Source organism: Peromyscus eremicus, chromosome 16_21, assembly GCF_949786415.1.
Source record: "Peromyscus eremicus chromosome 16_21, PerEre_H2_v1, whole genome shotgun sequence".
NCBI classification, from domain to species: domain Eukaryota; kingdom Metazoa; phylum Chordata; class Mammalia; order Rodentia; family Cricetidae; genus Peromyscus; species Peromyscus eremicus.
Genome location: NC_081432.1, coordinates 33,058,934 through 33,131,022, shown reverse-complemented (window position 1 = coordinate 33,131,022; position 72,089 = coordinate 33,058,934). Strand labels below are relative to the sequence as shown.

At 45.2% G+C, this 72,089-nt stretch overlaps 1 protein-coding gene across 1 annotated transcript; it reads left to right on the top strand.

The window, feature by feature from the left end:
- Positions 1–21,435: 21,435 nt before the first annotated feature.
- Il1r2 (interleukin 1 receptor type 2) lies at positions 21,436–43,047 on the top strand. The gene is made up of 9 exons (XM_059243797.1): positions 21,436–21,674; positions 22,381–22,529; positions 23,698–23,959; positions 30,301–30,481; positions 32,831–33,005; positions 35,620–35,682; positions 37,817–37,952; positions 39,539–39,681; positions 42,863–43,047. Exons 2-9 carry the CDS (start codon positions 22,421–22,423, stop codon positions 43,045–43,047), a joined length of 1,254 nt encoding a protein of 417 aa, XP_059099780.1. The 5' UTR covers positions 21,436–21,674; positions 22,381–22,420.
- The last annotated feature ends 29,042 nt before the right edge of the window (positions 43,048–72,089 follow it).

Sequence of the window (72,089 nt, the reverse complement as noted above, 5' to 3'; positions counted from 1 at the left end):
CACACACACAGATGTTTCTGCCCAATAACTTCCTGTTTAACGTAACTGAAGCCACACATGGTATTGATCCTGTGGCCAGGCATTATTATTTCAAAACGACTTATGCAAGCCTTCTCTATTTCCCTTTAAAGCTGTCCCTTGACTCAACTTCCTTAAACTCTCATGTTCTTTACTATGGTGCATTCTCACCCTGATGTCCATCCCCAAATAAATTCATTGTTTTTGGAGGCTCTTCCTGTGGTTGTTAGTCAGTGTTGACTCACATAAAGGAGGCAGTGGGCTCAGATCAGGGTAGGGAACCACTCGGTGTCCCTGGAGCCCCAGGGTTGGAGGAAAGACTTAGTGGGATTGATGGAAGAACACACAGTCTTGGGTGCTTGCTGGGTTAGGCCTGGGTGCTCTTGGCATGGTCAGTTAGCACTGAAATGAGACCAGGTTCTAGCAGCCCTTTCATGATTACGTCCTGGGTCCTGTGGGAAGGTGGGCTGGTGTGAGAGTGTTCAGGGGTGGCCAGTGTTAAGGTTGGACCCTCTGGGATTCCTGTTCTTCCTCAGTTTGCCTGGAAACCTGAGGTGGGAATAAGGAAAGAAGGAACAGGGAAATCAAAAATCCTTCCACAGTGAGCACTGGCTTTTCTTGGAATTGAACATCAAAGCAACGTTTCCTGGAAGTCTCCAAAACTCCATGCGTACTTTGTTTCCACTTACTGTTCAACCCTAACCTGGGGTATGAAAGGAATTGGGAGATTGTAGTGAATAATTATGCAGAGCCATGTTGTTGTCAAGAGACAGCGTCTCTATGCTGGGCAGACTGGCCTTGAACTCTGGGACTTGAGTGATCTTGACACAATCTCTGAGTGCTGGGATTCCAGGTGCACACTGATGTAACTGGCCGGAACCACCTTCTCATGCTTCTATTTAGAACGGTAAAGCACAGATCGTGAATGCCGGAAGGAAGCGTTGCGCTTACATAGGCTGAAGAGCTGAGCCTAAAGATGTCTGTATCCGAGACTTTGGAAGCCGGAAACACGCCCTCTAGTGTGGAGAAAGGGACTTCACTCGGATTTCCAGGTAGGGAGATCGGCCTGTGTTTGGTGCTTAAGGGGTGAGTGGTAAGATGCCCAAAGGAGGAAGGGAGTAGTGTGTGCAGGGCTGAAGCCCATGAGCAAGAAAGTCACGGAGGCTGGAAAAAGACCAAGGCATGGATGCTGCCCTTGGGGTTCCAGCAGGGACCCAGTATCAACTGCAATTCATTTTAACCCATGGAGACTCATGCAGACCTTTCACCTCCAGAATGATGTAATAACAGGGAGCAAACAAAGACCTCATTCACCCCTGTCTTCATCTTATCTTCTCAAAACACAGGAGACTGAAGCCCATGTCTTTTCCTCCTCTCCTTAATTTATGAAGTCCTTATGGGCAAGAATAGCTTTTCATGTCTCTATGAAAAATACATAGAGTTTCTCTGTTGCTCCGTTGACCAGAATAGGGTTTAGAATTCCCAACTGCATGATGTCTCACTGTGAATTTTATCCTAGGTGTTTGATGACCATATTCTCTTCCATCACAATTGCAGGATTTGGATCTGATAAGAACAAATGAATTGTATTTCAGAATTAGGACTAGACCCTCAAACTGGGGACAAATTCATGATGTTGGGTAGCCCACATGCTGTCTTCCTGCTCACCTTCCTCCACCCTCTGGCCTATACATCACGAAAAAGGACCTTGCCGCAGTATTTTCAGGGGGTGGCTGTTGGTTTCTGGGCCAGAACACAGGTTGGGAAAGCTCCCTTGGGTCTAAAAGATGAGGAACTGCTGTTTCAGCCTTTGCAACAAGCATCTTGGATAACACGCATCTTGAGCCTCAGAGGATCTTACGATGCCCTGGTTCATTTCCCATCAGCTGGTGGGGGAGTTGAATTGGACATCCTGTTGCTGGTGGGGTCATGAATGGAAGACAGAGGGGTACAGGAGAAGCAGCCATTGTTGCCTGGGTCCTTCAGCGGGCTTAGGGGTTTAGTCTCTGGGACTGCTAGGTTTGAACCTTAGTTGTTTTGATGTCATTGCTGTCCTCCTCCTCCTCCTCTTCTTTCTCCTCCTCCTCTTCTTCCTCCTCCTCTTCTTCCCCCTCCTCCTCCTCTTCCTCCTCCTCATCTTCTTCCTCCTCCTCTTCTTCCCCCTCCTCCTCTTCTTCCCCCTCCTCCACCTCTTCCCCCTCCTCCTCTTCTTCCCCTCCTCCTCTTCTTCCCCCCTCCTCTTCTTCCTCCCCCTCTTCTCCCCCTTCCTCTTCTTCCCCCTCTTCCTCTTCCTCCTCTTATTAGGGTCTTACCATTTAACACTAGCTAGACTGGAACTCCCTATGTAGACCAGGCTGGCCTTGAACTCACAGAGATTCACTTGCCTCTGCCTCCCAAGTTGCTGGAGTTACTATCATGCATTCCCTAACTACACCTTGAGCACTTGAAAGATAAAGAAGCTTGCTAGGACGCTTCTAATTGCATCCTAGTTTAACAGGATTTATTAGTTTGGATTATTGGACTCTCTGATTGCCTTAATTAAGTTTCTAATGCTATAATAAACACCATGACCAAGGGCAACTTGGGGAGGAAAGGGCTTATTTCAAATTACAATTTACAATCCTTCATGAAGGGAGCTCAGGGCAGGAACCTGGAGGCAGGAACTGGAGCAGAGACCATGGAGGGTTGCTACTTACTGACTTGGTTTTCTTGGATTGCTCTGCCTGAATTCTTATACTAATCAGGACCACCCTCTCAGGGATGGCAGCCTAGTGAGATGGACCCTCCCATAGCAATCAGCAATCAAGAAAACTTCCCCACAGTCTTGCCTATAGGCCAATCTGATGGAGACATTTTCACAATTAAAATCTCCTCTTCCCAGATAGGTCTAGGTTTGTGTCAAGTCAACAAAAACCAACCAACACAATGATCAAGCTTTCCATACACTGAAAATGAGGTTGGGTAAATTCCTCTTTATAGGTCACAAGGTTCATAGTTCCTCTTGACTGTAGACAAAGGCATCTGGGCATGATCTTGCTTCTTCTGTGAGGCTATCTTAAGCTGTGTGTTGCCTTTGTTATTGGGTGAATAGGATCCTACGTCAGGCACATCAGCTGGAGTGACCAGATTGAAGGCATCGGCTATTTGCATGGCCTTTATGCTGGGATGGTGATGGCATTTAGGAAGACCTTCCTGTTGGGGTGAATTTCGGCCTTTGAAACTTCTTTGACATGGCTCTAAATTTATAACTTACTCTTCAACCTTACCATGTCAGAATTAAGAAACAAAAGCAAATAATTTTGCTTCAAGAGTCCTTGGGAAAAGAATAAACATGGATATAATTTAAAACTTACCCTTTGCCCCAAAAACTCATTTTGGGGTATTTATAGCTTCATAAGACCATTATCCAGTGTGTGTGTTGGCTTTTGTCAACTTGACACAAACCTAGATATATCAGGGAAGAGGGAATCTTGACTCTGTAAGATTGGCCTGTAGGCAAGACTGTGGGGGTATTTTCTTGACTAGTGATTGATGTGGGCGGGCCCAGATCATTGTGGATTGTGCCACCTCTGGGCAGGAGGCACTAGATAGCATAAGAAAGCAGGCTGAGTGAGCCGTGGGGAGCAAGCTCTTTGGCCTGTTTCAGTTCCTGCTTTTAGGTTCCTGCCCTGACTTCCCTTGGTAATGGATTGTGACGACCTGAGAATTATGTGATGAAATAACCCTTTCCCCTCCAAGTTGCTTTTGGTTATGGGGTTTTATTGCAACAATAGAAACACTAACTAAGACACCTAGTATGATACTATGTATGTGAGTAAATTAACACAGTTAAGTCAAACATGGTCCCCACAACAGCCTAGATCTCAGTTTGCTCTTTTTCAACCAGAGGATGAATTTGACTGTCACCAAGTTCCCATCTAGTTCTCACATTTTATTTTTATGAGATACTAGTTACCCAATCTGAAATTTGAATTCCAGGAATTGCTTTCTTTGCTATCCAAAGGCTGTAAGTTTTAACATGACCTCAAGACTTTAAAAAATATTTTGTTTCATTTTTTGAAGTTACATGTATGTGTGTGTATGTGTGTGGGGTTAAGCGCATTGGAACGCAGTGTCCTCCATGGCAAGAAGAGGGAGTTGGATCCCTTGGAGATGGAGTTATAGGCAGTTGTAAGCCACTTTGACACAGGTTTTGGGAACCGAACTTGGGACTTCTATAAGAGCTGTATGTACTCTTTACTGCTGAGTCATCCCTCCAGGCCTGGCCTTGAGACTTGTGTTGAGAATATGGAAGTCTTAACACTTTTCTTTAAATGCTTTTGAACCTACTTTTTCACCTGTGGGGTATGATGAGCTGATATAAACAAGGTAGAAAATATCATCAGGGCCAACAGCATGGGTTGTTTTTGTTTTTTCCATCATTGACATGGTTTGTGATTATTATTTGCAGTGCTGGGTTTTAAAGTACATTTTGTAAAGCCTTATTTTCCACCCTCCAATGGGGGGGCCTCTGAATGCACCTGCCTATACTGTATGGCACTGTCCAGCATCTATACAGCAGGGCCAAGGGGCTGTTGGAACTACATAGAGCTGGGAGACGAGCAGGGGTCAAGACCTGGTGCTTGTCTTCTGGAAAGGCCAGGACCAAGGCCCTGCTCTCTTTCACTTGGCTCCCTAACTAGGACCCAGTGGTAGACCATGATGTCTTTGAGATCTTGCTAGGAGTCGGGGATGGATTTGAGGTGTGGTGCTGAGAGACAGATGTGAAGTTGGCCTGCAGCTGCAGTAGGACTCCCCCTGCCCCTCTCACGGTGTGGAGCCTTGTGAATGAGAGAGAGCCAGCAATGGTATCATTCCGGTCTTTGGGGGAGTTAGTGAGGTGTTTCTTTAAGAACAGAAACTACTATTAGAGCCATTTCACAAACTAGAAAAAAAAAAAAGAATTAGAAAATCAACCTTTTACATCACCTATCTTTGGGGAAAAAATCATAGAAGGTTAAAAAACAAACAAAACCCCAAACCCCAAAACAAAGACAAATCGAAGCCCCTAAAACAATTCCAGAAGCTTAACTCTCTTTAGATCCCAGAGAATTCCTTGTAGGTAGGAGTGGGGACCTTCTCTCCCACTCATTAAAAACACCCTTTTCTCTGTAATGGGACCGTGTTTGGGTTTTAACCAGCATCCGGCTGATGGGGTAAAATCCCATCCATGAAACTGTTTACAAATTGTGGATATACAACCAGAATCACTTTAAAATGTATTCTCAGCTAGAAGTACGTCATTTTAGCCAGTCACATACACACACATACAAAATAGGGAAACTCAGAGTTTCCAAGGCTACTTCCCCATCTGGCAAGCATGTACGCACAAAGCACCACGAGCGAGCCGAGCCTGAGTGCTCCCCTGTGAGGAGGGAAAAGGTGTGTCCACCGCCACCCATTCAGAGCGAGTGACACAGCCCAGTGAGGAAATCCCAGCAGACAGGAGCATATAAATCCCTGTGGGGGCTGCGGAGACAACGCTGAAGGTGAAAGTCTGGCCTGGCAGCCTTCCCCAGCCAAGAAGCAGCAAGGTGCAAGAATGCTGAGCTCCAGGTAAGCTCGGAGAGAGGCGGGGAGAGACCAGAAAACAGAACAGCAGCTCCATTTTTTTTTTTAATGGGACCTCAGACCACTTTCTGTGCTCCTCCTGACTTCATCTGGGTGACCTTTCTCCCTAGTGAGTGTCTGGACAAGTGTGAAGGTCACTTTAAGCGTTCTTTTTTTTTTTTTTTTTTCCCCCACTTTGATTTTTCTGTTTAAAATAAAAGCAGGGATGGAGTGGGGTTGGGGTTGGGGTTGGGGGTGAGGGTGGGGTTGGGGTTGGGGTTGGGTCAGAAGGCTTCTAAGGAGAGTCTACAATTCCAGGCAGCAGATAAGCATCTAGAATCCTAGAGTCTTCCTGGAGAAGGTGAATGGGCTGGGCTCTCTCACCTTAGGAGGCTGCATGTGGGGTAGAGTGCAGAGCACGTCTTTGGAGGGCTCCTGGGACTTTTCTAGTGTGGAATGTCTGTTTGTGTGTTTTAATGGACCTGAAGCCTCTCAGAAGCTAGAGCTTCCAGGCAGTAGGATTTGCCTAGCACAGGAGGGTACTAGATAAATGGTCTCCCCCGCCCACCTCTTGCTATTTAAAGTCCCCTCTCTTGACTTCCCCACTCCCTTTTGGAGGTCCCTTTCCCCCCTCCCCTCACTCCCCTTCCCCTGTGAGCCCCAGTTTATCAGTCCCTGGCCTCAGCCTCAGATTACACAGGGTGATCTTGGCTAGAACTTCTCTTTGGGTAAACAGAGGCAGAGGATTGGGCTACTCTCCCCGGTCTCCTTGAGGTGAGATGTTGCTGTCTTCTCTCTGCACTCCGTATCACCTCCCATCAGCCTCACCCTCTTCTAACTCTGCCTTTCCAGGAGGCTTGCTTTCTGGGATCAGTGTCTTGTTCCTACAGGCGTAAGTGTGGAAGAATGCCTTCCCCGGAGGCTCCTCTGAACCTCGCCTGTCTCAATGCATTCTTTTCCTTCTTTTAGCTTCTTAGCTTTTCCCAGGAGCTGTAGGTCTGGTAGTGCTGTGTGGATGGACCCTCCCCAAGGGCTGTAGGTTGGCCTGTTGCTCCCCCCCCCCCCGCCGTCATCATCCTCCAAATCCAACTGTTTGACACCTAGAGTTGTGATCACATCCCCTCCACCCCCCCCCCCCATACTCCAGGAGAGCAGCCAGCCTCTAGTGTCCGCAGAGCTCAAGTACTTACAAGTGGTACTGATGCAGGTGCTTTTTCATGGAGCTTTCCATGAGAGGATGCTTTATTGTGGCAGTGCCTATGCTCAGCGAGTTCTCAAACTTTGTCTCTATCAGACCTGCCTACGACACAGATTGCTTGGCCCACACAGATGTTCAGATTCAGTAGGTGTGGAGGGGTGCTCAGGGACTTGCATCACAGACTGGAACTGCTTGTATTGGAAGTCCATTCTGAGGACTATTTTCTTAGGAGATAAGACAAGGTTCATGCCCATCAGTGAGCCTAGGAGGGAGTTATTTGGGGACAAGGACCTTGTGAGATCACTGTTTCTCCCGGGAGTCTTGTAAACACGCGGGTGATCTTTACTCGTGGGAGCTGTTGCAGGGCCTGAGCATCTGCATTCCTCACACGTGTTGCTCGCATTGCTGGACCACACACTCTGAGTAACCGAGCTTTAAAGAATTTGGAAGAGACCTTACTTGAGCGTGAGGAAGGAGTAAATGTAAAGCATTGGGTGGGTCTTGAATGTTCGAGAGGTAATACTCATAGGGATGTTTTACACATGTGTAATAGGCAGAACTGTAGAATGGGACCCACTGATTCATGCCCTGTATAATCCCCTCTCATTGAGTGAAGCTGGGATGTATAAACAGATGGATGCTCACAGCCATGGCTTGCATTACCTTATATAGTAAGGCTGAAGGACTTTTGTGGGTACAGTTCAGGCTCTTAATCAGCTAAGCAAAAGGAAGAGCAGATTGATTGATCCCATGTAAGAGCCTCACTCTTTATAAGTGGGTCTGGAGGTCAGAGTCAGAGAGAGCTGTGGCAGCATCAGATGGGCTGTTGACCTTGAAGAGATGCATAAGGCTAGAGACTGGGTGGTCGCTGGGACCCGGCCTTCAGCTGCTAGAAAGGAGGGGCTCAGTATTCCAATCGTAACCATCATGCACATTTGGAAGAGGACTGCAGCCTCAAAGTAGGAACATAGCCCAGCTGAACCTTGGCTTTAATCATGAAGGACTTTGTGCAGAGAAACCATCGAAGCTGAGCTTAGACTTTAGGCCTATAGCAGGTGGGGCTAAAATGCCGAGGGCGTGGCCATTGGTTTCACAGAAATAGAAAACAAAACTGCGTCCTGGTCTTTCTCTTTGCCTCCTGTATGGACTAATCCAAGCTACAATGCAGTGGTACCTACAACACCCTATAGCTTAACGCGGTATCAGTCAGTTTTTGCTCCTGCTGTTTCATCTTCCATCAACTGTACCGGACACTGATGACTCCTCACAGCTTCCCCAGGCCTCCTGGGTCATTTTCAAATCAGTATTTGCAGAGAACATCTACTGGATTATTACTGTTTAGACATTTGTCCTCTCTCTGAGTCTCCTTCTCTCTGTCTTGGTGTCTCTATCTCTTTCTATTTTTCTTTCTGTCTTTCTGTCTGTCGGTCTGTCTCTCTCTCTCTCTCTGTGTCTGTCTGTCTGTCTGTCTGTCTGTCTGTCTCTGCCTCTCTCTGCCTCTCTCTCTCTCTCTCTCTCTCTCTCTCTCTCTCTCTCTCTGTGTGTGTGTGTGTGTGTGTGTGTGTGTGTGTGTGTGTGTGTGTGTGTGTATGTGTGTGTAATACCCCACAGGCTTGCTACAGGATATATGGGACACGAAACTTCCTCTTATGTCCTACGGAAGTGGTTTTCAATGTGTAGTCCCTGGACTAGAGGCTTCAGCATCATTTGGGAACTTCCTAGAAATGTAGATCCTTGTGTCTATGAGTAGAGACTCATACCTCTTAAAACATACAAAATAGGAACAGATGCGTAGATCAGCAGCTGGATTTTAGGCATCTCTTGTCAGGGTGGCCAGCTGTGTTCTGCAGGCAGCGTTCACAAGAGCTCATTATTTACCATGGCCAGAGGGTAGAGGGCTGGAGTAGAGAACACTAGCTGTGAACTGGGTAGGCCTGGAAATCCAAGTGTTCTTACCAGTGTTGTCCCAGGCCTAACTTCAAGGATGCAGAGAAAAGGAATTATACAAAAGTAAGTAAGTGCCAGCCATTAGTGAACCTGGGTATAGCATGTCTACCATGTCCTGTTGCTCAGTTATGTTAGCTGGGAGTTGCTGGGAGGGAAGTCCCAGACTGAATTCCAGACTGCAAGCTTCCTAGGGATGTTCTCACCACCAGGAACATGCTGGTGGTGTTGTCTCCCAGCTGAGAGAAGCCAGAGGGTTCAGTGTGGGAAGGGGATACAGCCCTTTGAATAGAACCAAGAGTTTTTAGGCCCATGGAAAATGCAGTGGGTCTGGGATTGCATTTTCTTACGGCAAGGGATTTCCCTACACAGTGTAGATGAAAAGTTCTTAGATTCCATGTGTGCATGTGTGTGCATGGGTGGTGTGCATACATGGATTCTGGGGGTGGGTGGGTGGCATGCATGTGTGCTCACTGTTGACCTTAATTTTTTTTCTCATGGACATTCATCTTGCAGGGTTCAGGATAGCTTCTTTCTTTAGTGCCCTCAGAGGAAAGGACATTTTAGATGTTGTCCTTGGTTACTCTTAGACTATTGGCCATTCTAGGTTGGGCACAATTTCTGGAGAATGAGAAATACTCTTTCAAAGCATATAGACTATTGACCGTTCTAGGTTGGGCACAATTTCTGGAGAATGAGAAATATTCTTTCAAAGCATATAGACTATTGGCCATTCTAGGTTGGGCACAATTTCTGGAGAATGAGAAATACTCTTTCAAAGCATAAGAAGAAAAGTCCTATCTATCCTGACATCTTGACAGTTCTAGAAGAAAATATTTCTGCAATGTATAGATATATTAGAGAAAAACCTTATACTCACTGCAAATCATTGTGCCTCCATGTCCCTTTATTTGCTCTTGTGAGAAGAATCTCATTTGGTTTCTGAGTCCCCTTCCCACAGGGGAGGGAAATTCAGCCTGCTATTATATATCTCTGTCTCAGATGCCTTGCATTCATTCCTCTTGGGCTCATCAGATTCCTTTGAGTAGCTGCTCATTATAGCTTCTCATCTGGTCCCTTCTAGCCTTCTTCTAGGATGCATTCCCAAAGAATGGTAGGGGGAAGTGTGCTTGATGTATACCTGCTGACCTGGGGGTACTCACTGGCTTCCTCATAGCTCTGTTTGTATCTGCTTGGTCACAAAGTCCATACTGCTGGGATCCATGGCTGGGAAAGCCCATAGTCTAATGCCTAAGGTATGTGACAGCCAATGTGCTGGCCAGTTTGTCCTCTGTACTCCTCACTGACTCTACCAGTCCTCTGCATTTGGCCACAACTCTGTTTTTCTTTCCTCTGGTTCAGAATGTCCAGGTGATAGTCAAAGTATTTAGTAACAAGTGGGGACCCACCCCAAACAATCTGAATGGATACTGCCACATCTGTTGCTTAACTATGGTGATGTCTGGGAGCATCAGGAAAGCTAGAGCACCAGAGAGTAGAGTTCAGGACCTTAGCAAAGTGGATACGCCCTGGTTCCTTCTTGGAGTGCTCTGTTGCTTCCCAACAACACCCTCATCCAGGTCCATCCCTTTCAGCACGGCAGCCCCAGCCCTGCCCAGCCCTTGCTTCTTCACTGGAAGTACAGGGCAAGGTCTGAACACTGTCTGCTGACCCGGGGAGAGAGACAAGCAGTAGGTAGTCCTGTAGCAACCTAGCATCCCTTCTGCTGATGTATCCCATCATTACTGCCTTTTCTCTCTGCTGTTCCCACCCTACTAAGAGCACCTAGCCAGACCCAGGTGGGGTTCCTAGACAGATCCATTTGTAGTGAGCAAGATGTCTTCTGCTTTTGGCTTCTTTAAGAAAAAAAATCAAAATTCTTCTCTGCTTGGCTTTTGGGTTTCAAACACATATTAGGTCTATCTATCTCTTTCATCTGGTACCTCCCTTTTCCATTTTCCTTGGACCCCCAAAGGACCTTTCTCTTCTGCTTGTCTTTCTACTGGGAAGGAGTTTCCTCCATGTCTTATATATATCTTTTCCTCCTTTCTGAGCAGTGTGTTGTGTTTCCTCTCCTGGGGCCGTCTTGGAGAACCATCAGGAATAGCTCTGAAAGACACGCTGCTTTCACTAAAAATATGTCCTGCTCCATCTCACAGAAGAGGGCTTGAACCAGAGTTGAACTGTTCTCTGGGATCCAAGGCCATCGTTGAAAACCTTAGCTACTTTGTGCTCTCACACCCTCAAGTTCTTGTTGGGACCCAGTAACACGGAGGGCAATGCTGTGGCTGCTCTTCCAGGCCCCAGATGGTCATTTGCATATATATATATATATTATATATATATATATATAATATATTCTTCTGTCAACCATCTAATTTTCTACCACTTAATCAACTCCTCCCACACCCTCCAGGAGCTCAGACATGTTCAGTGTGTGTTCTTCTATAACACTTAACAAACCCTTGCATCTCCCTTTGAGTCAACATTCACCCTTTACTCCATGATAAACTACACAACCACCGATTTGTCATAACACACACATCACATAGGCCACACACTCGAGAAAGACAATTCTTCTGTGCTGTGTATTTCATCTGAGTCCCAATAATGGTTATCAGTGAATGAGTGGGCATGTTTGTAGAGTGTAAGATTACCTCACATGGGTGGTACCTTTGAGGAGATTCTAGAGGTTGCTGTCAGCTCAGTCAATATCCCTTACCCAGGGCCTCCCTGGGGATGGTCAGGCTGCTTCCAAGGTGGCTGGTTTTCTGCAAGGAAACTAGGTGGAAACTGCTCAGCTCTCTCTCACCTAGCTGCAGAATTCACAGGCAGTGAACTCACTTCTGCTGCATTCTTTCGGCCACACGTGAGTTACTAGCCCGTCCACATTCAAGGGCGGTGAGCTGGACTCCACCTCTTGATGGCAGGCTGATGGTAGCACTACAGAAGACTTACAAGGGATGGAAGACATGCTCATGGACATCTGTAAGGTCACATATAGAGAGAAAGAATACCGGAGGGGGCCTTCTAAGCTGCCGCTGTGAGTAAATACGTGGACTCTTGTGTTGAGAGCCTATGGCTCTTTTAACTATTCTAATCTTTTGGTCCTTGTTTGTTCTGTCTGCTGTATTTTAGACGGATATGTTTTCTGGGTAACTGGTTATTTGAATGTTTTTGTTGTTTCCCATATTTATGGTATAGGGATTGGAAGCACACGTTTCATCTGAGGGGTGTTGTGTGTGCTAGGAGCCAGACTTCAACCCCCGATGCCAGCAGAACACCTGGTCACTAGTCACAATTGCCTAGAAGTGGTCCAACAGAGGCAGAACCCCAATGCCCCGGAGACCCCCTGAGTCCTGAGCATTGGTTCTGTTCTTTGCTGCCTAAATGGCCTACTGTAGATCAGCTGACTTGGTCTACTTTTTCTGATGAAGCCCCTTGACTTGCGTCTTTAGAAATGGAAGTTGTAAGCCTGACCGAGGCCTGTGCTCAGATCCAGATTAACTTTGGATCCTAGGGATTTAAACCTGGAGTGAGGCCCCACCAGCACAGCCTGTGTATTTTAGAGATGAGGAAACTCTGACTGGGGTTGTGTAATTGACTTGGTGGTTGCCCAAGACTACATAGCTGGTGATAGCAATGTGAAGACAGAGACCAGTTCCGATCTCTATTACCTGTGCTTTAGGACTCCATCACTAAGGGGTCACTCTGAAAGAAGGTACCAGAAAGCTTAGCATTCCCAACCAGCTTGATAAATCCGTATGCATTTTTCTCTGTGTACTTGAGATCATGTTTTTATGTTAAACATACTCTATAATTTGGATGTATGCATTTGGTCTTACTGATCCCATTAGGCCACGCTATATGCATTTCTAGCATGGTAACTGGTATTAGTTCAGTTATTGACTCTGATGCTGGAAAGTTCCTGGCTATGGAGTGGAACCAAAGCAGGAACCAGGCAGAATGCAGAGGGTGGACTCTGTGAGCTCTCACTCATGTCTGCCAGCTGCGTGTCCTTGCCATGTCCCTAACCCCCTTCAAGCACCGGCTTCTGTAAAATGCCAGTGAGCTCTACCGTGTGTTGAGCACATTCTCTTTTCCACCATTGCCTTGAGTTCTTCATGTGACATGTCTGTCATCCTGAAATTTCCACCAGCTTGGGTCCCTTTTACAGATGAGGAGAGTGAAGCACCCACATGTGATGTTTCTGGCCCTTGGCCATGCCTCTGGCAAGCTTTGTGTTCCCATTTTCTGTCCCCATACTCTTTTCGTTGTGCTTTCTTTTTCTTTTCTTTTCTTTTGTTTTTAGACAGAGTCTCACTGTGTAGCTCTGGCTGTCCTGGAACTCACTCTGTAGACCAGGCTGTCCTCGAACTCACAGAGATCCACCTACCTCTGCCTCCCTAGTCCTGGGATTAAAGGTGTGCACCACCACGCCTGGCTTCACTGTGTTTTCTAAAGAGTCTCACTGAGGTCCAGGATGACCAAGGTGGACAAGCTTTCCACGAACAACTCCAACAGTTCTAGATAGCAAAATCTGACCAATGAATGCCATTTAGACAAAGGCAAATTTGGGCTCTGAACTGACAGAAAAGTTTCAGACTATGGATTTGTCTGGAGATGGAAAATGCCAGTATTTTAAGGGGATAAGCTTGTGACCATCTACAGGTGATCTCAATGGAAGGAATTTTCTAGGAAGTATCGCCTTCTCCCTAGGCTTCTTCAGGTCACAGTGGTGGAAGGACTCTGGTTAAGGAGTGGTCGGTGTTCATTCTGACATGATTATGCAATCAGAAACAGCACCATCATGCTGCTTGAAGGCAGAATTCCCTTTGTTCTGGGGATAAAATTTCTCTTTTCTATGGAGCAGCAATAATTTGTGAACAGCCCATCAAGGGCTCTACTTCCAGCCAGCACACTTGCCAATAAAAGCGCTGCTATCCTGTCACATATTTATCCTGACTGATACCAAGGATGCTCCCAACCCTTCACTTCTTCACATTCTGACACTTCCTCCTGAGGTACTCTTGATGTGAACATTTATTCTCTTACCAATTGTAGAAGGCTTTAGAAGACGCACGGGAGACATGTGTGGGCTTTTAGGATTTTGTTTACCACCCTGGATGTTACTAAGTGATGGGTGCTTGAGCCAATAGCTAATCAACTTGATTAATAGTCAACACTGCCACCTTTTTCTGTTCTTTTGGTGGCTGTTCTGTCTGACTCAGAGGTGGGACAGTTGCCCAAAGCCTCTGGGCGTCAAAATCAGGATAATGACAAACGAAAGCTTAACCAGATGATTTCAGTCCTGGCACATTCAAATACAGTATAGGAGGATTTTTTAAAAAAAATTTTTAATGGATTAAAAAAAGAATTTTGTATGTATACTCACCTACGGTTCCACTCAGACCATCTCTACATCTCTCTCCCAGCTCCAAGCCTTCTTTTGATAAGCCACCGAGTCCAGTTAGTGTATCCTGGATGCATACAGTGTAGAGCCGGCCACTGGAGCGTGAGAAATCTACCAGGGGCTGTGTCTCTAAAGAAAGCTGACCCTCCCTCTCTTAGCAGTCGTTAGCTGCCAGTTGCTCGCTGGCAGCAGGGCTTCATGAATCCCTCCTTCATCCATGCTGCAATGTTGACTGGCTTGACATCTGCCAGTCTTTTGCAGACAACCCCAGAGGCTAGTGAGTTCATGAGTGCAAAGTTCCTGTCACACCCACAAGACACAATTCAGCAGCAGTCTTCACTGACCTCAGGCTCTTACGATCTTTCCTTCCTTCCTTTCAAGAAGTTCCCTGAGCCATTTGAGGAGTGGCTTGATATAGATGTCCCATTTGGAAATGAACACCCCATAGTGCACTTTGGTGATATATCTCCATAGTAACTGCCACCCACTGTGAAAAGAATCTTCTGTGATGGGGGCTGAGAGCTGCCAGTTTGATGCCATGTCTGTGTAGCTAAATAATGACCATAGGTCCTTCCCTAGACCTAATAATGACTTTCTAGCCATCAGTTCTTATTTTTACTTACTTCTTCTCAGTCTGTTAAAATGTATTTATTTTTATATGTATTCTAAAGGATTTAGAAGTTTGATGATACTTGTAATTTTTAAGTGTTGTATTTTTCTGTATATGGAAGTTTACTGTATACATAGAGGGAGAGAGAGAGGGAAAGAGGGAGAGGGGAAGGGAGAGAGGAGAGAGGAGAGAGAGAGAGAGAGAGAGAGAGAGAGAGAGAGAGAGAGAGAGAGAGAGAGAGAGAGAGAGAACAGTGAGTCTAGGTGAGATATACCCTGAAGTGCCCCATACCATTTTTCATTTCCAGTCTGTACCTTGTGAAAGTTAGACTGAAAGGTGGTGTAATCACCTACGTGCTCTTCGGCTGTTTGCACTGTCCACACACAGAAGTCAGAGGACAAACAGCTGGTCAAAGGCACAAGACCAGTCTCCCAGGCCTGGGTGAGTACCGAGGGAGGATGGTGCCTGCCTGCTCAGGGATGGGCCATTTGAGGCTTCTACTTTACTGTATTCTTTCTCTTTTCGCCTCATCTCCACACATGCTCCTCATGTTCACCTCCCCTGCCACGCTTTTCAGACCATCCCCATTTTCTTAAATGGAATGGGAGGTGTGAAACATGATTATTTGTCTAGAAAACAAGATAGAGATCAAATTATAACTGAGATGCTTGGAATGAGGCACCCTTGAAATTTCCTCCTGGTAACAAGGTCAACTCAGATTCCAGGAGAAAAATCAAGTTGCCTATGATTTGCGTTTAGAGAAAGTAGGGCACGGGGTGTGTTTGGATGCGAGCCTCAGCAAATGATTTCTTCGCCTCTCGGGGCCTGCCAAGGACTCGCTGTTTCCCACACTACAACAATTTTCGTTCCAGCCTTTTATGAGGTTTTGATTATTGAAAACTGTCACTTCTATGGGCCTGTGGTTTGCTTGTCGGAAGCCACTTCCTGGGGGAAGTCACAGGGAAGCAGCTATTTCGCTGAAGTCCAGAGAGAGAGAGAAGCCAAGATAACCCCTTGGCTCGGGGTGGCCCGGGGCATGGACAGGGGCTAGCAGAGCTCAAGAAGGGCAGCACTGGAGGATTTCCTTTCCTTCTGGAAACAGTTATCCTCTTGCTTGACCAGATGGACAACCTGGAGAGAACAGTCAACTCCAAATTCTGTTTGGTTTCCTGTCCAAGGAAGATACTGGAGTAGAATTCTTGTATTAGTTACTTTTCTTGCTATTGGAACAAAACAAAACCAAACCTAAGAAGCAATTGAAAGCCAATTATTTTTGGCTTCCAGTTCTAGGGGGATATAGTCTATCACGATAGAGAAGACTTGGCAGCAAGGATGCTAAGAGGCAAGCTGGTCACATTGCATCTCCAGTCAGGAAGCAAAGAGTGACTAGGGAGTGAGGCCAGGCTGTAAAACCTCAAGATCTGCCCCTGTGACCTGCTTCCTCCGGCAAGGACCCATCTCCTAAAGATTCCACAGCCTTCCAACACAGTGTTGCTAGCTGAAGACTCAGTGTTCAAACACACGAACCTGGGACATTTCCCACCTAAACCACACTTCTCTGACTCCACAGCTTCATGGTTCTGCGACACATCAGCTACAGACCACGCATGAGTCAATATGACCTGATTTTTTGGTCTCAGAGCAATTTTATTCATGTTATAGACCTCTCTAAAAACCCAAGGAAAGCCTGACTCAGAAACAGTGTGAGCCTTGGGGTGGGAACCGCTTTCATCCCAGCAGAGGCAACTCCTCCTGGGATGAAAAAAGTCCCTTTCCAGAATCCTACCATCAGAAAATATCTGATCTGGAACAAGTTGGGGTCAGAAGGAGGACTGTGGGAACAGCATCCCTTAGGCTACCTTTCAGGGCTCCTTTCCCTGGATATTTTTAAAAAATAATTTAATAAACTCCAGACAGGTTATTTATCAGGTTTGCCTACACATTATAGAAAGCTTAAGCACATAAAAGAAGGTGGTCTAGGAGTCAACCCTCTTCTCATTGATCCAATACTTTCCATGAATCCTTTCAACTTGTGGTCCAAGATGGCGGCTATACTGTAGCCACCAGTGGGTGTGAACGCTGAGGACAAAAAGAAGAATGATTAGTGGAGGCTTTGTTGGGGATGTTCTTTTTTCTAACTGATAATGGTACATGTTTATGGGATACAACATGGTGTGTTACATATATATATATATATATATACACACACACACACAGAGATATTTGTATATATATAATATAATGAACAATTCTATGCAATTAGCATATTGATCACATGGTATAGATCTCATTTGAAAACCTCCTAGTTACTTTGGAACACACAATAAATCTTCGTTGACTATAGTCATCTGATTGCACAATTAGAGTAGTAGCATTTAGTCTTCCTGTCTACTTCTAACTTTGTACTTGTTGACCAACTATTTCACATCTTTTCTATCCCTACCCCATCTCTAGAGACCACTATTCTACCTACAACTTCTATATGATCAACACTTTCAGATTCCACATACATGGGAGATTTTATCATAAGTATCTGTGTCTGACTTCTTTTGCTTGACATGATATCCCTTCTACCTATGTTGATGCAAATAGAAGAATGTATACTTTAAAAAATAACCAAACAGTATTCCATTATGTAAATATATGCTAGATATTCTTTCTTTGTTCGGACATTGAGTTGACTCCAAATCTTGCTTATTATGAATAAACACGAGCGTCTCTTTGACATACTGATTTCATTTCCTTTGGATAGATGCCTAACAGTGGGGCTGTGAGATTCATAAATATTATTTTAAGGGACCTCCCCAGGAAGACTACACATTTCAATTACATTGGCCCACATTTTCAGGCTACACCTCAGGTAGGATTTCAGTCATAAATATTCTGTGGTCCTTTCCATGGCTGGACACTGTGAGGCCGAGAGGCTTGTAAACACGACACAGCTTCTGACCTGAAGGTTGTTGCTGCCCATGGAGAACCAGGCAAAGAGCAAGCGCAACAGAGGACATGGATGTTCCCATAATTACCCTGCTGCTGTGTAACTCTTTCCTTGAGTCCGTGACTTGCTGAGGCCAGTGGAATGTGGGCCAGTGAGAAGGGGCCGGTTCCAAGCACAGCATTGCTGGCTTCTGCCTGCATTGCTCGGCCATTCCTGACAATGGGTGTTTACTGCTTTAAGGATGCCGAGAGAAACATGGAGCCGACTGGGACTCCGCCTGTGTCTTGGCATCATCCTCAGCCCTGCCTGGGCGTGGCTAGTTAGCCTCTTCATGACATAAAAAATTGTGAGCCAGAGCAAATGATCACCAGCATTGGGGATAATCTGCTAAGCTGCCTTGCTATAGCAGTGGTTAGCTGGTATAACCAACAGTTGTGTGGTATAGTGTGAGAAGGGCCATAGGGAGATTTAGATGAGCAAATGGTGGACCGTTCTTAGGGGAGGAATGCTTCATGAACTTGTATATGATATTCACTTTTTGGATACTCATTCATTCAAGATACTCTTGCCCTCTCTCCCAATACTTCAGACCAGGAAGTTAGCAATGTGTAGAATCTCTAAGTGCAGGTTAGAATTGTGTAAAAGAAAAGTCACTCTCCAGAGAATTCATTTGTTCCTCGGTGTCTATGGGTCATTGACTTAAGGATCTTCTAGACACTGAAGACTGAGGATTCTCAAAGTCCTTATAAAAGATGGTACAATACCTGTTTATGAGTTGCATAATCCTCCTGTATACTTTGAATCATATCTATGTCACTTATGACGTCAAACACAAAGCAAATGTTAGCTGTGTAGTTGTTATAATATCTGGCTTAGGGAATAACAAGAACTACGTGTTTGTATGTATAACAGAGATGCTGAGAAAGAATAAGAAAGGCCAAGTTTCCCAACCATGTTTTCTTACTTTAAAAAGTAGTCTTAGCAAATAGGCATTTCAGATACAATACCATTCTGTGAAAGAGAGGGAAGGTGGGAAGAAAAGCCCTGAGTACAGGCCTTTATGAAATGCCATCAGGACTCTATTCTATCATGGGTCTGTATGGGTACAAGTCTCCAAGCCCCGTAGGTCTACAACTCCCTAACTCAGACAAGCAGACTCACCCCCCAATCTGGTACCTCACCAAAATCTGTCCTCTCTTCAGATTCCTCCTCCTCCCATACAGAAGGCTGTATTTGGGAATGCAGCAAAGATGTGTAATTTTTTTCAAACCCCCTTTTCTGTTGGAATTTAGAAAAAGCAAAACTCTCTAGAAAGGAATTCCAGTCGCACATCTTTAAGCATATCTCTGAGAGGGCACACGGATCTAGCTGCTTGCTGACTGCAGGTTGGAGTCATCAGGGGTGGGGGGTGGGGAGAATGAATACTGATTTTGGGAACTCTTTCAGCTGCAATTTCTCAGGGTGTTAGGTACTTTTTGAAAGCTTCCAGGTGATTCTAGGACACCGCAATGCTGAGAAACATGAACCCGAGTGGGGACTTCCTGAGAAGACACCTGTGAATCAGAATCTGGGGCACAATAGTCTCCTCACTTACCATGTGCTAAGCGAGTTAGTTAATGCACGGCAAACCCTGGTTAGACGCCTCTGAAGACACAAAGGGCTAAGGGGTAAAGGGCTGTCACCTCTACTCACTGTTTCCATGTACTTCAGCAGGACCGTCTTAGTAAAAATGCTTGGCCATGCTTCCAAGTACAATATGCAATCACACTGACATTCCAGCTTTCAAGTTTTGAGGTGTTTCTTCCTCTTTGACCACTTACCCCCTTTACCCCATCTCTAATGAGACTGAGGTCAGGAAACCAGCTAATACTCTACCCCCAGGCAAGAGAATCAGTCTCCATCTTTGGAAATGACAAATCGAGACAGAGGAATGATCAAGGTTCAGGTCTCCCTTTCAGCAATGGATATGACCCAATGTTAAGACAGGCTTGGTAACGTCTCAGAGAGTTTGACTTTTGTCTTGCCTTGGAGGTATGTTACTACCGCACTACAGACCAGCAACCAACACGTGGCCACATAATTAATGTTCAGCGACCCAGAGAAGATGTAGTTCCCTATGTGGGTCCCCACTGAGACCTGGAGAACTCCACCTTGGAGCTAGGCAGAGAACAGAACATCACATGACCCATGTTTCTGAAAGACTGAAGGGCTTTAAGGTCAAGCCTGTTCCACTACAATCAGGTTAGGCCTTCTTGAACCTTTATCCGGGCACTCCTGAAAACAGGCCAACACTGTCTCAAGCTCAGTGGAAAGAGGGGCTTCAGTAGCTACCCATCTTATGACACAGGCTGCCCCAGGTTCTTACAGGAAGCTACACAGCTTGAGGCTGACTCGGACCCTTTGTCAGCTCTGGTAGAGGCCTTTAAGGCTTATAACCACAGAGTAAGTGGAAGGTGTGAGAAGACAGGAGATTAGAGAAACCTGTGAAGCTCTGGCTTCCCTGACTTGACTGCTACCTCAGGGCAACCCCGCACGGTCCCGGAAGATCTACAGGCAGCTCCAATAGGAACAGGGACACCAGGTCAGACTCAGGGTGCTACTGTTAAAGGAAGGGAGTCTGCTCTCTCTGGTCGCCCCAGAGAGGGCAAGCTGAGTGGCATCCCACACTAAGCCCAAGCTCAGGTCTGGTCCCCTAAGGGGGAATGTCACCACCTGGACTGAAGAGGCTCTACCACCTTCCCCACAGAATCACTATCACGCCAGCAGAGCCTTGACTTACGTAACCCTTGATGGGCAAACAGGGAAGCAGTTTTATTGTATATAGAGTTTCCTGTTCTATCCTAACCCAACTTCTTGGCCCTCATTCCAATATCAGCTGCCCGATGATGGGTGTTAAGTGGGCAGCCTAAGGTAAGGAGTTTTACTTTCCTTCCGGTGGACACCTGCTTTGATTTCTCTTTAGAGAGAATGGATAGTAGGTTTCTGTAGAGCTGGAAAAAGTCTTCGTCAGCCAGCTTGCTCTGATGATCCCAGTTCTAAATTCATAGACACTCCTAATAGACAGTCTATGAAAGTACATCTTGGCTCTGGGATTGCCAGTGGGATTTCTTGGACATGGACTCCATAGACCCCACCCTTGTCCATGAAGATAAAGGGGCGCACCATCTCGGGTCCCTGGGACCCAATATTTATCCAAAATTGGAATCTCTTCAGAGCCACAATTGTGCGTGCCTTCTCACAGTGTGATGAGGACCCACAGGAAGCTACCGCACTTCCTCAGGGTTGGGGACAGCCTCCATCTATTTTGGCAACGCTTTGGCCAAACTACTAAGAAAATTATTCTAAGAAAGGGGAGTAGGCTGCAAACAGAGATAAGAGTCGTTGTTAGGGTCCAGGGGACAGTACTGTGCTCCCCAGGTATGGCAAACTATAGGTTTCTAACCTGTACCCTCAGGAGAGGCATCAGGACCACACGTCACCAGGACAGTCGAGGAGAGATTTCTATGCCTCTGGTCTTTGAGTGGCCAGAAACAGATAATGTCAGCTGGAAGCTGTTAAAAATCTCAGCAGATAATAATCTTGAGGGTGGAGGGTGGGATGAGAGAGATGAAGAAAGTGCTGATTTCTCAATCTCGCTTTCTATCTTTAATGAGAACCAGGCTCCGCAGGATCACGCTATTTAAGCCATTTCCCTCACAGAGGGACTTCAGTTCTGAGCAGTCCCGGGTGTCCAAGGCAAGCATCTCTGTTTGTACAGGCTTCCCTCCTGCCCCTTCAGAGTGATCGGGGGACTCTAGCCTGTGTTCTGCTCTCTTATGCCTACCCGAGCATAATCCCTACCAAGGCCTCACTCAGATGGAGTTGCTTGCTTTCTTTCTACCTTGAACGGAGCAGAAGAACCCACAGCTGAGGAGGCATAGTAGCTTCCTGGGAGATGTGGCCCTGCCACTGGCAGGGTGAACAGGTAACAGAAAGGGTTGAGTGGATGGGTAACAATGAGAAGCATCCCTGTTACTGATTTTCCATCTATGATCTGTTAAATCTGCCCACATGGAACCAGGAAAAGCTCCATGACAAGTAAAACCTGAGGATCTTTTGACTTCTAGTGATTTGTTGAATTGTTCAGCAAGCGAGTTGGGGTACACTAGGACAGTGTCTAAAATGGCGTCTTCATCGACATAGAGTGTGTGTGTGTTCAACGAAGAATTGTTGCAGAAGACCACGGAGCCAGAGAGGAGGATGTGGAGGGTGGACTGGGGTCAGAAAGTGGTGCAAGGTTCATGTTGAGGGTGAGGAGGGACCTCACGTAGAAAGTGGTGTGTGGGCACCCGCCTGGAGGAGGAAAGGGTGCAAACAATGGCCCAGGGCTGGAGCTGCTGAGGTGCATTTCTGGAGAGACAGACACTTGGGAATTTCAGGTCCCATTCCACGTAGGTCTGTGGGAGGTGCCTGGGCTTTTAATGTCAGGCATGTTCAGAAATACAGCCACAGGGAGACAGATACAAATAGTTTGAATTTTCTTATTCAAAAATCTCTAGACCAAATGTTCCCATTGTCAGGTGCAGTTTCAAGACCCTGTTCTGTCCTCCACCTCCCACCCACTGCCCCAGGACCATCTTCCCACGGAAACTCATATTCTTACCAACGCCTCTTTCTAAAACCTCTTGTAGGCTCAGAGAGTCCCGTGCCCCCGGGAAGTTGGTGCGGACAATGTTCATCTTGTGTGTGTTGGTGACTGGGGTCTCTGCTCTCACCACTTCATCAGTGGTGCACACAGAAGGGGTTTCTGGATCCCCCATTACATCAGAGAAGCACACAGGTAAGAAACAACCACTTCAGCTGGGAAAGGGCTGGACCCAGTGTGCCTGGGGAACACAGTTCTCCAATGGGGGTTCTGCTCACAGACAGCAATCTATAAATATTTAGAACATGGCCAATCGATCTGCCCTTATTCAAAGATACGTTTGTTATGGAGTTTGAGACCCTTAGAAAAAGACCACAAACTTAATCCAGGTTGGAATTAGTTAAGTCTATTGAAGCTGTTAGCAGGATAGGAATCTCTGGGCCAAGCTCAAGCCTGCTGCTCCAAGGAGGGTAAGGGAAGAATTTTTAAAGGTGAAAACTACAAGAAGACCTTGAGTACCTGCACAGGCAAGCAGAGAGTGTTCTGCTCCACCAAGATTAGGTAATCAAGGTGACCACAAAATAGTCCTTGAATGTCTGCATAAGAAGGTTACAGAAGCAAAAAAAAAAAAAAAAGCAGTCAGTCATATCATAAAAGTCATGGTCATGGGTGTATATTTCTGGGTGGGATTCACTGAGTCAGGGTTACTGAGAATTTATCTTCCAGGGACTGGAGTCAGAGACAAATGGCTAGTGGGTACCAAAGGTGGAGGCTTAGTGTAAAATAGTTTCTTTTGATCACAACCTTTGATCACAACCAATCTGTTTTATCTGTATTTGTATAGTTCAACTTTTAATATCAACAAATGAAAAAATATGACCATGTATTTAAATCTTTAAAAAAAGATTTAAAATTTTGTTTTTATTTGTGTGTGTGTGTGCGCGCGCGTGCGCGCGTGCATCCATGTGTGCAGGTGCCCTAGAAGGCCAGAAGAGAGTGTCAGATCTCCTGTAACTAGAGTTACAGATGGTTGTGAGCCTTCTGATGCAGATGTTGAAGAATGGCACTCTAGCCCCCTCCCCCCCCATTTAAAAAAATCATATTGTGAATCCAATTTAGCTGCCTCCTCAGGATGAAAATTGAATTTGATGGTCCCCAGGTTATCATTTGGGGAGTCTAGAGCATAGAAACAGGGGGTAATGCTCATGGGACCCGGGGTGCAGGTCATTTTGTTGGGAACACACAGAATCTTACATAGATCACATTGTGTGTCCTTCTGTTGGGGCCTCCCTCAGTTTGGGGGCTTGCGGTTTGGTGATGTGAGCAGGTTTGGGACCTAAAGTCTGCTCTCTCTGACCGTCAGTGCCTGGAGACAACTGCCGATTTCGTGGCAGGGATTTCAAGTCTGAATTCAGGATGGAAGGCGAGCCCGTGGCTCTGAGGTGCCCCCTGATATGGCCTCATTCGGATGCCTCCGCCAGCTCCCATACCCTTCTGACCTGGCGTAAAATGAACTCCTCTCAGCTGGTCCCAGGAGATGAGCCAAGGTTGTGGGTTATGGATGCCACCCTCTGGGTTGTGCCAGCAGTGTGGCAGGATTCTGGTACCTACATTTGCACATTCAGGTAAGACACTCTGGGACTGGGGCAGTGTGGCTCCAGACATTGGAATCCAAGGTTTTCAGCATCACATGATGTTTTTCTTGGTGTCCCTGCAGAATCCCTGTGCCCAGTAGGATTTATTTATTTATTTTGTTAACTTGACATAAGCTAGCTTCATGGAGAAAGGAAACCCCATTGAGGAACTGTCTCCACCAGATTGCCTTGTAGGCCGTTAATGTGGGACACTTTTTGATTAATGATTTATATAGAAGGGCCCGGCCCACTGTCTTAGTCAATGTTCTATTGCTATGAAGAGACACTATGACCATAGCAAGTTTTATAAAAGAAAGCATTTAATTGGGGCTTACTTATAGCTTCAGAGGTTCTAGTCCATTATCACCACAGTGGGAAGCATCATGGCACCCAGGCAGACATGGTGCTGGAGAAGTAGCTGAGAGTTCTACATCTGGATCCACAGGCAGCAGGAAGAGACCCTGGGACTGGCTTAGGCTTTTGAAACCCCAAAGTCCACCCTCCAGTGACATACTTCCTCCAACAAGGCCGTACTTACTCCAGTAAGGGCGTGTCTCCTAATCTGTCTCAAAATAACACCATTCCTTAACAACCAAGTATTCAAATATATGAGCCTCTGGGGGCCATTCTTTTTCAAACCACCACCCTCACTGTGGGCAATGCCATCCCTGGTCTGAAGGTTCTGGATTGTGTAAGAAAGTAGTGTGAGAAAGCCATGCAGTGTTCCTCCATGGCCTCTGCTTCAGTTCCTGCCTCGACTTCCCTTCATGATGGACTGTATAAGCTGTGAGCTGAAATAGACCCTTTCCTCTCCAACTTGCTTTTAGTCATGATGTTTATCAGCGATAGAAAGCAAGCCAGGACATTATTATAGCTCCCTCCCTCCCTCCCTCCCTCCTTCCCCCCTGTGGTGTATTTGATCTCTGCTCAAATGTCACCTCTCTGGAGAGAACTCCCCAGTCATGTTAGCTGACACAGCATTCGGTTCTCTCTCCTTACCCTCATGTTATTATTATTTTTTGATGAAGTTTTCCCTACCAGGGGAACATGACATTTGTCTACCATCAGAACACGAGTCCCAGAAAGATGGGGACCTGCTTTGTGCTCTTCACTGATGACTCCACATGGTAGAGAAACGAGACATGGATGGGATGTTCCAAGGAGAATTTTAAAACAGGATGGAGTCTTAGAAGTAGATGAGTCCAGTTGATTATTACATAGATAAGGGAAATCCATATGCATGGGAAGTTCTTCTGGGGCAGGAGGAGGGGATACACCATGAATCTGGACCAATATTCCCTATTTTATGTCCCCATTGCTTTTGGAAAAAGTTGTTGTGACATACATATAACATAGACCCGACCACGTCAACTATCTTTAAGTGCGCAGCTCAAGCAAGTTAAGTACTTCCATACTGTTGCAAAACCATCACCATCGTCCACCTCCAGAACTTCCTCTTCTTCCCATACTGAAGCTTGGTCCTCATTAAACTGCAGCTGCCCATCTGTTCCTCACCCCCAGCCCCTGACAACCGCGATTCTACCCTCCATCTCTATAGATCTGCCTCTCTAGATGCTCCATGCAAACATTACAGCCCATGTCTGAATTCCCTCCCTTCTCAAGGCTGATCGTTGCTGTTTTATGGTGCAAACATCCTACTGTCTGTCTGCCCATTTGTCCTTCCGTGAACACTCAGGTGTGTTCTACTTTGTGCCTATCTTCAGTAATGCCATTATGAATAACGACACAAGCTTTTGATCATGTTTTTGGATCACCTGGCAATTTGTATCTGTTCTTACTATTTTTTTTAGGAACTACCAATCTGTTTCCCACAGCAGCACATTGACTTCCATCCCCACAGGGGTCCTGATGATCTCCATTCTTGGCAATGCTGGTCGCTTTTTATTTTTCACAGTGCTGTTCTAATGTGTGTGAAATGGTGACTCATGTCCTTGATTGTAGTTTCCTGGGGTTTCAGCTCTCCGTGTCTTTCTTGGCCACTTGTGTATATTTCTTAGAGAAATGGCAACTCAAGCTACTCAAGTCCTTGCCAGTTTTGAGAACAGCACTGTTTATTGCTTGCTATTGAGTTGGAGGAGTTTGGGATGTCTACACCTTATTAGCTGTATGACTTGGGGATACCTTATCTCACTCTCGGGCTTGTTTATTCACTCCATCGATAGTGTCCTTTGCATAAATGCATTTATATTTTGGTGAGTTCTAAATTATGTACTTCCCCCCCTATTGTTTGTGTTCTCTGGGGTTAGGGAATCACAGATGAATTCGAAGTGATAAATCTTTCCCCTGCATTTTCTTCCTACATGATATGTTCTTCCTATGTGTTTAATTCCTATGTTTCAGGTGCCTGGTACGTTTTTGAGCTAATTTTTGCATACGATGTGAGGCAAGGGTCTGGCCCTGGTTTTGCATGGGGCTTTGCTCCTTTCTCGGCACCATTTGTTAAAAAGATGGCTCTTCCTGCAGTGGTTGGTGTTGATGTGTCCTGCTGCTTCTTGAAGGGTGAAGTTGTTGGCTGCATGTTGACGATCTTAATCTTTGCTGGTACAGTTCTTCTGAAAGGATTAGGACACACCCTTGACCTGACTGGAGACTCGCCTTCCCTCTCCAGACGGCTGCTTCTGTTCCCCGGCCTCTGCTCACTCCACTCACCTGCTGGCTTTAGAACCCTTCTAGATTTCATTAACTCGTTTATGGAGAGATCGCCCAGGATATTGACACTTAGAAGGAGATCCAGACAAGCTGATGTTCTTAGCAGGAATGGAGGAAGCTCAGACAACACCAGACCCAGTCTGAGGTGGGGTGTGTAAGAAACATGCATGTGTTCGCGGCATTGAACATTCTTTCAGAACAAATCCAGCTTGGCACTATGGTCTGTGTGGCTCACTCCCCCTATAAATAACTTAGAGATGGGTTTAGACCTGTCGACTCTTGCTGAGGAAGCAGGCCAGGGATCTCTTATTCCTTGTATTGGAGAAATGGGAACATCTAATTTTGCAGCTTCTTTTCTGCTAGGTTTTCATTTGACTCTCTCTGAGGAATACTCCCAGGAAAACTAGGAAGTGTAGTAGAAAAAAAAAAAAACAACTGAATCTGGAATCAGAAAGACATAAATGGGAATTTTAGCTGCCTACTCCCCACCCCCACCCCCACCCTATATCCTGACACTCAAGTCTCAGTTTTCTTCCCCCTTGAGAGGTTTGTTGGGAGGGTTATGTATGCTAACTGCAGCATGGGAAGGATCTGGTGTACGGAGACTCCTGGTCTTTGACCAATAGGAGCATGGAGCCCCTGCAGGGCTACTGCCTAGAGGTACAAGTGTTAGGGAGGGGTGAACAGAAGCATGCTGGCCTTGTAGTTAGTTTTTATGCTGGATTAAGAGTTATAGCTAATGCCCTTATTTTTTGCAGGGAAAAGGGGAGCACTGAGATTGAGGTGGGGTGGTGAAGACCCCGGTGTTTAAGTGCTCCTTGCCTGGGGGGATGCTTGCCTTCTCTTCCAACTGTGTAATACTTACTGGGCTTCAACCAGAGTGGAAATCTCCAGCCACTGCTAGGACAAACTTTAGCATTTACAGTTCCAGGACATGAGACTGCCCGGCTCTTCTATGTTTGTGCTCTTGCTATTGGCAACTTACATGACCTTTCTCTCTTGCTCAGAGTAGTCAAAACAATGTTGCCAGGACAAACAGTCCTCAGTCTTAATGTTTTGCCCAAGGGGGAAGTAATGGAATGAAAAAAATGGAAAAATAGAAAAAAAAATCTGGAATAAATACCAGATCAATAATATGAACAAGCTTGGGACTCTCAATTTGTCTGGCAAGCTTGGGTTCTGGAGACTTCTCGTAGTTTATGGGATTTCCAAGAGCATTTGATTTTTGCCTTTTAGTAGCTATAGAGACTTAGAAGGTTACTTAAATTTGAACTTAATTTACTTTAGTTGAAAACACTATAATAATATGCACATACACATATATATGGTTAATTTAAGGTTACTTAAATGTGTACTTAATTTACTTTAGTTGAAAGCACTGTAATAATCATGACTCTCACAAATATTTCTCAACTGATGATCACTTCGCTAAAACTAGCCACTGCGAGCACTCTCCAGACTTCTCATTTGCCTCTCTTCAATTTGTAATGTGATGATTCATTGGACAACTTCATACACATATTTACTGAATTGTGGTTGTTTTCATTCCCCATTACTGTCCTTCAACCCCCTCTTTTTTTCCATTGAAATCCCTTTTCTTCCCCCAAATCCTCTTCCAACTTTGGTGTCTTTTTGTGTGCACGACCCATTATGTTTAATCGTGGTTGCTTGCATAAAAGCATGAGTGGGTCGTTACTTACTAGTAGAACACGGGTAATTTATCAGTGGTCGCACCATTGAAGAGAAGGACAACCGCTTCCCCTGGGACCCATTCATTGCCCACAGTTCTTCTTCAGTGAGGGGTGGGCCTCAGGGGCTCCTCCCCAGTGCACTGTGCAATTATAACCAGCCCGATCTTATACAGGTGACCACAGCTGCTACGAGTTCATGGATACAGTGGCTGTGTCACATGCAGAAGATGCTGTTTCGCGGCATTACCCCAACCTCAGGGTCTTAACATTCTTTCCATCTCTTCTTCTGCAGTGTTCTCCGAGTCTGGGAGTGGGTGCTATGAATGTCCTGCTTAGGGCCGAGCTCCATAGTCACCTCTTCTTTACACTTGTACCAGCATTGAGTCTCTGTGTTGCCACTCGCTGCAAAAAGAGGCTTCTCTGATGAAGGCTGAGAGCAGCGTTCATCTATGGGTATAAACATAAATATTTAGAAGGCAGTTTGACATCATGCCCATTTACAAAACAAGAGTAGCAAGTTTCCTCGTAGGACCTATGACCTCTCTAGCCTTGGAGAATAGGCTTATGGAACCAAGCATGCATTTCCTCCTGTGGAGGAAGTCTCCGATCTAACCAGAGAGCAGCTGGTTAGCTCCATAAGAGCCACGCCATTCTTAGATCAGTGGGCATGTCTTGCCAGACAGGAAGCTGTAGCTTATGGGGTCCACAGCCAGTTAGACTGGTGGTGACTTTTCTCCTCCCACAGTTTGCAAAGCACTCTCTGGCACTGTGAAGGCTAGCCAGTGGGGAGGGAACTTCCAGCATAGATCAGCTTGATTTCTCAATGCCCTTCAAATCCCAAGTGTGATTACTCATTTTTTTTTTAAAGTGAGAGTTAACAATCTGTATTTTCTTTGTGCATAGATTGCCCGTCTAATTTAATTTTTCTTGGTTTTATGTTTGTAATTCCTTTTTAAAGCTTTCATTCAGTTAAGTGATTATCAAATCTCTCATGTATATCTGTCGTATGTTATTGCTTCTTCGGATGTATATTGTTAGACTTTTTTGTGAAAGTAACTTTTATACTATATTTACAGTTGATTCTCATGGTCTCAGTTGATGTGTTATTCATCTTAGGTAGCTGTTCATCTTAGGGTCTTAGCTGAAACAATTATATTTTTTATGTTTTAGTTTGTTTCATTTTTTTGGATGGTGCAAATTAAATGCAGAGCCTCATCCACACTAAGTGCATGCATGCTCTACCACTGCTCTTGCTTCTAATCCCTTGTTTTTCTATTTTAAACATTAAATTTATTAATCTCTTCTATCCTTCATCCATTTCCCCTTGTATTTCCAGCAATATTTTTGCCTACCCCTGGCCTTTTCTCAGTTCTAAGGGCTTGATGGAATCACAATATTAGGGTTATGGGTGGGGCTGACAAACGTTTAAAAACATCTTACCAAATTACTTGTGTGTTCCTCCCCCCCACCCCCGTCATGCATTTCTGTTCGTGTATTTTAAAGCTCAAACACGAAGTTCTCAACAGTTTTCTGAAACTAGAAATCAGTTGGTAAAGGATTCCTCGGGAAGGAAAGAGGTTTTTCTTTAATGGAGACAGTGGTTCTTGGGAAACCATGTGTTTCGGCATGGTTCCTTGGATCATATCCAGGCTGGGTTCAAGGTTCTCAACTTTTGAATCCCTTTGGAGAAGACTTGGGGGTTTCTTAGTGTCCTGGGCTCTGGAATGAAGCTTCTGTAGGGCCCTTCATGAAAAAGCACAGGACACGCAGCTTCTTTATAGCAGTTAGGATGTGAAGCTTTTTGTATCCCAAGAACTTGGAGCAATCAGGAGTTAAGCAATAGTCATCAAGACAATGCAGGCAGGGTTGAATGGGGTGGGGAGTTGTTCTTACGTGCATTAGTTTTTGTCCTTCTGTCTTGCCGTTCATTGCCTCTTTCTTTTCTTTTCTTTTTTCTTGATAAACAATTAGAAACGCATCTCACTGTGAGGAAATGTCCGTGGAACTCAAGGTGTTTAAGGACACTGAGGCGTCTCTGCCACTTGTCTCCTACTTGCAAATCTCAACGGTCTCAGCCACCGGGTTACTAGTGTGCCCTGACCTGAAAGAATTCATCCCCAACAAAGCGGGTGGAAGAGTCCAGTGGTATAAGGTATGCTTCAAAACACGTCCGCCACTAAAACATGTCTTACAGCCCATAGCACACATACGCAAAACCTGTTTGAAGACAATACATCCATGTAGACACACATACACTTCCATGTTTAGAATTATAATATTAATTAAAATGGTGGCGATTAGTATCGTCTGGTTGTTCTGTGGTTTGAGGAAGGTTCGTGTAGATAGACTATGAAGTGATTCCAGGGTAAATAACTGCAAAAGAGCTTTTGACTGTTAGGACACAGCCATACCATCAGGTCATGGATTGTCTGTGTACCACTGAACAGTTGTGACAGAGACCAGGTAGACTGATGGCATTAAAACATTCCCATCTGTCTCTTATCTGAAAGAACTTGCCAACCTCTGATCTAGATCATAGAGTGATGCTGAGAAGTCTAGTATTCATTTAGTCATTGATAAGAATTGGCCCTTTAATCAATAGGATAACCAGTTGACTAGTATTATAATGACAAAATGCACGTGTGTGCATGGGCACACACACATTTATACATGTCACAGCAATTCAATACTGTAAACTTTAAAATGCTTTTCTGAAAGTAGTTTGTGCACAAGCCTGGTGAGCTGGAGAGGGCCCTCGCTAGGTTTAGGAAGAGCACACAGAGGACAAATGCAAAATGTCACTTGCAGAGGATAGACGTGGGTCCGTAAACAGTGTGCCTGGGTTAGGAACCTTACTCCTTTTAGTCTGGTCTACTTGCTCCCTCTCTTGAGTCTGTTTCTGATGTGAAAAGGGGATTAGCCATTCCCGCTCTGCAATTGTTTTGAAGGTCATGAATGGAGTGATTGCAGAAAGCACCTGGCACGGTACTACTTCTATCCCATGTTTAATAAATGGGGCTAGCATGACGGCATTAGCAATCGCTGCTCCCTCCGCGATCATGCTGAGCATTTCTGAGTATGTACTTAGTATGAGCCTGTTCCAACCTCAATAAACAGCTTAACGTGGTAGGGACTGCTCATCTCTTTCCTTTACAGATGACAGGAACAGAAGAAACTGACCCCAAGTCTCAGTTTGCAGAACAACTGTGATACCGTGCCCTGTGTCCATGTTTGTCTATTCATGCTAGGAGCTGTAAAATCCCGCCCTTTAATGAAGTGTATTTGAAGACAAGTCTCTGGCTGTCTCAGATTTGTCTGTGTTCCACCCAGAGTGCGATTGTGATGTCACTCAAGGTTATGTTTGATTGCTAAAACCTTTGAGCTTTGATCGCATTTTCTTTTTCCCTCCCTCCCTCCCTCCCTCCCTCTCTCCCTCCCTCCCTCCCTCTCTCCCTCCCTCCCTCCCTCTCTCTCTCCCTCCCTCCCTTTCTCTCTGTGTCCCTCCCTCCCTTCTTTCTTCCTCAGCCCCTCTGCCTCATTCCTCCTCCTCCTTTCGACAGGGTTTCTCTATGTAGCTCAGTCTGGCTTCAAACTCATAATCCTCCTGTCTCAGCTTCCCCAGTGCTGAGATTACAGGTACACAACAACATGCATAGGTTTATCACGGTGTAGAAAGCAATATTTTTTTTTTTTTTTTTTTTTGGTTTTTCGAGACAGGGTTTCTCTGTGTAGCTTTGCGCCTTTCCTGGAACTCGCTTTGGAGACCAGGCTGGCCTCAAACTCACAGAGATCCGCCTGGCTCTGCCTCCCAAGTACTGGGATTAAAGGCATGAGCCACTACCGCCCGGCTGGAAAGCAATATTCTTGAGGACATGGTATGCTGAGGATTGTTCTCACCCTGTATACTTCTCCTGTTTTACTGGAGGCCTTGCTCTCGAGGGTTCTGTTTGCAGGGAACCTACGGGACTCTGTGTCCATATGAGAAGATGGACCCCAGCTCCCCTGTTTATTTAATTAAAAATGTTCTCTCTTGTAGTAAGTCCTAAAATTGAAATGATTTTTAAAGAAATTCCTACAACATGCTCCCTTCCTACCCTTGTTCTTCGGGTTTTCATGTTAGATCTTAAATATATTTGTACTTAAATTGCCTAAAATAAGTTAATCTTAAAAAAAAACAAAACAGATGGTAACAGATTCCTTATCCTAAACTGGGTATGGGGGCACATCCATATCCTCCCAGAATCCAGAAAGCTAAGGCAGGAGAATTAGGAGTGTAAAGCCAATGTGGGCTACATGATAAGATCCTGCCTCAAGAAAAAAAAATCATTTTCCTAAAAATTCAGTTAAAGGTGTGCCCCAAAGACAAAATTGTCAATGTAAACATGTACCAGGGAAATTCTTAGGTTGTAGGCTCTACATTGATTGACAGTGATGATATGATCCAAGTGCTTGAGAGTCACATTATTCTATGATGTAACTTTATTATACATTTCCCCTCAAGGGCTCTGTCCTCTTGGATAAAGACAATAAGAAATTTCTAAGAGCAGGGGACCCCACACGCTTACTGATAGCCAACACATCCTTGGAAGACGCAGGCTATTACAGATGTGTTGCGACATTTCTCCACAAGGGCAAGGAATACAATGTCACTAGGAATATTGAACTCCGGGTCAAAGGTAAGTACTTAACCACTGAGGTACCTGCCATGCCTAGAAGCAGCATAATGAGAATAAATTCAGAATCACATAGAAGCCCTGGAATGTCTTTGGCATAAAGGAAAAGAAAAACATGTGTGTCAACTAGTCTAAAGGTTACTAAGACATGTGCAAGATACTTTGAACAGTATCTACCAGGGAGTTCTGAGAGAAGGAGAATTAATTCTTGGGCAGGTAAAGGGTTAAAGTGGGTATTTGAAAATGGCAAGCCTAAAACTCACCACTAGAGGAGGCCAAACCCAGGTATCCTTCTGGAAAATGGAAGGTGCAAATTGAGCCGGTCAGGACACACTTGCCATGCCCTAGTATATACTTCTAAGGTCCAAAGATTTTACTGCAGTGGTTCTCAGCCTGGCGGTTTGACCCCTTTGGGGCTCACGCATCAGATATCCTGCGTATTAGATATTTACATTAAGATACATAACAGTAGAAAAATTGCAGTTATGAAAGTAGCAATGAAGTTGTGTTATGGTTGGGGGTCACCACAACATGAGGAGCTGTATTAAAGGGTCTCAGCATTAGGAAAGTTGAGAGCTGCTGTTTTGCTGGGTTTTTGGCCAGAGTGCTATGCATGGACATGGCCCGTTCAAAGTGCCCTGGCTGTTGTCTGTGGAGTATATGTCTAGTGGCTCTTCGTTCAGGTTGAGCACTACCTGACTGAAAGTTGACCGCAGAAACCTGCAGAATCTTAATTTTTTTCCCCCAAAGAATTGGCATGTTTGCACTGGCATAATGAAATATGTTGGGGATAGGTACAAGTTTAAACGTGACATTGGTTTATGCTTCACATATATTTTTATGCATAACCCAAAAGTAGTTTGATGTGATGTTTTATTATTATTTTTCTTTTTGAGACAGGGTCTCAGGCTGTTCTTAAAATGACTATGTGGTCCAGGGGCTATAGCCTGGCTTCTAACTAGAGAACCTACTGTAGCCTTCCCATGTTGAGATTACAGATAAACGCCACCAAGATGGCTATCACAGTATTGTAAATAACTCTGTGCATAAAACCAAGTTTCACAGTATGGAATTTTCCATGCATGGCATTAATTAGTGCCCAATAAATTTCAGATTTTAGAGTACTTTAGATTTTGAAAACCTGGAGAAGGGATGCTCAGCCTATACCAGGATAGATTATACGTAAAAAGAATGTGGTAGGCAGGGTCAGGCAGCATTTAACAGCCGCTTCATGTCCATCCCACCTCTTCCATGCTGGAGAGGAAGCTAAGTGAGAGGAGAATAAAATTTGTGAGCCACAGACTCTGTCCTGGAGAATATGCAGCATTTCTTTATACTGAGGAGCAGACACAATTGAAGTCTTTAATTAAAGGTGGGCTTCAGAGAGCTTTGGAAACATTGGGGGTTAAACAACTTCTGTGAGGGGAAAATAACTTCTCTCACAGAACCCAGAGATTCATTTGTATCATAAGGAATATCTTATCCTCCATGAACCCAAGCCTCTGGGTTATCCTTTTTTTTTCCCCCTGTCCTGTGAGAACTCCTTGCTAATTTCAAAGTAGTGCTTGAGAACATTCTTCATGGCTTGCTTGTGTGATACTGTGTAGAAACACTAGGGGGCGGCAGACCTGCACTTTGTACTGAGCTGTGAAACTGGAGAGGCTCAGTGGTTCTCAAATGGTGGCCTTGAACCAGAAGCAGCAAGGTCACCTGAGTACACCTCCCACACAGAATCTGAGCAGTCCCTACGCAGAAGAATCTAAGGTCCTGTGCAGATCTGCTAAACTGGAGCTTGGGAGTTGAGGTGCTGAACTCTGCGTTTCCCAAGCCCTTCCCCCTCAAGGCCTTGCAGGTGTACCCTCAAGCTGGGGAACCATCCCTGAGGCTGGTCTTTCTCCCTTGATTGTCCCAGCCTTGTTATAGGTAACAATGCCACCTTCCCAGTGGAGAAGCCATCTGCCCCTTAGTTTGCACTGTCCACTCAGCAGGCGCTCATTTCAGTGCTCTTTAGCAGACGAAAGGGGACTCTTGAGACCAGTTGAGGGAAGGCTTCCAACCCCTTCCTCCCTCCCCAGCTGTCCTTTCTGCTCCATGTCAGGTGCCCAGTTCCTCAAGCTGGTTCAAATCCCTCAGAGGTCCACTCCAGCCTCCCTAAAGAGTTTATCTCCTTAGTGAATAAGACATCAGTGACCAGTGTGGGATTAGTCTCACACACGGGCAACTTTCCAACCCCTGTGCCCGCTCTTGAAGAAGTGGATCTGTAGTGTTGATGGGTAGGGCAGACCTTTAGGCAAAAGCCATCCTGTGGATATCATCAGTGTGCATTCAGGAAGCCTGGGAGAGGACTAGCTAATTGTTCATCACAGAGCCGATAAAAAAGACATCTGTCAGAGGAATGTGTAACTGTGGCCTCTTCCAGTAATGTCTCTGCCGGGAAAAGTATTGGCTTAAGATGCTCAGTTTTACAGAGAGCCCATTTCCGTTGCCAGACAAAGGCCGATTCTCGAAATGCCTGGCCACATGGGGAAGGATCACTTAATTAGCTAAACAATGGAATTCAAATCCCAGCTGAAACCGAGCCTTCCCTAACGCAATCTTTTCTTTCCCACCTTCTCAGAAACAACCACGGAGTCCATCCCTGTGATTATTTCTCCCCTAGAGACAATACCAGCATCTCTGGGTAAGGATCTGCATCCCATGTGCCTATCTGAGGTTTGGGGGGCCTGCGTCTGCTGACCACACCCTGCCTTTGGGTGGAGAGTGTTCGAGGGGAGCCCAGAAGCCACGATATGTAGGAGCCGACATAAGCAATGTAGGGGACCTCTGTCTTTGCCAGCTACTTTTAGGATTACATTTGAGGACAATGACACTTTATGTTCTCCAAGTTATACCTACAAAAAACCTAAATGTAATGAGGCAAATGATTTGGTCACAGTTATTCACCATAGGAAGGAGTCCACAGAGCCGGTATATTTAGTACCTTTAACTTAATTCAGGTTCTCAATATTTAGGGGCTGCTCAGAATCCCTGTGGGAATCCACTTGTCAAACAAAGCCAGCAGCAGCTGCAGAGACGGTTTCCCGTTATCAGAGTAGCTGCTATAGCCCTTTAACGGTCTGACACAAAGGGCTTTCCATTGTGAGTTCAAGGCCAGCCTGGTCTACCAAGCGAGATCCAGGAAAGGCGCAAAGCTACACAGAGAAACCCTGTCTCGAACCCCCCCCCCCCAAAAAAAAAGGGCTTTCCATTTCCACCCTAGGCCGCTGCAGCGTGTCCTGACCAGCACACTTGTTGCATGGTCTGTAGTGCGGGGCCAGTGCAGGCACATGAATGAACTGCACTAGACCCTTCTTGATGCTCATGGGAGGGAAGGGCTGGCCATTTATTGAGCATCTACTCTGAGCAGTGGGCGCTCATGCCATGCCAACACCAACTCCCGAGGAAGGTTTTATTTCTACTCTTTACCCCAAGGAAAAGCCACGGAGGAGTCATGGAGATACAGTGCACTTTCAGAAACTCACACTTGGTATCAAGTTTGGATGCAGGTTCTGGTCTGCATACCTGGGAAGCCAGCCGACATGTGTATACCCTTTCTATGTGCTTGTTTTTTTAGTAATATAGGTTTTTTTTTTTTTTAATAGTTCTGATATTCATTCACCAAGCCCTGGCTTCAGAGTCCTTTTTAAAACAAAACATTATTATTAATTCTGTTTAGTGTTGGGTTCAAATATTAAAGTTTAACCCGGAGGCCCTAGGAACAGGGGGCTCTTGTGCAGAGGTTGGAATTGGTTATATCCCTTATGCTTTCCTATTGACCAGCTACTTGAAAGCCAGAGTAGTAGAGACAGTGGTTTGTAGGTACTGCCTGGCTCCCAGGTTTCTAGATCTCAGGTGCTACCCAGGCAGCTAAGTGAAGCCCAGTCCCAACCTGTTGCTTTGAAGGTACTGCTGTGAGTAATGGAGTCACGTGACTACTGTTTGTTTTGTTTTGTTGTCTCAGTTCTGGGCGTAGGGCCAGACTTTCTCTACATTAGGCATGAGCTAGATATAATGGGCTATACTGTAGCAAGGGGTGGGAATGGTGAGTGTTTAAGGCCACAGGGACAAGAAGTGATGGAGGAGAGCTGATGCTCTCTCTGAGTGTGACACGGGACCAGACCTATTAACAGGCAAACTGCAGGAGGTGTATCTTAGGAGTAATATCTGAGTGAACAGGATTTGCTCTCCTTTTTCACGGTCTACTCTTTGGTGACTCAGAAAGAAAGATGACTTCCTATGACTGAGGCAAGGCATTGGCACCATCCCGTCACACAGCTGTATAGAAGTCACCGTCCTTAGAATATGCAGTTGACTTTCAAAGGGTTAATTCTAAACTCGGGCCCTCTTGGAATGGAGCCTCCCATAGGGAAAGAGTAAAGCTAAGACCAGTAGTGGTCCAAAAGAAAGCATCACGTATGGCTAGATTTTCTGTAGTTAGAATCAGTGTGGAAGAAGACAGTCTTTGAGCATTGAAGGCTCCATAGGAACTGAGTGGCCTTGATGGGGCCATTTAAGTACATGTGCTTTGGGGCTTTTGCCTGCACAGACCAGTGGACAGTCTTGGAGACATTTGGTAAATAAGTATGCAAACTTTACTTGAGCAGAACCATTTGAGGAAACTAAATTTCCCCATAAGGAAGGGATTGACTTGTGAGGGGTGTTTGAGAAGACAAGGGAGGCCCTGTGTTGAGAGCTTTCTGAGAGATGTGAAGCAAAGTGGCCCCGTTTCCCTGCTGAGTTCTGATGGCTGATATTTTATATCTTGCTATACCCAGGGTCAAGACTGGTAGTCCCGTGCAAGGTGTTTCTGGGAACTGATACATCTGACACCACCATTGTATGGTGGATGGCTAACAGCACTTTTATCTCAGTGGCCTACCCAAGAGGCCGTGTGACCGAGGGGCTATACCAGTAAGTGGGTGAGGGTCTTCTGCTGTGATGTACTTCCTTCTGGAGGTAATGTTACAATCAGGGCCTGTTAATATGACATAAAAGTTATGTTTAAAATGTTACAAACTGTTAGGGATTTAGAACTTTAAAAAGTGAATTTTGCCAAAAATTATCTTGAGAACCAAACATTCTCTAGACTTGTATGAGTTGTGGTTTACTAGTTGACTCTTTGAACATTTATTTCTTGATTTTTTGCATGTTTAAAATATTTCAGAGTTGGTATATTTCCATCTCCCACTCTGTCACATTCATTACACATAAAGATTTTCATAAGTCCTCATAAACATTGTGAGGCCTTCCCATAGTATCTGTATTAGAATGGTAACATTGTAGCTTGATGTGTTCTAAAGGAGAGAGAGAGAGAGAGAGAGAGAGAGAGAGAGAGAGAGAGAGAGAGAGAGAGAGAGAGAGAGAATATGAATTAGTTGTGTGTAAGCATCCATCTCTTGAATAGGTTTTTGCACTCTGAAAATTGACAGGAAAGGAGAGAGATGGTCCAAAATTTCCCGTACTTTTAAAGTTGTAGTCTTGATACTTTGAATTAGCCTGGATTTTGTCACTCTTTTGCATTTGGGGGAAGATTAACAAAAAGTTCTTTATGCCTGGTGGTGGTGGCGCATGCCTTTAATCCCAGCACTTGGGAGGCAGAGCCAGGTGGATCTCTGTGAGTTCGAGGCCAGCCTGGGCTACCAAGTGAGTTCCAGGAAAGGCGCAAAGCTACACAGAGAAACCCTGTCTCGAAAAACCAAAAAAAAAAACAAAAACAACAACAACAAAAAAAACCCAAAAAACCAAAGTTCTTTATGGGTACCATTAGTGGATGAAGATGATGCATGGTAGCATAATCATTTGCTTTCAGTTCCTTGTTGCCAAAGACTTAGTCACAATAAATGTCCAATGTTCATAGACTCAGACTGCTTCCTTAATAGTTCTAGTTAACACATCTGGGATGCCTTTATTCTTATGAATGGATAGTAGTAAAATATCTTTGGCTTCTGCTAACATTACGAATGGTAGCCACCGTGACTAGTACCTTCCCCGGGCTGGCTGTTGCCTCTGACCTGGATTTGTTTCTGCCATGAGGGTAGCAATAGCAGAGGGAGGACACCTCCGAGGGCGGCTAGGCTTCTGGAAACTCCCTCTGCCTCACCATGCAATAACTGATTGGTGAGAAAGCCAAGTTCCCCAAACTAGAATTTTCTGTTTAGTTGATTGTTTAGTTTTCTTGATTAGTGAAGGTGTTTTTGTTCTCCCCAAAATGAAGTTTTCCATCCAAACCAAGAGGAGAGTATGGGTTTTCATTGTTAGCAAATGTCTTGTTACAATGAACAGCATCTTCAAGGACACATTGTCCCCCGGGAACAGGCTAGAGGGTCTCTCAAATGAGAATCGAACATGATGGCAAGTTCTCCAAACTCTAGAGAAGTCGTGGTCAGTTTATATGGGACAGATGTTTCTAATTTGTGAGTGTCTGCCTGGCTAGCTTGTAAAAGGCCCGTCTACTTGCCATAGACACATCACGCTTAATCAAATGTTTTCTCACCCAGCGAATATTCGGAGAATGATGAGAACTATGTGGAAGTGGCTCTGATTTTCGACCCAGTCACAAGGGAGGATCTGAACACAGATTTTAAATGTGTTGCCAGGAATCCATGGAGTGTTCAGTCACTCCATACCACAGTCAAAGAAGGTATGTATCTGGGGGATACTGAAAGGAAAACCCATTTGTTGAATGCTGGACAGAGCTGCACACTGATGAACCTCAAGTGTGTGTGTGTAGTGTACATACATGTTCATGTAGGGATGTGCATATGAGTGTAGGGGTTAAAGATGGATGCTGGATGTCTTCCTCAATTGCTCTCCACCGTGTATTTTTTGGGACAGAGTCTCCTACTGAATATAAAGCATATTGATTTAGCTAAGCCAGTCAGCCAGTAAGCTCCAGGGATCTGCCCTTCTCTACCCACCCAGTTGAGGTTATAAATGTTTGCACCCAGCTCTTACGTGGCTGCTGGGAATTCAAACTTAGGTCTTCATGTCTGCACAGCAGACACTTCACTGACTAAGATAGTTCCCCATTCCAAAACCTTTTTTTTGACACATGTATGTGTTGTAAGTGCACATACGTATGTGTGTTCATATGAGTGCATATGCAAGGGTAAGTGTGTGTGTGTGTGTGTGTGTGTGTGTGTGTGTGTGTACCAGAGACTGAGTTTTCTTTAACCACCCCCACTTTATTTACTTAGGAAGCGTCTCTCACTCTAACCCAGAGTTCATTGCTTGTAGGAGTCTAGCTACTCAGCCAGCTCCAGGGTTCCCTTTTTCTCTCTCCTGGGTACTGGGATTATAAGCAAGCTGCCATGCCTACCCTGCATATATGTAGGTGCTGGGACCTGCAGTCTGGTCCTCATGTTTGTGAAGGTAAATACTTCATTTACTAAGTCACTGTCCTGACCTCCAAACCTCTACTCTGAAAAAGAATTGTCAGTAGGGTGGACATTCAGCATTGGGAAATTATACTTAGATAAAAAGAAAAGTAAGTTGCAATGATTTTTAGCAAACACACAGAAATCTGCAATGAACTGAATATCCTGTGTCCTCTTGGGGCTGTGCCTTGAATCACCAGGGTTTGCTGACCAGACATCTCACATGGTCTCTAGAAGGTGATACATCATTCTTTATCTTGAACTTGATGTTGAACATCTCTACCCTGCTTTGTGAGGACCAGGGTTTCAGGGCAGCTGTAAGGTCAAAGCCACCAAACAACAGGAAATAAATGTAGTGTACAAGGACATTTAAAAGAGACAGAAAACAAACCTCAACAATTTAATCTGATTGTTTGAATGGCTAGGAGGAAAGTGAGGTGCAGTCAATATAGTTTCTGTTGACAGCCCCAGGATACACTAACCTGCAGGTCACAGTCACTCTGGAGAGGAATCTAAATGCAGCCTTTGGAGCAGGCTACACCGGTCAGTGAAATTCCTTTGTTCCACATCAGTTTGCATGCCCAGGGAGACAGCTGTAGACGTACTTTAAACTGGGAAGATGATGATTTGGCCAAACCTCGGAATGGTAACTGATGCTAAGTACATCTCCATCTGAGCTCTGTACCCTGCCAGCATCCACCCACCCGAACCTCTATTAGACCATAGGTACATCTATTGCCTCATCCAGGTACCTCCTCCATACACATTCTCTTGAGCTGCCCCAGATTGCAACTACCCTGGCTCCTTCCAGCTTGAATAATGGATAAGTAGAGCTTGTGTGCCTGGGGTGGTGTCTCAAGTCATGGCAGTGCCGTTCAAGTTGGGAGGGACTTGGTGATGTATAGATTTGGAAATCAGAGTCCCACAGAAAGTGGCTTCCTAATCTGGGGATCAGATTAACGAAGGAACCTGGACTGTGTGTGGTCCATGCCCTGGAGTCCTTTTACATGTTGGATCACCAGGCCATAACTTAGTGTGTTTGTCCCTGGGGAGGCTGTGGCTGCTTCTCAAGAGCACATTAGGATTGAGAGATACACACAACTTGTTTCTCAGAACAAGTTGCAGCTTCAAATAGTTCTCGTCCATGTAGAATTGTAAGCTAGTGTGAGAATCCTCCATAGAACTGGCTTGAGATCCTATTAATTCCTGAGCAGGGCATGGCAAATAATAGCTCCAAATGTGTTATCTGACACTGGGGAGAAGTTTAGCAGGTGAAGTGGACCTGAGTTCAGATGCCAGGCATCCATGTAAAAAGCCAGCAATGATAACATGCACCCATAATCACAGTGCTGGGAGGAGGGGCAGAAGGATCCTGGGACTCACTGGCTAGTCAATCCAGCCAGGAGATGAATCGAAGTTCAGTGAGAGACCCTGCCTAAAAACATAAAATGGAGAGTGATAGAGGAAGACACCCAACTTAGTCCCTGGTCTCTGCACACACATACACATCCACCTACACATCCCCACATATGCCCACCCGCACTGACCCTACAATCCCCTCCATATGCACATCTACCTCCATGCATACCCACATATATACACCCATACACATACCCTAGAACTATCACACTTCACACACACACACATACACACACACACACACACACATACACACACACGTGTGTGAATACCCCTACAAATGTGGAATCCTACATACCTATAGCCCTAGTTCTTGAACTGAAGCGAGGGGGACTCAAGAGTTTGAGGTCCTCCTGGGCTACATCTGTTTTAGACTCTATCTAAAAAAAAAAAAATGTAGTGGAATTCTGGCCTTCTCAACATGATATCTAATAACACCATTTTCTTTTTTTTTTTTTTTTTTTTTTTTTTTTTTTTTTTTTTTGGTTTTTCGAGACAGGGTTTCTCTGTGTAGCTTTGCGCCTTACCTGGAACTCACTTGGTAGTCCAGGCTGGCCTCGAACTCACAGAGATCCGCCTGGCTCTGCCTCCCGAGTGCTGGGATTAAAGGCGTGCGCCACCACCGCCCGGCTAATAACACCATTTTCATAGACACTTTATTATTGTATTCATGATCTCTTCTTGGGATCCCCTGTGATGTGTCCCCTGGCACATCACAGACAGCTAATGGAGACAAAAGCAAGCTCCATCTTACACGCACCGCCCACAGCTGATACAGCCCCATGGCCTCGGCTCCTTACTTTGTGACGTCCATCCTTTAATCAGGGTTTGCTCACCTTGCTTGTTCTCTGATGTCACAGACGTCATCCTCAAATGGCTTTGGCTTTGGTGTAAGACACAAACTTCCTAGAAATCAGTGCACATTTATCAAAGAAAGCAAACTCCAATTTGTTTCTTCCCTGCTTCCCTGTGCTGCCCTGTTCTGCAGAGAGATGTTCCCTCTCACACCCTCTCTCCTCTCTACAGTCTCCTCCACGTTCTCCTGGGGCATTGCACTGGCACCCCTATCGCTGGTCTTCCTGACTGTGGGGGGAATATGGATGCACAGACGGTGTAAACAGAGGCCTGGAAAGACATATGGACTGACCAAGCTACGGACTGACAACAAGGACTTCTCTTCCAGCCTAAACCAAATAAAGGAAATGAAATAACACGAGGCTGACCTGTGTCGTCTCTTATGGAGGTGGCTGTGCCATTTAGAGGTTCTGGTTTTTCCTCTGTTGCTTAGCAAAGCTCCTTGTTTGTAGCAGATGTTGGAAGTCCACACTGTACACTTCTTGAAAATCAGTGCCCAGAGCAACCGCGCAGGGAATAGGGGAAGCCCCGCCCTTTGTGGTCCACAGATGAGAACAAGGCATGAGGAGCCACAGCAGCTGTAGAGGTCTTGTGGAGCATGTGCCCACTGGGCCCAATCCTTAGTACAGTAACTTCCTTTCTCACCCCTCCAAACAACCACTAAAACAGGAGCCATTAGTCTTGAATAAGAGCAAAAACCCTCCAGCATACTTTGAAAGTCCAGCCACTCTTTTAATTAAAGTGTGCTAGAAGTCTGTTTGGTTAGGCTGATGGGACCTACTGGAGGTACAAAGATGCTTAAGGTGTAATGTGCCTTTAGAAAGGGCAGCTTTAATTTGGATTCTGGAAGGATGATGTAGAAATACTCAAGCAGGAGAGTCAGTAAGCATTAGTGATTCAAAATTAGCAATTATCTTTTGCAGCAGATAGAAACCACCACAAGAATCCTCAATTGGTCAAAACTGCAGAGAACAACTGCCTGTCGAGGGCCTATCTCCAACTGATCCATCTGCAACACAGTTTCTAGACCAAGGCTCAAAGAACATCTCAGAGAGGGAGTAAAGATTGTGAGAAACAGAAGTCCGGGGCATCTGCTCTGAGGCAGTGTCTTCTAGACATGACGAGAAAGTGGCACTTATGAAATATCAAAAATATGCTCTTCTAAACAGGACCTGAACGCGGCAACAGTTGATGGGGGCATTTCACAAGTCTCTATCCCTACATGAAGAGCCACAGCTAATTAATGGCTGCAGAGGGAAGGAGAATCAGTCTTCTCCAGGGCTGAGCTCCCAGTAGGTTACTCATTCCCACGTGGTCAGCTCTGAACACATACACATATGAGCAACACTAAATGAACTCAGCAGGTTATATATAGGCATATGCACATACATACACATACATATAAAATAATAACTAAAATTTTGGTCATGAATTTGAGAGGGAGTTGGGGCACAGAAGGAGCAGAATGAGGGAGAGGGTGGGAGATATAATGAAAATACAGTACTCATATATGAAATTCTCAAAAAAATGTAAAGAACAAAAGAACAACAAAATATAGCTTGCTTAAAAAATTCACTAATTTTTTTTCACAAACAATGGAGTAGTTTAAACTTTAAAGTTACTTAGCTGGGAGGCCTCATTCTTAGTATGCTTTGCTACTGTCTTAGTTTGATTTCTGTTGTTATGATAAAACCCAATGACCAAAAGCAACTTGGGAAGGAAAGGGTTTGTTTGGCTGGCCGGTTGGAGTCCATCACCAGGGGAAGCTAATGCAGGACTCAGGGCAGGAACCTGCAGGCTGGAAATAGCAGAGACCACGGAGGAGCACTGCTTATTGGTTTGCTCCTTAGGGTCACATCTAGCTCCCTTTCTTATACCTCTAAGGACCACCTGCCCAAGGATGGCACCACTCACAGTGGGCTGGGCTTTCCCCATCTATCATTAATCAAGGTAATTTGCCTACAGGTCATTCTGATGGAAGCATTTTTCTTCAGTAGATGTTCCTCTTCCCAAATAACTCTAGCTTGTATCAAGTTGACAAAAAACTCAACCAGGACAACTATTGTAACAAATTACAATAAATAGGGAGGTGCTTATAAACAATGGGAGTTCATTTTTACAGTTCCGGAAGTTGGGAGTTCAAGATCATCATGGTGGTGCTTCCTGGTACACAGAGAGCTGCCCTACAGAACAATTTCCTTCCAGTGGCCCCGCCTTACAACACCATTCTGTTGAGGGTTAGAATTTCAACACAGGAATGTTAGGAAGACACAAGCTATCTGGTAGCGCCCACACCCTTGTCAATGTGAGAACATGGGTAGGAGACACACACACAAAATGCTTGTGTTAGTCATCATCAGATGTAAACTAACTTTGAGTTACCTACACGCTCACACCCTATCCGGTGTTAAAGAGTAAGGTCCAGGTTTTTTGGATGCAGACACTCCTATACCCCATAGTTCCTTTAGTAATTTGAGAATAGGAAAAAGGCAATATAGATAAAGCCAGTGAGGTGCTGGGGTCAACTTGAACATGTTTCCAAGGATCAAGTATCTCTTTCCTTTTTTGCTCAGTGACGTCACACTGGTAATGTAGAGCCATTGTGAGTTTATTTCACCATAAAAAATGGCAAATGCCACAAACAAGCACTTTCCTTCCCCTCCCCAGCTGCCACAAAGATTAGACAGGTTCCAAGAGGTGCTAGTAGTGCTACTCCTAGCAATTTAACTCAGGGAGTTGATTAGAGATATACGATTGAGTGTCCTCATGATAAAAAATTATGCATCAATTATCATTATAATTGCCCATGTTGTAAGACAAAGAGAATGTTAATGAAAAATTATAAAGTGTTTGGCATGATCCTTGGAGTTCTATTACTAAGGATGGTCAGAATCGGGACAGATAGATTGCAAAGGTAGCAGGGAAACCATTCAAAGCACATTGATAGCACAGATCGACGCTACACTGTTAAGACTGACAGTGGTCCAAATGAGTGAAGTCTTTAAAGGCCTGACTGTTTTTCCAGGACTTTCTTGTGTGGTATTCAAAAGAAGTTGGAAGTTTGGTTAGTAGGACACAGTTGGAGAAATTCTCTATTTTGATTGACCGGTTTTGTTGCATAATCATTTCCCTTGGTGAGTCCCTTTCCTTAATGCATCTGATTATAATCATATGCGCACCCAATTATGCATATGCATAAGATGGTAAACAGAGGCTTCTTCCCAGGAGTTCACTTAGGGACCCAGTTTTGCATCGTTTCAAAATGCATCCAAAACCAATTTAGGCTGGATTGGCGCTCGACCTTCATACCTAGACATAAGCAGAGCATGAATAAATAGAATCTAAGTTTGCTGGTCATAAGAGAAGGGAGAACACACTCCATTGTTCAGAGTCGGGTGTGTGCACATAGCTGGATTCAGGTTTGGGTCCCAGGTTGCTGAAGGGTTGCTAGGTGCATTGTTTGGAGTAGAGTGGGTGCATAGGCTGAACCAAGTGGAGTTCCAGGTGACTAAGCTATTCCCCATGCTTGACTGCCTTCCTCACAATGCTGTTAAACTGCATCTAGACAGAGATGGAAGTTGGAAATAAGGAATTGAAAGAGAGCTATGTGGGCTCAAGCAGTGGCCTGTGTTAGCTTTGTGATCCTGGGCAAATCTTTTAATCTTGCAGGCTACCACTTTGCTCCTTTGAAAAGTTGGGATGATAACAAAAGCTCTATTAACGATTTAGCTGTATTTGGTATATTTATACCTTTCCTTTTTAAAACGTAAAAGTCAAACACAGGAAGCATCAACAGAAATCAGAACGGCTGCTTTGTGTAGGCTGCACACAAGCCAACCACAGAGTGCCAGCGGCTCCGGTCTGCCGTTGATTTGTGTACATTACTTCCTATCAGAATGTAGCCGTGCCTGCATGTGTATGGATTGTCACTGGCGGTCTTTGCTCTTTGCAGACAGAGCAGCTCAAACAGTAAAGCCTGAAACATTTACTATCTGGCCTTTAGCAGAGAGAGTTTAACAACCACTGATTTGGATGAAGGGGAACCAGGACCAAGTTTGACTTTTATTTTGACATTTCCTCGTTGTTATCTCCTCTTGCCTTGTCCTCCTGTTTTCTAAACATTTGAGAGGGAGAAGAAACAGGCAGAGGAAGCAGAGGCTTTTGAGCATCTAGGCTTTCCCTGTGAAGGCAGAGCATATGGATTGAGATGGAAGAACCAGGCAGCGCATCGCAAGCCGCTAGGGCAGCAGGGGCTTGGGCTCTGTGTACCCTTCATTAGTCCCTTCAGCTCCCGGGGTCCCCACCTGCAGATTTTGGCAGCTTCAGAAATGATCCTAGAAAAGAACCTGACCATGACTAGAAGGAACTGCCGGCTATTATTCAGACTCATGTGATCATGCCTTGAACATACTGCCTTCAAACTATGTTCCTCAAGCATTAGAAGAATATGAGACAGGGGTTCTAAGCACCTTGTATTCATGTCAAAGAAGAAGCATGATGAGGTCAATACATTAAAAGGAAAAAAAAGAGCTGTTATCTTTCTAGTTTCTTTCTTTCTTTCTTTCTTTCTTTCTTTCTTTCTTTTTTTTTTTTTTGAGACAGGGTTTCTCTGTGTAGCTTTGGTGCCTGTCCTGAATCTTGCTCTGTAGACCATGCTGGCCTCGAACTCACAGAGATCCACCTGGCTCTGCTTCCCAAATGCTGGGATTAAAGGCATGGGCCATCACCGCCTGGCTGAGCTGTTACCTTTCTAAAAGACATAGTGTATTAAGGACAGTATTTTAGGTGGAAGAATAAAAGAAATAAGATTGATCATGTGTTGACAAGTGTTGTCACTGGTGATAGTTGTCGTGGGCCTTTCCATGCCATCCTGTCTATTCCTGTATAAGTCTGAAAATTTCCATATTTGGAGAATAAAGTATAAGGTAGAACCAAGTCAAGTATCTACTCGGCAAGAGGCGGGTATGTAAGATGCAGTGAGTAGGGTGGTGGGCTTACACAATGGGAGAATAAAGAAGTCATTATAATAGACAAATGGCATGCAACAGTATCATTGGGTCTTAGAAGTATGTTAATGATTGAAGTCCAAGAAATATCCATTCACACCATGCTGCTCTTCTAGGGAAAGCAGGAACAATGAAATTGGACATTTGCGTTTTCTCTCTCTACTTTTTCTTTCTCTGTTTGTATACACACACATGTACAGACACATGTCTACAATGAGTACAGTTTTGTCATGCATATATTTCTAAACACAAATATGTGTATGTGTGAAGAGTGATTGTGTCAGGCAACAAGTCGGGGTTCAATGGTCGGAAAGAATAGGAAGACATCAGGTCCATCAAGTTCTCATTCTCACATTGGGTAGTGGACTATAATTGCTTAGCCTATTATCAAATAAGCAAATAACAAACCATACCATTCAGGGAACAAGGAAAAATGTGTGTGATGAATCAAAGATCATGACTAACACAGGTTCATGCACTCGAGTCCAAATTAAATACACCAGCAAGTTGATTTCTTAATGTGGCTGATCCCATCTATCCCAGGTTGATTCTCTAAACTATTGGAAGGTGTTTTTTCTTGTTGTTTTTTTTTCCATATGAAATATGGATGTGGGAGGCAGATCATGTTGGGGACATCACATTTCCATGTGTTACTGATAGGAAAAGGACAAGCCCTATGTAATAAGATGCCACCTCCAAGGGAAGTAACTGAGGATAACAGGGTGTCAACAACAGTTACCCAAAGTGACTGATGCACTAAAGGTATATTTGATGCCTCCCGTATTTCAAATGCCCAAGGGAATACAGAGGGACTCTTAAATAGAAAAGGCAGAGATTTATTGCAGGTGTCTCAAGGCAGGAGGGCTCTTACTCATAGGTACATCTCCAGCACTGGGCACAATGCTTTGCCACACAGTAGACCTTTACAACGTGTCTGCAGCATGGACAAACAGTTCCCATCCAAATTTGCGCTGGCTTTTGTCCTGACTTTCTGCCAACAGTTGGGTACCAAAGCTCCCTGTGTTTTTGTTGTTTTCCTGAACATGTGTTCTCGACCCCCTGGGCATCTGCCATCCTTGTCACCTCTTCAGGTCTACTTGTGACTGCTCCTAGGCTCCAAGAGATCACTGCCACCCACAGGGGAGGTGGCCTCTTGGTGTCCAGGGACAAGCTGTTCAGCTGCCACCCTTGGCTGCAACCACAGCCAGCTCTGGTCACCCTCTGTAACCCCAGGGAAGTTCTTTTTTCTGAAGCTCATGTGGTCAACCAGACTCCCAACCAGGGTGGTGGTGGTAGCTGCAAACCCCGTTTCTTCCCATATCTTCAGAAAATCAAAGCAAAACAAGTCTGCTGTGGACAGACTTGAAGAGCCCACTGTTCACTGGTTCCTGAGAAACTGCCCAGGCCACAGCTATAGGGCAGAGTTATCAGGTCAAGGAGTGAGAGACCAGCTCCAAGGACAAGGGGAGAGAAAGCTTCGGGTGAAGAAAAGGAATAGAGAAGAAAGAGAAAGTATCGTGAATTTACAATATGTAAGAATCTAAGAGGGGCGGTGGTGGCGCACACCTTTAATCCCAACACTTGGGAGGCAGAGCCAGGCGGATCTCTGTGAGTTCAAGGCCAGCCTGGTCTACAGAGCGAGATTCAGGACAGGCACCAAAGCTACACAGAGAAACCCTGTCTTGAAAAACAACAATAAACAACAACAACAACAACAAAAACCAAAAAGAAGAAGAAGAAGAAGAAGGAGGAGGAGGAGGAGGAGGAGGAGGAGGAGGAGGAGGAGGAGGAGAAGGAGAAGGAGAAGGAGAAGAAGAAGAAGAAGAAGAAGAAGAAGAAGAAGAAGAAGAAGAAGAAGAAGAAGAAGAAGAAGAAAGAATCTGGTAGATAAATACAGTTACTCACATTTTAGAGATAAAGAAACAGATGCTTATTTATTTATTTATTTATTTATTTATTTATTTATTTATTTATCTGTGTGCGTGCATGTAAATGACAGCGGGATGTCTTCCTTAACCTCTTTTCCACATTATATTTTTGAGACAGTGTTCTCACTAAATCTAGAACTCAGAGCTTGCCATATCATCTAGGTTGGCTCGCCAGTCAGCCCTGGAGGTACGCCTCTCTCTGCCCTTCAGCACATGCTCGCACACCTGGCTCTTATGTAGGTGCTTCAAGTTCCCTGGGCTCGCACAGCATGCACTTTGCCCACCAGGCCATACTCTCAGCCCCTTCACACATTCAATTTAAAAGTTACATCGTCGAGTAGCAGGGACAATGGGCTTTCTGATACCAGATCCCTGAAACTTGAACACACCTGCATAAACAGTTGGCCCAGGTCAAAGAGTCACTGCTAGAAAAGACAGAGTAAATGTTTTCACTCCTAGGGGGAGCTAGCAGATGTGTGTGTAAAATCTATGAGGGACCAGAGTCCTCAGAGATTTTACAAAGATCTCTCCCTGGAAAAAGAAGCATCAGGAAAGGAACTAGAGTCCTGCCCTACACCGTTTTTTTGTAGTTCTTGCTTCCCTAAGCTGGATGGACCACCCGACAAGCTCATGACATGTTAGGATACCCACCCTTGCATCTGCAGGTATGGAGATGAGCCATCTGATAGAACAGCCAAGCTTGGTTGCTATCTTTGCAGCCTGCTTTCCCCAGGGAAATGCAGGTGTGCCTTTTGGGACCTTTCTGAAGCTATTGGGAGAGAAATCTGGATTTCACCCCCAGAAAGCTCTGAATATTTAAAACAGTATGTGAACTAAATGAGTATCAAAATTTTTCACTACCCGGGAGGCTGATGATTCATCTTGCATTTTTTTATCTCAGATGACTGTTTTAAATATAGATGTTATTATCCAGGTATGGTGAGGCCGACAGATCAGGAGGCAGGTGCCATTAGAGAGGCAGCATCATGCTTTTATACCAAGATACAGGACATGCATAGTGTGAGAGGCATGGGAGACCCAGAGGTTGTCAGGTGTCTGGGAAAGCAGAGAGATGTGAGCATCTGCCTTTGTGATGTCTCTGGGGCGGAGGAGCACAGCAGGAGGCAGGTTCAGGATCATCCCCTCAGAATAGTGACCTCTGGAGTGGAGGGCTGGCTGGCCTCTGGTTGTGCAGGGGAGTGAATCCACTGTGGGAGGTTCAAGATTAGGCTAGGCTTAGTTGGTGTGCATTTGAATGGCTCACTTTCTGGATGAGTTATTACCTGTAGGAATTGAGTGAACCTGGGAAAAAGCAGACCTTCCAGGGTCAGCAAAGCTCCAGTGCCAAATCATCAGAAACACACTCTTAGCACAAGTTTTCTCTGAGATGGTGCATGAGAAACAAAACAAGAAATTCAAATGGCCAAACATAGTGTTGGGTGGGTGCTGTGGGATGTTCTGTATGTTAAATGTGTTGCTCTGATTGGTTAATAAATAAAACACTGATTGGCCAGTAGCAAGGCAGGAAGTATAGGTGGGACAGGAAGAGGAGAATTCTAGGAAGTGGAAGGCTGAGACAGAGAGTCGCTGCCAGCCGCTGCCATGAGATTTTAAGATACCAGTAAGCCACGAGGCACGTGGCAACTTATAGATTAATAGAAATGGGTTAATTTAAGATATAAGAACTAGATAACAAGAAGCCTGCCATGGCCATACAGTTTGTAAGCAATATAAGTCTCTGTGTGTTTACTTTGGTTTAGGTCTGAGTAGCTGCGGGACTGGCGGGTGAGAGAGATTTGTCCTGACTGTGGGCAGGCAGGACTGGAGAAAACTCCAGCAACAGGTGGGTGTTAGAGCTCCGTGGTGGAGCTTCACCTCTCATATGCAAAACTCTGGTTTTACACCCAGTGCTGAAAAAAAAAAAAAAAAGCCAACTAAATAACTATGTCCCCAATACCAAATATCATTTACCAAGCACAGTAGACTAGTCACGATAAAATCTTACAGGTATGGGCAGCAAAGGGAGGGTGCTGCGTAGAAACCTGACTTTGGGTTTATAATTTGGCCAATAGAGCCTGAGATCCTGTTCCCCTAGTTTCTTCTTGCTGCATCTCATCCAGAATCAGGGCAGTCTGGGCTGTCATCTTCTGCTGGGAAGTCTGTAGCTCCAGATCTTGGACTCTGGAATGGCCTCTCGCTTGCTCCCTTTGTGGTGTTAACAGGTGTTAATACAAAATTAGCCTTGCATTGACTCCATGTATATGACATTGTAACTCAAGCCCTCCTGTGTCCCTGGGGCAGATTTCCAGAGGCATGTAGCTCCTAGGGCCTGGCTGACTGTCAACAGTGTTCACAGCAGAGACTGGGGGTTTCTGATCGAAGAGGGGAAGGTGGATGCCAGCCTAGCTGCTGCTTCTCCATGTGTGGACCCTAGGCCAGCATCAACATCCCTAAAGAACTCTTAGACATGACAGGGCTGCTGTTAAGAAACTAGGGTGGCCTGTAGTTCAGCATCCTCTCCTACCCCTGCTAATGCTTGTACACCAAGGCTGAGCATCAGGCCTCTGTGGTCGGTCTAGCACCCATGAGCTGGGGTGGAAAGATCTCTTTGACCCTTTCTTTTCAACAGAGGTCAATGAGAGCACCGTGTTTATCACATCTGGCTAAAATTCCCCTTTGCATCTCACACCGGCAAGTAGGACTTGGGCTGCTGTGGATAGCACACACCCAGGGCTAGACACCTATGTCCAGGCTCAGCCCTTTTGGGTGGCTTTCTTCTCCCCTGGCACCATGCTTTTTGCCTGGACTCCACATTTTGGTTTTTCTCTGGGGACAGAGCTCCCCATTTTGTTGCTAGTAGTCAGTTACCATATGCCCTTCTGCCGGGGAACTTTCTAGATCTTCTAGAAACTTTCTCAAGGGAGATGGCTTCTTTCCTAGCCCCACGCCAGCTGCATTATCACCCTTATCAGGTCACCCTACCACCTGTGTCCCTGAGTTCTAGTGATGAATGTCCCTGTCACCATATGTTCCTCTACATGTGGCTTGTCTTGGGTATTTGAGTGGTCAGAATGCTGCACTACATCCCCCCTTTGAAATCAGTTTTTTAGAAGTGAGGGACCCACTTCCCTAGTGCTTGTGTGGTGGGTGAGTGGGAGGTTCCTAGCCCTGGATACAGAATGAAGTCACTGGGAGATGGAAGTGGGTAATCCAGATCACTCCAGGGGTTGTGCTACAGAGTTGGGACTCTGGAATCTGTCAAAACTTCATGGGCAGTTTTAATGAATGGCTGGGAGGAAGCCCTAGCCTGGCTCAGCTTAACCTCTTTCACATTCTAGCTCTTCTGGGCTGCTGTCCTGTCCTTTGCTCTGTTCTGTAGACTCATCTGTCCCATCCATCCTTTCTTCCTTCACTTACTCTAACAAACATCTCTAGATTTTGGTCTCATACATGGGTTTTCAGTGTGACTGATAAAAATCCATAAGTTCAGGCTTGGCAAAAGCTCCCTGGAGCAATGGGGGCCAAATAGAACCCAAGAACATCTGGCTTCGTAATCATGACCTGCCTCCAGTGGACAGCATATGAACAGGAGAGCAAGGCACATAAACTTAGCTCATTTCTGAAACTCCAATAAGGTCCCATACTCCTCTCTTGGAGGACTGTCCACGTAGAAGAAAACACCGGGCAAGGAAACCAAGTGTGACTTCCTCAAAAACTAAGCATTTCTCAGCTGTTTCTAGCAATTGTGCCATGGCTTTTCGTTCCTGTTCTGTTCTTCATTACTATAGTGCCTCTTGGCCTCTCGCCTGGAATGCAGAAACAGGAGTGGTTGGGATGCGGTTTTGAAGTTTGAGTACTGCTGAGCTATCTTTTTGGAGCCCAGGCCCTAGCAAGTGGGACAGAAGTCTTTAAAAAGCCACTGTTCATGCTCCTCTCCCGCATGTTATGTGGCCTCATCTTCATACCATGGGCATTTGTGCTAGAGCCCAATATTCTTCCTTTGATGCATCCAGAAAAGAGGTTTAGTAGACAGGAAGCTGTTAACAAATGCTGATTGGATGCATACATGCATGAACAATGACTGGTTTCTGCGCCGAGGGGAAGGGACATGAGAAAGCTTTTCATTGGCCATTAGTACTTCTGTGAAGGCTGGGGTCAGGTTCCCATCGAGCACCTCGTCTGTATCTTATTAGAGCACCTGTGCTTCCTACTTCCTATGATGCTGACTGTGTTTTCCTTCTTCAGCTCTGGTTGGAGTACAGGCTAGTTGAGAACACGTTCAAGGTTTGATTGATCTCTGCCTCTCAGAACCTGTCCCGTCGGATTTCACAGGGTAAAGGCAAGGGACGCGCTCATGTAAAGGCACCGAGGGAGAGGAGAGTAACCCAAGAGGCCCCGAGAGTCACATAACTGTGTGGTGACACAGGAAAAAGGCTGGGAGACACAAACTCCCTCTGGCTCGCCACGCTCCATCCAAGGAAGCTGACAGGACACAGGTCTCTGATGAGGGATACAGCCTGTGAGGCTGGGAACGACCAGCTGACCAGTCAGATACTCCCCTGGGAGTCCGAACACTCCAAAGAGAAGGAGGTTAGGGACACCTTGGGGGCAGAACACAAACACCACCGTCGAGTGCACCACAGTTTCACTGTTCATTCTGGCTCTGTTTGTGGTGCAGCTCCACTCTCTCCTTGGTCTGTCAGATGGCAGCATCCCCTTCCTACCCTCTTTATCCCAGCGTCTCTCATAGGGTAGCCGGAGTGTTCTGTCTAGCCCACACCTGATAGCATCGTGCCTCAGCTTCAGACCTCCGAGTGGCTGCTGCATGCCCATAGTCTAAATGCCCAAGCTAAGATGGCCTTTTACTTGTTTCGTCCATGTAGTTGATCTGCTGTGTTTGTTTCAGGGTGTAAGATTCCAGAAAAGGTTTGCTGCTGTTCTTTCAGCTTCCAGAAGATAATTCTTGCCATAGAGTCAGTGACAGAAAATACCGAGTGTGTAGATAGTTCTCAGCTTTTCAGCTTCATCTCTTGCCACTGTACCGCTCTCTGCTCCAGCCGGTGACTAGTCATAGACACCGGTGCTTTCCCTAAGGTCTGCGCTCTTTCTTGTGTTGGAGTCTTAGGAAATGCATTCCTTGCATCTGAAAAGTCCTGTACCGTTCTGTCCATTGGCTGACCACTCCCCCCCCATTTCTGTTTAGGGTCTGTTGTGGAATATTTAACTACATAAAGATGTGTTACATTTGTTTATGCTGTGGAATATTACTTAAACCATATGAAGGTATGTGACATTTGTTTCTGCTGCCTTTGTTAACCATGTAAAGATGTGTTACATTTGTTTCACCTTGCCTGCCTAAGGCATCTGATTCGTCTAATAAAAAGCTGATTGGGTGGTGGTGGTGCATGTCTTTAATCCCAGCACTTGGGAAGCAGAGGGAGGCAGATCTCTGTGAGTTCAAGGCCAGCCTGGTCTACAGAGCGAGTTCCAGGACAGGCTCCAAAGCTGCACAGAAAAACCCTGTCTGGAAAAAAAAAAAAACACAAACAAACGAACAAACAAACAAAAAAGCAGAAAAATCAATAGCTAGGCAGAAGAGGGATAGGCAGAGCTGGTGGGCAGAGAGAACAGACAGGAGGAGGAATCTGGGTTGGAGGAGAGAAGAAGAAGAGAGGAGAGAATGAGCGAGATAGAGGGAGACGCCCTGGGCCAGGCAGGCAGCCACTAGCCAGCAGACAGAGTTGGACATATAGGAAGAAAGGTAAAAAGTCTGATGCAAAACATAGACGAAGAAAAACAGGTTAATTTAAGTTAAAGAAAAAAATAAACTAGCTAGAAATGAGCAATAAGCTAAGGCTGAGCATTCATAACTAATAATAAGTCTCTGTGTCATGATTTGGGAGCCGGTTGGTGGCCCCAAAGATAAAGCCTCCTCTAAGGGCCTACCTAGGAGGTCCTTCTGGATCCCTTCCATCAGTTGGCAGAAAGGTTTTCTTGCTGGATTCCAGAGCACCGACTAGCTCCCTCAGCTTACACTGGTTAATTTTCTTGTCACTGAGACCCCATCCAAACAAGTTGAAGAAGGAACTGTGTCAGAGGGAGTCAGTCCACACTCATTTTGTCCCCATGCACTTTGGCAGACATGATAGCTGGGAGAGGGGAGAGAGGGAAGAGAGCTGTCTACTTCATGGCCCAGGAGGATGCAAACAAAGAAAAACAAGCAGCCAGGGATAGTATAATCCCTGGGAACCCAGGGATTCATCCCATCCAGCTAGATCTACTACCTAAAGTTTCTCCAACCTCTCAACACAATGCCTCCAGCTGGGACCAAGACTTCAAAACATGAGCCGTGGACAACATTCAGTTCATTGCGTAGTTAGAATAGTCAGCCTTTGTTGAACTGACAGACAGAACTCTTATTATATAATGTCAGAGGCCATGTTTCTTCTTCTTCTTCTTCTTCTTCTTCTTCTTCTTCTTCTTCTTCTTCTTCTTTTCTTTTTATTTATTTATTTATTTATTTATTTATTTATTTATTTATTTATTTATTTATTCATTTATTTATTTCTTTAGAGTTAAGATCTTTCTGTGTCATAGCTCAGGCTGGTCTTGAACTTGAGATCTTCCTAGTGCTGGGATGGTAGGCATGTATCAGCAGCCTAGTCATATTTATCTGTAGTGGGTAGCCATTCCAGCTTTGGTCTGGAAGTTCCAACCCCCATTGAGGCTTTGGTAACGGTCATGCCCACAAGGCGGGGCCAAGGGAGGGCCTGAAGACCAGAGATCCGGACCACGCTCTCTTGCTGTTGGGAGCCTGGACACTAGAGGTGGACGGAGGAGAGTTCTCCAGAGAACATCGCCGGACTACTGCTGCATCTTTCCCAGAATCCTCAACCTACCTATCCCTTCATTTGTAAGTTATGCCATTAAATAAATCTCCTTTTAACTACATGGAGTGGCCTTAATAATTTCACCAATACCAATATTTATCTATACATATATCTATGTCTATCTATTTGTATATGTGTGTTCATGTATGTGTGAATGAATATATGTGTTCAGACACACATGCTTGTCTGTGTATGTGCATGTATGTAAAGGCCAGAGGTCAACCTTGGGTGTTGTTTCTTAGGAGCCATCCATCGTGTATTCCCACGCTAGGTGTCCTGTCCCATCACTCTTCACCTAATTCCCTCGAGACAGGGTCTCTCAATGAACCTGATCTAGGCTGGCAACCAGCAAGATCCTCATGCCTCTACCCTCCACAACTCTATGGTTGCAAGTGGGTACATGCCCATGCAAGCTTTCTGTGGGTGCTGGGGAGTCAAATTCAGGTCCTCATGCTTACTCAGCAAATACTCTTTCCCATTGGGCTATATCCCTAGTCCCTGTCTTGTTTTTTGGGCAAGGTCTCTCACTTAGACCTGGGTCTTGCCGATTGGGCTAAGCTGACTAGCTAGCTGTCCTTAGGAACCCCTCTATCTTCAGCTTCCCAACACTGAGACCAAAAATGCATACCATCATGCCAGGCTTCCTACATGAGTATATGTGTGTGGTGGTGGGGGAGGGGCTTGAACTAAGGTCCTCATGCCTGCGCGGCAAACACTTTGCTGACTGGGCTGTTGCCTTGGTACCAGATGCTGTATTCTTTGCACCTACATGTGTCCTGAGTGCACTAACATTACTTGTGCCCTTGTTTGTCGCTGCTGGGCTGTGAGCTTTTTGAGGTTGGGGATTTATCTTACACGCGTTTGGATTGTCCTTGCTGACTGACTAACTACCTTTCGTGTGTTCTAAGCACTCAACAGACATGAGTCAATGAACAAGCAGAGGGTAGTGGAAGGTTCTGGGTGGAAGGCTAAAAGCCCTGTCTTCTACCTCCCTGTCCATGCAGGATGCTCAGCACTAGTTGGGGTGTCTATATTGCAGGCCCCCTATAAAATGGCCCATTATCCCATATGGAAAGGGGAGCGTTACAGGTTTCATAATGTCAAAGATGTGTACACGCTTGAATGAGTGAATGAATGAATGAATGGGACATGGTAGCCATGGGGGATGTTAAATTTACAGAGCTACCTGTGATAGAGATGTGGGTCCTCTTTCAGGCAACTGCCGCTCCTCAGAAATCAGTCTCTCCCTCTTTCATAGCTCAGCTCCAGTCTCTGCTACCAGTAAGTCCTTCATTTCATCGTAAAAGGAAACTCCAAATCTTCCCTTTGGTTTCAGGCTGAACTTATCTCTCAGAGGAGTAGGGGACGCCCGGGAGTCTGCTCTAAGCAGGGCGGGTAGCCTTTCCCAGCCACCTCTGGCATGGTTCTGAGTGTTTTTTGTTCTCTGGACTCAGGGTTTCCTGTTGAAAAAGTCTGAGGGAGTATCACAGTTGGGCACAGAGTACTTGCTGAGCTCTGGCTAAATACAGCCTCCGATTGAGTACTTCAGACGCTAATGAAAATGTTTTTTAGGAGACTCCTTTGGGCGTCATGCCAAGTGCGAGCTCACTTTTCTCGGTAAACACTTGGACTTGCCCATCTTTCTGAGTCAGCTCCTACTCAGCATGCCCATCCTGAGGAAATTCGGGACACTGATCTTCAAAGTCTAAAGTGGGAGTCGATTTCAGACATCTCCTGGAGATAACGGACCTGACAAGACAGCCCATGGTCCTGCTGCTTTCTGTTTGTGTGTCTTGGCCTCTTCTTCATTTAACACTTTAAATAGAAGTTTCCAGCAACATGCTGGAAATGTCAACTTGTCAGGAGGAAATCCACAAAGGAATTTCCCATCACCTCTCTGTGTCCTACTGCCCCCTAAATCCAGATCATGTGGTGGTAGGCTGGAAGTGACATGGGGGTGACCTTCTTGACCACAGGTAACCACTCTAACATGGAGATTGCTTAAATCACATTTCACCCCCTCCAATAACCAAAGCTAATTCTCTGTTTCTTCCTGCCTTGAAGCAGAATGGGCACCATTGTGAGGGGGAGGCCATGTTTGCCAAGGGCTTGGAAGAAAGCATGTCTGTGGACTTGTGGTGTCCCTACAACGAGGAGTGGGCAGGACAGCCCCACAGGAGGCATGTTCTTTCTCCCAGGCTGCATGAATGGCAGCTGAAATCTTCTTTAGGTCAAGATCTGTAGCAGTTGGGGATTGGTTTGGCGTCAGGTAACAGAATATGGAATAGATTCACTTAAAAGTTGGTCCTGCTGATTTCTCTCCCACTCCTGAGCACTTAGCAGCTTAACCACATCAGGGCTGTGGCTGCCCTCAATTTTGGTCTTTTCCTCCAGGCCACAGGGGGACTGTTGGGGTGTCATGGTATCTACACTGTAGACAAGTTATGAGGAAATGGAACCACTACTCTTACTGTTTCTAAAGGCCTCTCTCTCCCTCAGCTCCCAACAGACTTGTGCTTAGGTATCGCTGATTAGAACTCTCTCTCAGGATTCACTTCCCCCAAGGCAGGGTAGGAAAGTCATATTTCAGTCTCTCATGTTCATTTTTTCTCCCTACCATCTTTTCTGAAGGCCATTGGTTTTCCGCTATTTACAGGCTCCGTTTTTTAGTTTCCAAGCACAGATCAGTAATCTATTTAGGGCCATCTACAACGGATAGGTACTATGTTTTGTTAGCCTGTCATTATTCCCAAAGTAATGTACTGTAATGACTATTTCCATAGCATGTATATGTGTTGGGTCTTATGATAATCTAGAGATGACTGTAATGTGGAAAAGCTCCCCGGGGCTGTATAGCAGGAGCTGCATGGACCATATGGCTTCCAATATGTCCCTCTGCTCTCACTATTCGATTGAGGATACCCCAGCCTGGTTCCCAGGCTGACATTCTTTCTCTTAGAGCAACTTCTTTTCCCATGAGGCCATTATTTTGAAGGTTATGGGGTGTCCAGTGCTTCCTGATTTTGGGGAGTGGTGAATTTGGACAAGGCTAGCTGTCAGACCTGTGAGCAGCTCATCAACTTCAGGGGACTCGAGAATGTGACGGCAATGGGGTGACACAGACACCCTGGAATTCCTGTTGTTAGGAAGGAAGGAGTGAAGCAGGAGAAGGGAAGGGAGGGGAAGAGAAGGGAAGTGAAAGATAAGAGAGAAGAATGAGAGAAACAAGGAAATCAAAGAAGAAACACAGACACACACACACAGAGACACACACACACACACACACACACACAGACACACACACAGACACACACACACACACACACACACACAGACACACACACACACACACAGACACACACACACACACACACAGACGCACACACACACACACATATACACACACACACACAGACAGACACACACACACACAGACACACACACAGACACACAGACACACACACACACACACACACACACACACACACACACACACACACACAGACGCACAGCAAATGAGGTCACCACAGTGTGAAATGAGGCAGAGCAGGGAGAAGTGACTCAGAGGTGGAGGGAGGCCAGTGAAAAGATGAAGCCAGTGCGTGTATCACAGAAGAAAGAACATCTTGTTCACTGTTCATTCACTTATTCATTCATTCACTCATTCATCAAATAGAAAAGTTTTCTTCCTTAGCTCCCTGCCCCACAGAAGGGACCTGTCCTGTGTTCTGCCTATGTCTCCCTGAGGACAACGTTAACAGAATGACCCTGAGATGGAAAATGTGAGGGAGGAGAATATGGTGCATATTGGGTGTAATCAGGGACTTCACGTCCTCTGGAGGTCAGAGGATGTTCAAAGATGAGTGAGACATCTGCATAGGGTAGGAGGGGAAGATTTTGATTAGAAAGGACAGGCTGAGCAGGGCACAGGACTTCTGGGAAGAGCTGACGGGGTATGGGAAAGGCAAATGCCCTGGATATCTGAAAGTGATATCCCTGGGAGGTGTACTCCTTTTTCTTTTTCTTTTTTAAAGGGAAATTGAGGAATGGATCTGGGGGAGAGTGGGTGTGTGGGGGGTTTGGGAGGAGTGGAGGGAGGGGAACTGTGGTCGGGATGTAATGTATGAGAGGGAAGAGAGAGAGAGAGAGAGAGAGAGAGAGAGAGAGAGAGAGAGAGAGAGAGAGAGAGAGAGAGAGAGAGAGAATAAACAGATTGGGATAACTGCCTGTGGCACGAAGCTCTCTGTGCTAGTTATTTTTCATATTTGGAACTTCTCTTATGCTTTGAGCAATCCTGTAAGGTTTGTAAGGCAATCTTGTAAGCTAAGGTTCCCTTAGCTCTGGTTCTCCTGAAAGCAGATCCCGAGACAAAGACTTGGATGCTGATAGTCATGAAAGCGGCAATTTCAGGAAGCAGGAGAAGGGAAGACAGGTGAATGGGCCTGAATGGAGGATGATTAAGGGTGATGGATGACAGTTCTTAACCATGGCAGTGAAGCTCTTGTCTGCTGGCATTTTCTGGACAGTGCAGAAAACCTCAGTCATCGTAGATTCATAGACACAAAGACCATCACCACACACACCACATCATAGACTCAAGCAAGGACAGAGAAAAACGTAGGTAGGGCCATCTATGATATATACCGAGCATGTGTAGTGTTTATTGTTGTCATTATTCTCCAAACTCTACAAAGAAATGGTTGTAACATGCACAGGAGCTGGGTGTTACGGTAATCTTGAGATGAATCGTGTCTGTAGGTTGTCTGCACATAAGTCATTCTGTAGAGGACACTCAAGCAGCTGGGGATTTTGATGTCTAGTCCATGGCAGAGGGGCTGTTGAACAAATCTCACATACTCAGGGATAATTGTATATTGAGGGCCTCCTGGAATTTTTTTCAAAGAAATGGACAAAGAAACAGTGAAGGGCCCTTGAAACACCTACCATGGATGCCATATTCATTTTATGTCAGGGAAACTTTAGCCTCTTGTCCAAATTTCCATAGCCAGTTAATGACTCCGTGAACTGTGACTACAGAATTCACATTCTTGCCATCATATTCCGAAGAGCTCATCACTCTATATTAAAATAAGATTACAAAAACGTAATAAGACGCATGTGAACACCAATCTCAACATTGCTGTGGTATTTTCCAAATAGTCATGAGTTCTTGCAGCCACAAAAGTGTTGGTAAAATTCTGGTTCTGCTACAATACTGAAAGAGAAGGTTCCGTGTCACTGGGATTAATGGACTAGGCTAGTATTCCTCTCAAGCATAAAATAGTGAGAGAGAGGTCAGTAAGACACTGTGGTAGATTAGCGGCTGTAATCAGGATATTGATTGGATGATTAAGACCAGGATATAAAGATACCTTCAGATCTCTTGCTACTTCTTCGATGGAGAAGTGGGGTCTAGGGCCAGGAGATTCCAGGCAGTGGCAGAGCACTTGCCTAGCATGCACAGGCCCTGAGCATTCTCTCCTCAGCACCACACATACACACACAGACAGACGCACAGTCATACACAGGGACACACAGAGACATGCAGAAACACAAAGAAACACATAGAGACAAACATAGACACACAGGTGCATGTACAAGTCCATATGCACTCAGTGCATGAATGAGTGAGAGAGAGAACACCCACAGACACAGATACACACACAGACACACAGACACACACACACAGACACACACACAGACACACACACACACACACACACACACACACACCAAGTGGACTACAAATCTCATTAACTCTGGTCTGGGCCCAACGACTTGTTTGACCAATAAAAAGAGATAGCTGTGACTCTGTAGGAGTTCCACAGTATGTCCACAGGAATCTACAAGATATAGGACCCAGGGCCCATCCAATACAACACTGGTTCTTGGAGTCTCAAGTGGCCCCTGAAGATATCAGCCAGTCAGAGGCTCCATGTTAGGGAGGCCCAGCTCAACCCTTCATCCAGTGCCAGGTAACACCTCAGCTAGCCTTCCAACTGTCCTCACGGTGCCAACTGTATGAGAGGTCCTCCAGACCCTACCCCTTTCTAGCTGAGTGCCACCAAGTAACCACTGTTGATGCTACACAGAATGGATGAATCAAGTAGGCTGAGACCTGCCAATTACTGACGCAGAGAAATGAGAGGTTAACAGCACCCTTGTTACATTAAGCCTCCATGCTCCATGGTGGTTATTTTACAATATGGCCTCACTTTCTGTTTCCTCTACTTACTGTCATAGCATGCTTTTTAGGACAGTACAGACCATCTCTGCATTTATGCCAAGTGCTGGGTTGAAACAGCTGTTTGGACTAAGTTCTGATGACCATACATTTAGTAACCACTGTGGGGGGTTGGACTTCTCTCTAAACTGTGTCTGGATATTCATTTTCTATTTTGCTGTGCCGAGGACGAGGACTACATTTAGGGCAGCATGCACTCAAGACATGCATTCTATAACTAGCCCCATGCCTGGATCAGGGTCCTGAATGACCTGCCCTGCATAGGTGGGTGGAGACACACTCCATTCTTATCTTTGAGCTTTAATTGGTAGCTGCACTTCTTGGTTTTTTTTTTTTTTTTTTTTTTGGTTTTTTTTTTTTTGGTTTTTTGAGACAGGGTTTCTCTGGGTAGTTTTGGTGCCTGTCCTGGATCTCGCTCTGTAGACCAGGCTGGCCTCATGGCTGCATTTCTTAAAGTCCACTTTTAAATGCAAGTACACAGAGCTGTCAAATCTGTTCCTGTTGTGAGCAGCTTCCCATGAGCTCTTGGTAAGGAAAGCAGATAGCTGTGTTTTCCAAAAAGTAAAGCAGAAAACAGAATAAAACTTGAGGGGACACTCACAGTGAAGAAGGCAGAGCTCACATGGAGACTGGAGGAAGGTCTCTAGAGGCATTGATGTCCTGTGTAAGCAGAGGTCCAAGGGACAGAGACGGGAGAGAAGATGAGATCACGGCCCCTCACTTTTCAGGTACACTCACTTGAGTTTCCTGTGATCTCAGCTACAACTTTGGGTAGTCATCTATGTACTGTAGCGGGGGGCGGGGGGACTTTGCTTTCATTGGTTACCCTCATTTAGTGAAGTAGCATACCACTTTGGGGGCACAGGTATGACATGGATCATTTCTAGTTACCCTCTTGTGCTGAGTTCTTTATCTGGGTGGGGATCTCCCACAAGCCTCTTTAATCTACTTTGGTGACTTTTCACTTTTCAGTCATGCTGGCTTATCAGAACAGTTTAGTTCTGATTTTCAGACTGTCCCATTTATCTTAACATCTTAGTCACACGGTTCAGTCCCTCCTTTTCACTTACTGCTGTGTGCATGTGAATGTGAGAAACAAGACGCTTGCTCTGTGACGCCACACTCAAGAGACTGGGGCTAACAAAAGCAAAAGATTTTTATTTTTTATTTTATTAGTTAAAATATAATTACATTATTTCCCTCTTTGCTTTTTTCCATGCAACCCTTCCAATGCCCCACTTCCTCTCAAATCCATGGACTCTTTTTCTTTAACTGTGATTGTTACACACACACACACACACACACACACACACACACACACACACACGAAACCTGCCGAGTCCACTTAGTATTACTTGTGTGTATGATTTCATGGCTCACTACTTGTTATTAGATAACCAATTAGGGGCTCATCCCTGGGGAAGACTAAGTCTCCCATTCTCAGTATTCCTTAGTTGCCTGTAGAACTGGGTCTAGGGATAGAGCCCTGTGAGATTTTTCCTCTTCCACATTAGCACGCCTGTTGGTTTTGTTTCTGTTCAAGTCTTGTTTAGGTGGCTACCTATTGTGGAGATATCATGGATGAACCTTCCCTGTCCATTCTAGGAGACAAGTTTCCAAGTCTTCTGGCTCTTAAAATCTTTCTTCAACAAGGTCCTCAATGTTCTCTGAACCTTAGATGCAAGATTTGTATGTCCACTGGGGCTAGACACCCTAAAATCTGTGGATCTTTGTATGTTGACCAGTCATGGTTTTCTGTAACGGTCTCCGTCTGCTGCCAAGAGAAGCTTCTCTGGTAAAGGGTGAGAGCTACTCTTAGATGCGACTGTAAGGTTAAGTATTTAAAACTCTGTTAGGAATTATGCTATTTTAGTAAATTGGCAATAGTAGCTTCTCCTTCTAGATTCATGACCTCACCAGCCTATGGTAGCTGGCTAGCTTTTCAGTACCCAGCGTGACTTCCCTCCTGTTGAACTGCTCTTAAGTCTAATTAGACAGCTGGTGGTTACCCCCAAGATATGAGTACCAGTGTGGTACTGCTAGGATATCTTGCTGTGCTGCTCATTGATGTGGTTTAGAGATGTCACAACTGGGTAGAACTGCTGGTTGCTTCCCTCCCTTGGGAACCTGCTTAGAATATTCTGGTACCATGGAAGCTAGTCCTCAGGGAGGTCTGACCCAGATCCAGCTCTGATTCTTGGGGTCCTGTGTCCAAAGTGCATGGTAGCTTCAGTAATAGAGACTTATGCTCCACCTCTGGGAGGTAACGAAGAACAAAAGCAATAGTTTTTATGGTTTTAGGACTTAAAAGGGAGTTTTTTTTAATGCCTGGTACTGAGATTTTTGTTAGATAGTATGTGGGTCTTGCGGGGAGCAAGTGGCATGACCTCATTTAAATTGTGTGTGTGTGTGTGTGTGTGTGTGTGTTTTAATATGCCATTCTTCAGAAAAGGACACTAGCACACAAAAAACAAAGGCAAAATGGCTGATGTGTTGATTTGGTACAAGACAGTGGTTTTTAAAGTCTCCAAGTGTGAGAAACTCCTCCCTCTTCCTCCCGTAGGCTGGTGCTACGGAGAGTTGCAATCTTCCATTCTTCCAGGGTAGCTGCTTTCCCAAACTCCTCATCCTTACTGATCAAGACACAAAGTCTTAACTAATGAGTGTTCTGGGACTTGAGGCTGCCCTTTTCTCTGATCATGGGCTCAGTTAGAGGGCAGAGTGTCTGCACGTTTCCAACTATCCATGCTCTGAGATCAGCAAGCACCGGCCACTGGCTGGGGAAGCCAGGGTCCTAGAGCCTCCTGCTCAGGTGTGACTCTGGATGAGGTCTAGTTTATTTGTTACAGTGCATCTGCGGCATGTGTTTGGTTTTCTAGCCTCTCTCCCATAGCACACAGCCTTGGGTTGGCTGGGGCTGAAGGAGAGAAGGAGAAAGAGAAGCTGTGTGGATAACGGTCCCAAGTCTGGCTGCTGCCCTCACGCTACTGACCACTGTGACTCCTTCATCTTGCCTTGATCGGTTCTGGAGCCAATCCGTACTTCCTGATGAGTGCTGGCTATGTGAAGGTTGAGGAGGGCTTGGGTTGGTTTTTCTATGTCCTTCTGGGGAAACTGGTCACAGACTCCATTGCTCCCTGTCTTTTATGATAATGTTAATGTTATTAATGTCTTAATTTGTTCTAGCTGAAGAGTCCCCACCTTCCCATGTTGTGCCACCCAGAAGAAGCAGTTCAGCCCATCCCCAACTCTCCTGAGCCCCTGCTCTGTAGACCAGCCTCCATGAAGAGCCTTTCCGGGACCGGCTGTCACCCGCGGCGGTCTTCTTGGCTCAGGAGGGAAGTGAGGCCGAGGAGTCTCACTCAGGGCCAGCGTCCTCATAGTCTCCCCTTGTCCCCTGTCTTCTGGTGTTTCCTCTCTGGGTAACACCCCACAATCTTTCACCATGCTTCTGAGAACTTCCTTCAGCCTCATCATGACTTTTTTTAGATGTGGTTATGCAGCTTTCCAAATATGGCCAAAACTGGGTTTGGAAACACAGGATGGTGACTTGGGTGTGTTTCCGACAGTGGCTTCTGCAGCCTCTTGACTCTGATGGGACAACAAGAGTGTGGAGTTGGAGGGACGTTGCCATGAAACCACGATGGTGACGTCCAGGTCCGTTTTCAGCACCGTAATGAGTAAGGTGGAGAACTTTATCTTATAAAAATAGTACAGATGACTTTTCTGGAAGAAACTTTAAGGGAAAACTAGAATCAGAAAATACTCTCCGAGAAGTGTAGCTACCATTTCCTCCCAACTGTTAATTACATTTTTGGATCTTTCCCCAAAACTTATCGACTTGGCATCACATTATCTGAGGGATGAGAGTCATCTGCAGGTCAGAGTTCCCTGTGCACTCTCTCAGTAGACCATGGAGAAATATTCATTTATGTTGGAGGTTGGGTTGGCTCCCAAACTTCCTGTCTAGACTTACTAGATGTTTGCATTTCTATTGGTTCCATTTTGAAGTCATCAGGCTAGAACGGAAATACCTCTGAAGTAGGATTAGAATTTGAGTTTGGGGCAGGGGGTGATGGTTTCCACACAAGGGTAGCTTATCAAGATCTGGGATTTTCTTCTCGGGCAAATCAGAACTGGGGATGTGCGTATCGTAAATATGTATAATCATGAGGTATTTAAATCAGATTTATATATTACAAACCCACAAACTCTGTTTGACATTGATCAAGAAAATAAAGTGGATTTTCTTTTTTTCTTTTTCCTTTTCTTCTTTTTTTTTTTTTTAGTTTTTTTGATACGGGGTTTCTCTGTGTAGTTTTGGTGCCTGTTCTGGAACTCACTCTGTAGCCCAGTCTGGCCTTGAACTCATAGAGATCCACCTGCCTCTGCCTCCCTTGTGCTGGGATTAAAGGTGTGCACTACCACTGCCTGACCAGTGGATTTCAATATTAAGGAAGCATATGAGAGTCATTCATAATGAGGTAGTGTACTGTCAGGTACCAAAGTGTCACTTGGGGTCTGAGTTAGTCACAAGCAATTCATGAATAAGGAATCACTTATTGGAATTAGGGGCTTGTTTTTACTAGATAGCAGTAAATTACAACAACACATGATGTAGTCATTCATAACAGCTGGTATACATCTGAAGGAAGAAAAATCAGTGTCTGTTCTCTCATGTTCCTCACAAGAGCCAAGATGTGGAACCAATTTAGATGCCCATTCATGGGTAAATCGAGAAAGAAAATATAGTATCTGAATGTGATGAAATGCTACTTAAAAAGGAGTTTTGCCATTGTGACAGAATGGATGACATTGTGGTATGAGACATAAGCCAGAAACAAAGAGACTAATATTACATGATCTCATTTATATGGAGAATCCATTCATTAATTTGAATTGAGCAAAGAAAAGAGAATGACAGTGACCAGAGTCCCTAGAAAGGAGTTATCAGGATCTGGAGTTTTTTAATAAAAGGTGCAAAAATTCAGACAGGAGTAGTAAGTACGGGACACAGACTTGATTAAAATAGTAATTAAACTTATTCTTGGTAGTACTTCCATAACCAACACTTAATGGAGGTGGTTAATTGGTATGTCTATAAAAAGGCGTGCTAGAGGACTCAAGGGTGTCATTGCCCCAATGACCTGTTTCCTCTATTTTAAACTCATTTTATCTTTCTGAAAAAAAGTAGCAACAATTTTAGGCCATTCTTCGCCTCCAAGTATCCAGTTGCTTTTCAGAATGGCATGCATCAGACTAGATGTGATTGGTAATGTGACTGATTAGCACCAGGATGGTCAGGTTCAAATGCTAGCTCAGACCTTAGGATCTGACAGTGAATGGGTCCCTTACACCCCACAGGAGGCTGCCTGTCTTACACGGTTACTCCGGAGACTGAGTGAGGTATAGAATGAGTGTCTGTCACAGGAAGGGCTTTTAAAATCAGTTAGGTGCATCCGTGACAGCACTCTGGGGCTCACAAAAGAAAATCAGACACCAGTTAAAGTTTTGTAAAGTTTACCGGAACGAGGAAAAAGTTCTAGAATTTTTGCAGCATTCTGGGTCTGGAATGCCTCTCTTTACCATATGTTTAAGCTATAGATAGAGCCAGAGAAAAGGAACAGACAGGAAAATGAACTGCTTGGTTGTAGTCACCATTTGCCTTATATGGGAGTGGTCTGATGGGCTGACAAACTGTTATCGACTCTGGTGCTGTGATCGACTTGAGATTTAGCTTTTTTAAATATTTTATATGTTTAAATTATTTTACAGCTTATTTATGTACCAAGTTAGGCTGTACTTATTTAGTACCTAAGTAGTTTTGGGTCAAGTTTTATCACCCAAATACAGAGACAAACTTAAGCGGAGTATTACTTTAACAGTCGCCATGAATCTTGATGTGTAACAGCTCGGCCCGCTGCAGGTGGCACCATTCCCTAGGCAGGGAATCTTGGACTCTATAAGAGTGAAGAATTCAAGCTAAGCATAAGGAAGTCAGCAAGTGAACATGTATGCATTCATTTCTTTCCTTTCTCCTCTGAACTATGGATGTCATGTGACCAGCTGCTTCAAGCTCCTGCTACTCATATCCCTGCTATAGTGGACTGTAACCTGAAATTGTAACTCTTTTCTCTCTAAGTAGCTCTTTGTCAGGGTAATCATCAGAGCAACATAAATGAGACTAGAATAGCAAGGTTTCTGGGTTGGGTACCAGTAATACACTTCACTGAGTTTTAATCAACTGCATGCGTTTCTTTTCCAGTTAGATGAATGGGCTAGATTTCTCTTGTTCTGTTAGGGATTCTATGTAACCTTAGTCACATATAGCTTAACCGGGCTGAATGTCATGTTTCTGACTTACAGAGAGGTGATTTCAGTTAGAGACCTTTTAAACCTCTTTTGTAGCTTCTCAGGATGACTTTTTCAAGATTGAAACACCCCGAGATGCTTGTTTGCCTTTTTGACTGTTTCCCGTTTGAGATGCTTACATTAGCAAAGTCAGCTGCCAAATGCCTCTCGCCCTGGGAAAGTCTGTTTCCCCGTAGCTAATACAAGCAGCATTGGGAGGGTCAGTCACACATCATTCCCTGTTGATATCAGGCAAAGTGGGAAGCCAGCGCAACACTTCCGGAGACAACAGATCTATGTGACAGATCTCCTGTGGCGACAAGTGAAACCATACGGCCTTTTAAGTCAAGCCAAAAGCTGAGGTTCAGGAAAACAGCTGATAGAAGTTAGCAGCTTGCTTGATCAGGACACGTGGAACGTGATTCAATCTTCTACCAACCAGAAGCTCTCCTTTTACTGGAAGTTGGCAGCAGCCAGCACTCTGAGATGCAATGTGGATGGCTGACTGGTTTGCCTTCTCTAGAAAACACTTTAGGATAGAAAGATTGACATGTTACCCAAGCGGAGAAGCTCAACTGGTTTTCCGTTTCCCTTAGGAGGAATCGAATGTGTCAGGGGTTGTTGTCAACATCCAGCAGGGGGAAACAGATCAAACTGGGTCAGGACAGGGAGCACTGTCCTTACTGTGGCTGTGTGTGCTCAAAGTCCAGGCTTCCTAGGTGTCCTGGTTTGTTTTCCTATTGCCTCAATAAACACTATGACCAAAACACCTCAGGGAACAAAGAATATTCATCTTACAGTGTCTAGTCCATCATGAAGGGAAGTCAAGACAGGAACCTGGAGTCAGTAACTCCTGAAGAAGCCACAGAGGAGTATTGATTATTAGCTTGGTCTCTGTGGCTTGCTTAGCTTGTTTTCTTATATTTCTGGCTGTGAGCCTAGCCTTTAATGGCTGGACCATCTCTCCAGCCCATTAGTTTGCTTTTATACAACTTAGGACCACCTTCCCAGGAGTGACACCCCCCCATGGAGCTGGCATCTCCCACATTAATCATTCATCAAGAAAATTTCCTCATAGATTTCCCTATAGGCCAATGTGATGGAGACATTTTCTCAGCGGAAGTTTCCTCTTCCCAGATAACTGTGGCTAGTGTCAAGTTAGAAAGTAAAACAAAAACCAGCCAACCAGCATAGCAGGATTGTGGTTTGAAGAATCCAGGAAGAAGGAGTCTGAAAACACACAGAGGAAGAACTGTCAGGGCCTCTGCAAGGAGTTTTTTATCCTCTGATGCTTGTTTGTCCCACTTCCCAATACAGAGATGATTAAAACCATCTCTTTTAAAACACTCAGTAGCTGCTGGAAGCAGATAGGGTGACAGGTATATGAATGGTCCATTGAGTAAATGAAGAAAAGTCTATAAAGCAGAAGTAAATACTCAGGAAGGACAGCCCTCTGGCGACATTCATTGGCTTGATTAAGAGAAATGCTAGAGCCACGCACTCCCTAGGATGTTCATTAGGCAGCATTTAGAGCTGAGTGCCCAGCATCAATTCTCACCATGGCACATGGTTCCTAGAGAGAGAGGTTCCACTTTGTAAAGCTCCACACAGAATTGGGGACAGGGAGCCAAGTGGCAATGCAAAAGTGGCTGTTCTCTGGTTGGAAGTGACACTGAGTGAGGAGGGCAAGATTTACAGAGATCAGGGGTGGTGGCTGCACATTCCAGTGAATCCATTCAGAGCAAGCTGCCAGTGAAGCCACTAAAGCAAGGGCGAGGACAGGTGACTCCAGGGCCATTGCCTTTAATGTCTTCTTCTTTTTTTTTTTTTATAAGATTTATTTATTATGTATACAGTGTTCTGCCTGCATGTATATCTGCAGGTCAGAAGAGGGCACCAGATCTCATTACAGATGGTTGTGAGCCACCATGTGGTTGCTGGGAATTGAACTCAGGACCTCTGGAAGAACATTCAGTGCTCTTAACCTCTGAGCCATCTCTCCAGCCCCTAATGTCTTCTTATCAGTGCTGTCAACTATTGCCACTAGCAGGGGTGGGGGTGGGGGTGGGGGTGGGGGCGGGGGTGGGGGTGGGGTGGGGGGGCTGTTACTAATTTTTCAAATGAGTCTGCTATGACATGGGCTTTATGGAGCTGCTGTGATTGACAGGCCAACTGTGTAGTCTCTGACTGAGAAGAGATGATTTGGTGAAGTGATAATTTGCGTGTCTGTCTGTGCATGCAGCAGCGACATGGACATACGAAGCCACACACTACTCCCCCTTCCCACCCCTCCGCTTTGAACTGGATGGAAACTTCAGCGTTCATGACTTTACTCCGCTTTTCCGTCTACAGAAGGAGGCAGTTTTTAAGGCTTGCTCCTTGTGTCTATCATTGTACTATTACTTCTCTAGAACAATTATTATTCAGAAAAAAATGAAAAGAAATGTTCTAGGCATCTGAAAGGGAGAGTAAATAAACTATTTAATACAGAGGTGACAAGAGAGAGGGATTAATGTTCTTATTAATATGGGTCATCACAAGGCTCACTGTTAACGGCATCTGGAGTATGAGGCCTTTTATTTCATTTTTACTTATGTTTATGGATGTCTTGCTTGCATGCATGTCTGTGTACCACATGCAGAGGCCAGAAAAGGCTATCAGATCCCCCAGGATTGGAGTTACCTATGGTTGTGAGCCGCTGTGTGCGTGCTGGAATTGGAGCTTAGGTCCTCTATAAGAGCAGCTGGTGCTCTTATCTGCTGAGCCATCTCTCTAGCTCCATCTTGAGGTCTTGAACAACCAACCACAAGCCTCCCTCGATACTCTCTAGTCTGCAACTCAGAGCACCTGGTTTGGCCTCAGGGGCGGGGCGGTTGCATGCATACTCAAACTCTCATCTGTAGATTGTGACGGGGACAAGAAGACAGATCTTTTGGCGACCTACTCTGGCCAGACACATATGCAAACACCATTCTGAGA

Bases quoted from the DNA above. Each gene is read 5' to 3' on its own strand.
- Il1r2 (XM_059243797.1), top strand. From the start codon at position 22,421: ATGTTCATCTTGTGTGTGTTGGTGACTGGGGTCTCTGCTCTCACCACT. The intron at 37,953-39,538 runs GTAAGTGGGTGA...TTTCTCACCCAG, and splicing joins GTGACCGAGGGGCTATACCA to CGAATATTCGGAGAATGATG. The intron at 39,682-42,862 runs GTATGTATCTGG...TCCTCTCTACAG, and splicing joins CCATACCACAGTCAAAGAAG to TCTCCTCCACGTTCTCCTGG.